General features: G+C 37.0%; 1 protein-coding gene across 1 annotated transcript; it reads left to right on the top strand.

The window, feature by feature from the left end:
* The first annotated feature begins 12,519 nt into the window (after nucleotides 1–12,519).
* LOC150094034 (piwi-like protein 1) lies at nucleotides 12,520–55,556 on the top strand. Its single transcript, XM_090412712.1, has 3 exons — nucleotides 12,520–12,775; nucleotides 40,583–40,663; nucleotides 52,421–55,556. The coding sequence occupies exon 3, from the start codon at nucleotides 52,425–52,427 to the stop codon at nucleotides 55,185–55,187; it is 2,763 nt and encodes a 920-aa protein (XP_090268838.1). The 5' UTR covers nucleotides 12,520–12,775; nucleotides 40,583–40,663; nucleotides 52,421–52,424; the 3' UTR covers nucleotides 55,188–55,556.
* The last annotated feature ends 1,530 nt before the right edge of the window (nucleotides 55,557–57,086 follow it).

Here is a 57,086-nt window from a genome sequence, read left to right as displayed (position 1 = left end):
GTACAGTTCTGGTTACTCTACGTAAGTACTTTACTCCAGAAAACTAATTGCAACGAGGACGATTTGCTAGGCCTAATTTTTGCTTCCGTTACACACCTTCGTTAGAATCGCCATTATTGGCTTATATATTATTAGTAGTAGTAGTATTCGTGATACTTCCAAGGAGTCCGAAAACTCATCGCGAGAGAACACCCACTGTACAACTCTCCGTCTCCACCACTATCGAAACGCTACTACCAATCATCAAAGTCAGCGCCATCTGCTGGCCACCACCACAGCTAGTATTTTTTTTTGTCTGTAAATTGCGTGTGTTCAGAAGGGCCGATTTGTCTTCATGCGGGATGAAAAACCCGATTTTCCGGGAGAAAATCCCTGCTACCACCGTATGAGATCGGCTAACTCACCTTCAATTGAAAAAGCCCATATTCCTCCCGTCACGACGGGAATCGAAATCAGGCCTTTTCCAATCGAAGGGCGTAATGTACTGTCGTTCTTCCAATTGCGCTACGGAGACAATTAGAAATAACAGCTTATTAACTACTGTAGTGTTATCATCACCATCTGCTAGGAAGAAGATAACGCTTACATTGACTCGTTCAACAAAGGGCAGGCGCTCAGCATTCTCAAAAAGATTGTAAGAAAAGTCGAACGCAAATGGCCTGGCATCTTTAATTTCTACTCCTTACCAGGAGAAGTTGAGGAGGGAGAAGACACTGTCCAGATGAAGGAGAAGCTGGATTTGATAATTTCCACTCCCCTAGACTTTGAAGAGGTCCGTGCGTGCAAGAAGCACAAAACCACCAACGCAGAACCTCCCATGGATTCAGGTATGGAAAGTGACACTCCCAGTTCCGATCCCTCGGAATCCCCAAAGAAAGGGTGCCACTGATCGTCCTCCGGGAAAAGAAAAAAATGGACACACTTACGGTCCACCATGGCAAACTTACAAATACAGTATCTCTGCTAAGAACATGGATGATGCCATCAAAATCCAGCCTGACCGTAATGGACTATAGAAAGCTGACCAAAGAGTTAGATTCAAGTAATACTCAATGACATGCATACTGTCTCGGCTTGGAGCGGAATCTGAAGGTGGTCCTCTGAGATGTTACAGAGGATGTAACTACAGATGAAATAGAGGTGGACCTCCACCACCAAGACCTGCCACCTATTAAGGTCAGTAGGATGACTAGAGCTGACAAAACCCTATGCCTCTGGTTTTAGTGGAGATCCATAAAGCTTATAAAAATATTTATGACCTAAGATCAGTCTGTGGACTCCGAATCATCCCCAGAGCCTCTGAGGAAGAAAGCTTCAACTGGACAATGCCACAGGTGTCAAAGATTTGGCCATGCTCAGAGACTCTGCAAGGCAAAGTATAAATTCCTGAAATGTGCCAAGAGACACTCGACTCACACCTGCACAAAGCCAAAAAACCACCCAGCTAGTTTGTGCAAACTGTGGTGCCCCTCGCCAGCTAACTATAAAGGATGTGTTCAATCCGAACAACAGACGGTCCGAAACAAATAGACAATCACTTGCCTCTATCAGCTCACGAACACCTACAACTCTGGGACTACAGTCTCAACAATATGTGACAGAAGTCCCACAGCTGCAGTTTGAGGCTCCTAAGAGAACAAATTACCAACGGTAGGCAAGAACTTATGCAGACGTGGCCGTCCCAAAACGACAACGAAGGAACAGAATCAAATGAATCAGCAGCGCAGTCAAACCTGATAACTGTCATTACTGCCTCGCTGGCAAATATGCTACAGGATTTCAGCAGGTCCAATTCTTCACCAGCTGCTAAAAAAAAGATTTCTATATGAAACTCGATCAATCCTGTCAGCACTTATTGATGAACAAGAATAAACTAACTCCAGACTCTTTACAGATCGTAATGTGGAATGCTGATACCCTCAAACACAAGATGATGGAGCTCCATCATCTTGTGTTTGAGGCCATTAGCATTCTGAGTTCACTCAGAGACACTTCAGCCAGATGTTTTTTTGATAAGTGAGACACATATGAGGCCATCGGGCAACCCAAAATTAGGGGATATGACATCTACAGAACTGAGAGGCCAAATTACAGAGGTGGTGGCTCTGCAGTCTTCTTTAAAAATTATATCCAACACCATGCAGTGAACAACCCCCCCCCAATAAATTTATGCAGCATACAGATGTATGCTGCATAAATTTTCACCCCAAAAAACACTACCGCACACAGATCTAGATGTTATCCTAGATGCTAGAGAACCCATTATTATTGCTGTGGACTTAAACTTCAAACACCCGGCGTGGAATTGTAGAATCACAAACAACAATGGACGCATCCTCGCCTGCTACACAAGATTCAATTGCGCGGTCGTGGCAGGCCCACTAAACCTACTCATCATAGCCTGAGTGGCACTGCTGACATCTTGGATATAACCATCCTGCAATATGTTAAATTTCAATATAATTTAAGAACATTAAACGAGCTGTCATCAGACCATGATCCAGTGATTTTATCGCTGATAACGCAACACAACCTGTCTCCCCCCTCACACTCATTCACATCCTGGGAAAAATTAGCAAAAGCACTCCCAGAGTTCATTGGCCCTGTTCCTCCTAAAAGGTCAAAGCAAGAAATTGAAACATCATTCAAAAATTTTACTCAGCAAATCAATGCGGTCATAATGGCAGTCACCTCTTACACAACTCACTTCACAACAAATCGGTTACTGGAGGATATTATGAACCTGATATAAAGCTAGAAAAAGGTTTCACAATACTCGCGCGCCTCAAACAGAAGAATTCTTAACAGATTAAATGAAGCTGTGAGAGATGCCCTCAAAACCCACAGGGATCGATTATGGGAGGATAAGGCTTCTTTCTTCACCTGCTGATCACTCTATTTGGGGACTCTTGAGGAATCTCAGAAACAAAAACAAATTTCTTCCCCCTCTACAATCGGACCTGGGCCTTGTGCACACGGATGCAGAGAAGGCAAAAACCATTCCAAAAAATTTAGAAGGGCAGCGTCGACCTATGTATAAAAACTTAAATTTCAACCACTTGTATAAAATTCATCGTCAGGTGAGACATGTACTAAAACTTCCTGATGTATGTACTAATCAAATAGACCGTACTTCACCAGCAGATATCTACGAGATCATTAAGAATGTTAACAACAAAAAAAAAGTTCCTGGTCCAGGTGGCATCACCAATAAAGTTATTAAGTTACTACCCTGCAGAGCCAGTGCACTCTACCAACATAATCAACATGATTATTAGATTCCGATATTTCTCTTCCACGTGGTAAACTGCTTATATAACCTCCATTCATAAACCAGGCAAAGACCCACATCTACCGCAAAATTATCGTCCCATTAGCCTGATTTCAAACCTGGGAAAGATTGCCAAAAGGGTCATCCTCACCAGACTCCAATCCATAGTAAATAAACTGAATAACCTCCCATATGAACAATTTGGATTCTGTCAACATCATAGCACCACTCAACAGATCCATAGACTAACTCAATATATTAGATAGATGACATTGGCTACATACAATTGGCATTAACTTACCGGAGTTGTCTTTCTGGATATGGCCAAGGCCTTCCATAAGGTGTGGCATTATGGTCTGCTCCACAAGCTCATAGCCATTAACATCCCGGTACAGATGGTACAGTTGATCCAATCATACCTCAGCAACAGATTTATGTGCCCCATTCTGGCTGATGTTCCGCAAGGATCATTAGTGGCTCCAATTCTGTTCTCGATATTTATTACTATTATTACGGGCGACTCCAGGGAGTCCTTAGACTCATCGAGGGAGGCCCTAAACATCATATCGACATTCTCACAATATCTGTCATACCTTGCCTTTATTTATCCAATGTCATCTATCTTGGCTGATGACACAGCAATACTAATCAGATCTCTTCGCACAAACCTAGTCACCAAAAAACTCCAAGAAAATATCCAAATATTAGAAAAATGGTTCTCCAATTGGAGATTACAAGTAAACCCCTTGAAGACATAGCCATGCTCTTTTCCAGAACAGGGTCTCCTACAGGGGATATCTTCTTGTTTAACGGCAAAATTCCTTGGAAAACAGAAGTCAGACACCTTGGTGTACTGTTGGACTTCAACCACCACATCAAGGACTCATGTGCAAAGGCATCAAACGCCATCTCCCAGCTCTGTCCCCTAATGAACAGAAAGAGTAAATTACACATCAGAATCAAACTGCTCCTCTACAAACTTTCCATTTGTCCTATAATCGCATATGCTTCGCCAGCATGGAGCCACACAGCTGATACTAATATCCTTAAACTGCAGAGAGTGCAAAACAAGTGTATTCGTATAATTCTGAACGCCCCGTGGTTTGTCAGAGTTGTTCGACTTCATTGGGACACAGACATCCCCTATATATTATTTCCTCCAGTCTCTTGCAGCAAAGTATTTCCTAAAAACTTCTACGCATCCCAATCCACTGGTGCAACAAGTTGCTGACTATGATGAAATGGATCTGAACAAACACAAAAGACCTAAAGCCATCCTGATTTCAAGAAATGATCTATAATCCTTCTGCCCTCTCAGGGCGAGCATATTGCTCATAAACATTTTTCTTCACTGTATCCATTCAGACAGCAGGGAATATGAAAAGCATCTTTCTTCACGATTGGAGTCAGTAAAGTTGAAGCTCGTTATACTTGGAGGGTGGAGACAGAGAGTTGTAGAGTAGATGGACTCCCTGGAGGTGTCACGTAATAATAATAATAATAATAATAATAATAATAATAATAATAATAATAATAATAATAATAATAATAATAATCACTGTGCCATGAAAATACAGAGGCAACGCTTTTTCCTAGGTCAACTATCAAATAAACAAAATTATTTAATTATATAAGAGAAACAAAACATCGTATGAAAAACTTTAAAAGTTTCATTTATTTATATTATTATTACAACAACTTCCTTGGAGTCAAAACCTGATCGAGGGAGAGGTTTATACCATTAACAAATACATAAGTTATATAATAAATATATATTATATTACACTGCAATGTGAAATAAGTATTCATATATTACAGAAGTCCACAGACTTACAGAAAACCACTCCTGCCTGTAACCAGAAGCTTAAACTCATTTGTACTCTTAGCATTCAGAACTCTTAGTACTCAGGCAAATACATTCCATTCCCATCATCTTCTATTGTTTCATTACCTTTTTTTTTTTTTTTTTAAGTTTTAGCATATAGCTTCAATTTAGCCTCCAAAAGTTATATAGGACTAAACGGTCTATTCCATTTGGGTAATGAAAGGTGTTAGCAGAATAATTTATTTTTAAGTTTGTAGTTTTCAAAATCTATAATGTTGATTTAAATGCAAATAATATAAAATAATAAAAATAAGCTAACGTCTTTTATTCATTTATAGGGAGCAGGCGAGGTCTTTTATCCCTATCTGACTTTTTTGGAACCTGAGTGGGCAGTTCAACCTCCACCGGTAACCAATTAGAGAAAGTGGGCCCGTGACCATCACTATTTACACGCCTCCACCGATGAAGAGACCGGCAAACTAGTGCTGCCATCTCTTGATACTTAATCATAACAAGGTATGTTACTGGTGAAAATGATGTGGGTCCTACGGTCCATTTTCTCCAGTTTATGGGATTAAAATCCGCTTGCCCATAGCAGAGACTAACTTAGGATCTTGCCCGTACCAGAGCTAAGTAAACTAACTAACTATACTAACTCAGGATCCGGTCGAAGAAAGAAAAAGTTCCTCCAGTCAGCGACTAGAGTTGAACTATAAATCTATCTTTGGGCAGCCTACCACAGAAGATGCAACGTTGCTTCCACTGAGCTACACAGGCCTTACATTGTTTTCAAATCTTTTAGCTTGAACAAATGAGTGGGGCCAACACTGGTTAGATGTTAATAGGGCTGTAGGAAAGGATGACATATCACCATATATTTTAAAAGAATGTGCAAAAGAGTTAGCCATGCCCTTTTCCTGGTTACTAAGTGAAAAATCTTGCAGTAGGGAAGGTTGCTACGCAGTGGACAGAAAGCAAATAATACATCTCCAAAAGTATGGTTTGAGAGTAGAAATTTTCAGTTATAGACATTTTAGTTATATCTATGAACGATACCAGCAAGTTCTGTATGAAGGAGTTGTGTCTCAAAAAAGAGGTGACTAGGGGTATGTTCCTCAGGATTCTGTTCTTGGGCCGCTACTGTTTAACGTGTTTGTTAATGATATTTCATATGGATTGACTGTAGATCTTCAAATATTTGCCAATTATGCAACGTCAGGTAGAATTATCAGGAGTAGTGCTGATGTTAATTCCCTACAGGAAGATTTGAATAGACTTTTAGTTGGACAAATGAGTGGGGTTGCAGTTTTAATGTTAATAAATGTTATGTTCTACACTTTGGGATATAGAGATATAAGGCTATGTACTGCACTGGTGGAGCTGTACTTCAGGAAGTGGATGAGATTCGAGATGTGGAGTGATGATAGACAGTGAACTGAAGATCTGAGGGTACATTGTATAGCTGATATGATAAAAAGTACGTTGATATATAGGGATAAGGAGGTGATGCTTCTATATAAGGCATTGGTGAGACGACATATGGATTATTGTGCTCAATAATCCACTTATCGATTATTGTGGTCATCTATTTTTCTTGTGATGTGGAACTACTAGAGAGGGTCTAAAGACGAATAATCAAAATTATATGAGGACTCTGAGAGTGTAGGCTATGAAGAACGTTTGAGAGAATGTACTACGGAGTTGGTGGATAGGAGGAAAAGAGCAGATATGATAGAGACATTCACATTAGTAAAGGATTCTACCAGATTAATGAAGAAGGAATTATAAAATTAGTGGATGCTATCATGAGAAGAATGAGAGGCCATTCCTGGAAGTCGTATAGAGATGTGGTGAAGATGGGTGTGAGGAACAGATTGAGTGGGATACATTGCCTGAGTTCATTGTGAGTGCAGGTAGTGCAAATAACTTCAAAGCATATTATGATAGGCTTGTTGCTGGATGAGTGGGCCTCCCACGATGAGTCTGTTGACTGCATGAAGATTATCAAAATAATAATAGTAATAACACCATTAGCTACATTGAGCTAATTAATGTATAAATCATGATTTTTTTAAATAAAACTATATACATTCTAGAGGTGTGTTTTTTAAACAGACGCTGACTTTTCTGTGTAAAATACGGGTTGAAACGACTTAACTTCTAGAGGATCGTGTGTGTGTGTGTGTGTGTGTGTGTGTGTGTGTGTGTGTGTGTGTGTGTGTGTGTGTGTGTGTGTGTGTGTGTGTGTGTGTGTGTGTGTGTGTGTGTGTGTGTGTGTGTGTGTGTAATTGTGCAATTTGTATAATTGACAATTTCAAGTAGAAAGCGAGAACGCATTCAAATTTTCGTATCTCGCGAACAGAGGTTACGCAGCAGCACTCAATCAAAATTTTTCGTTAAGCGATTGTGATTGAAGGAAGTTCTTTTCGTGAAGGAACAACTTGGATATCTTGTAGTGTCTCAAACACATCATCTAGAATCTAGAAGATTATAACACAGGAGGAAAATTCACCTAAAATCTTTATCAACGTAGAATTTTCGCCTAAGGATCATAGACATCATTAATACAAGATTATCTAATGGCAATTGAACATTAATAGACAATGCAACCCCCCCACCAACCAAATGTAAGATAACTAAAAAAACGTCAGTAAATTTACTAACTTATTTTACAAAATATATATTTATTTATTTATTAGGCAAAATAGAGACTGAAAAGATTAGCTGATTTTAAAAGTACTATTTCCCACAAACATAGACCTTGAGATCTGTTTAAAAAGAAAGAGTGAAGTAAAGTTTCACGCGTTTCTTTATAAAACTGTTCTATAAGGAACCGACTTTTATGAAGAACTCTTCTCTTGTATGGCTTTTAGTAATAGCATGCTCTGCAACTCCAGACTGTTTAGGCTAACCTAAGATTCTAGCCAAGTAAAAGCAAATCTTCCTGTTTTTACGAAATAAGATAATCCACATGAGATAATCCAATCTTATCGTTGTATCCAGGCTCTGGGCAAAATTTCAAACCAGAGCAGTGTGTTCCCGACCTTTGCAAAGAGGTCGTCAGCACTCTACAATGGAGCACGAAAGCAAATTTTTGATTATAATAGCAAAACGTAATCGATGCTCCACGGCAGATCAGTTTGCAAGTCGACCCTATGCAAGCAGAAGCACGCAGATATCTCGACAAACTGTGGCAAGGCTTCTGACACAAGTAGGCCTATACGCCAAAAGATTTGATAAGCTTCCCAGCATTCCTTTATTTTTAAAGTGGGTATTCTGTCCATAAAAATTGAACAACATAGCATTGGGCTAATTCTTTACGGATGAGAGTCGTTTTAGTGTTTCCTCCGATTCTAGAAGACATCTGATCTCGGGTGAAAGTGGTACTACTTACCATTGGGAGAATGTTCTTAAAAGGAATAAATACGGTGTTACTGGAGTCATGATGTGGGGGAAGCATTATGCTTAATTGATGTAGAGGGGCCATAGGTGCCAAAAAAGAGACTATAACTGGTGAATAAAATTGTAACGAGGTCCTTCAACGTGAGGTTCGATTGTTCCATTGTGCTAGAGGAGAAGGATTCATTTTTATGAATGACAGTATCTCCACAGCTCATGTATGATGTGCTAGTCTCTCGATTCCAATGGGACCGAGGATATTACTGGAATCGAGAGGCCATCATGCTTCCCAGATCTCAAGAAAACAAACAATACCTTATTTTTCTCTAAAGAGGCCAATTAACTTCAAGGACTCCTGAATCACTTGGTGTGTGTGTGTGTGTGTGTGTATATTTGAAGAAAATGGATCTCTACCTTTTCTGGACGTAAAACTTACTAAGACAACTGACTCCATAAGTATCTCCATCTTTATAAAACCTACGCAGACAGACAGATAACTGCATGCGTCCTCACATCACTATCCGGGACAGTGGCATCATCTCAACTCTAGCGCATCGTGCCAGATCTTAACTGTCAGATGAAGGAGAGCTAAAAAATGAACTACAACATTTCAAAAACTATCAATAAACAACTATACCACCGTCAAAGAAACAACGTAGAAACACAGGACGACCCCAAAGGTTATATCTCCTTGCCATACATCAGCATGCTCTCCAAGAAACTAAGAAGAATTTTGGGAAAGTTTAACATAAAATCGTGCTTCTCTACTCTTCCCAAACTAAGATCAAGTTTAAGCAAATACAAACAAGCTCACAACCATCTACAATTCCCAGGTGTGTACAAAATCACATGTGACTGCGGAAAACCATACTATGGCCAAACGGAAAAATCCGACCTTCTACGTCTCGAAGAAGACCGAAGAGACATTGCTTACAAAGGAATCGGAGCTAGTGCCCTCTCAAGTCATGTCCTCTTTTCAGTAAACACAAATAATTTAGGCCGCCAACATGAGATAAACTGGACAACAACTTCAAACCTTCACATATGCCACGACGAGGTAGAACGCCGCATAGTCGAGTCTAAAGAAATTGTCATGGACCCTCTCCATATAAACAGTAACCTCAGCTACAATTTACCGGACTCATTCAGCTCTGCTGTCAGATATTGGCGCACTCGTGAAGCCACTCGCGCACAGGCGTCCAACAATTGAACTTTAACACGGACTGTAGCTCCAGTTCAAAGTTAACTGTGGTTTATAGTAGAATTTATAGTTTTATAGTGACGCAATGTTTCTTTCTAGTGTGTTTTTTATTGGCTTTCTATGTTCTCTCACGCCTATATATATATATATATATATATATATATATATATATATATATATATATATATATATATATATATATATATATATATATATATATATATATATATATATATATATATATATATATATATATATATATATTTGAAAGACGCATTGTAGAATCTAAAGAAATAGTCCTGGATCCTTCACACATGAACAGCAATCTAAGTTACAGTTTGCCTGATACCCATATTGCAGTAATACAATACTGGCGCTCTAAAATCAGATATCACTCAACATCAACTCACGCTAATAATGCCATGTGGTCTGTAATTCAAATATGACTGTTGCTATTCTTCTAACTCTTTTGTCTTAAACTGAAAAGCCCATTTTTTACCGTATTAGTTTTTGGAAGTTTTTAGTTATTTCTTACTCACCTGAAGAAGTCGGAACTCCGATGAAACTAGTTGAGATTCATTAAAGGTTTTTATTATACTCCTCGGGGTCTAGTCAGTATAATTATTAATTCTATATATATAGAATTAATAATTCTATATATATATATAGAATTATATATATAGAATTATATATATATATATATATGGTATACACACTAGTATATTGTATATATAATATTGAATAAAATCAGACATCCTTAAACCTCACATTCAGTAATGCTTGTTTGATTGTGAAAGCATTTTGGTGTCTAATTCAAGTTCCCGTTTAATTTATCATGTGGATACCAAATTTAGTTGGCAGTAGATGATGTGATTGTTTGTAATCCCAAACAAATGCAACAACTATGGTCCAAGCAACTAAGGTTTTCAGCCCAGTGTATTCTGCTGATTTTTCTGTTATGGTAGATAAAATATTGTCATCTGTAAATGAGCTCAACTAACTCATCTTCAATTTAAAAGATTTATAAAGATTTTTGATCTTCTAGGCCGTTTTCAAACTCAGGTCTCTCCTATTAAAGGGCATCATGGATATCTACTGAGCCGTGGTGGCTTCGAAAGTAGGTATCAAGCTTTCAGTCATCTGTATGTGAAACGAAGCCTTTTCATTTAAAACTAAAAATTGGTATAAGTTTATTATTATTATTATTATTATTATTATTATTATCATCATTATTACTACGGGCGACTCCAATGAGTCCTTAGACTCATCGAGGGAGGATCTAAACATCATGTTCACACAACTATTCGACATTCTCACAGTATCTATCATACCTTGCCTTGAACTCATTCACTGTCATAGCACCCACAACAGACTCTGCCAGCTTATTCCACTCATTTACCGCTCTAAAAGTAAAGAACCCAGCTCTAACACCCTTATTAACCTCACTCTTGCCCAGTTTCCATAGATGTCCCCTAGTCCTCCCACCACCAGTCCTGATCTCAAAAATATCCTCTGAATTAATCCTATAGAAACCCTTCAGCAATGTCTCAATCATATCTCCTCTTTTCCACCAATCAACCAATTTCTGCAACCTACAAATCTTCAATCTGTTCTCATAAGGTTCATTCCATAGACTTGCTATCATCTTGGTCACTCGCCTCTGGATCCTCTCAACATCTTCCCCATCAAGAAGAAACCTAGGTGACCAAATCTGGGCACAGTAGTTGAGATGAGGTCTTATCAAGGCTCAGTACAGATGAACAATGACTTGCTTGTCTCTGCTTGTCAAAGTATTTTTCAACACCCAAGGGAGTTGATGAGCTAATTTAGCCACTTTTGCAATGTGCCACTAAACTTCATCTCCCTATCCACCAACACTGACAAGTCCCTGGCCTCATCAATCTCCTGGAGTACAGTTCCATCAATGTGGTATACTGCTGCTAATCTTTTCACCTCAAAATGCATAACTTTACATTTTGTCACATTAAATTGACATCCATTCTCCTTAGCCAAGACCTCCAATCTATCCAAATCATCCTGCAAGATTTTGACATTTTATGCATCACTATTGTCCTACCCAACTTTGCATCATCAGTGAACAAATGAAACGTTCTTCTTTTTCTTTTTTTTAGTTGAATCTTTGGTGCCGAAATTAGTTGTTTTATTTTTTTTATGGAGGAATTCATGATTTTAATCCACCCACTGAGTAAAATATGCTGTTGGCCATACTAATTAGAGAACCAGGATAAGCCACGGTTTACAGCCTCACATTGTAAAAAGCTCGCCTCAGTATATATAGATAAACTAAAATTTACCCAGGCACTCTCTTAAAAGTTTGAGCGTAAGGTTCGCAACAACCTTAAATCCTGTCCTGCTTGATTTTCTTGAATAACATGTTCTTTAAGAGATTTAGTCGATGAGCTCCCTACCGATTGCTAGAAAGTTCGGGAGAAAAAGAGTCCCGATACGGTCATTAGGGGTGAAATAGGAAAAGGTATTATTATTATTATTATTATTATTATTATTATTATTATTATTATTATTTTATTTTTATTATTATTATTTTATTTTTATTATTATTATTTAACTGGCTACTTTCTTCATTGATTTGCAATAATCGACAAATTAGAAGATTTATAAATTTTCTCTCATCTTTGTAAAGGAACATATTTATAGTTACTGACTTCTGTAAATAGCATCACACTGAATAATAATAAGTACAGTATTGTACTTTGTTTTTGTTCCCCTCGAAAATATATTGTCTTTAGTTCTGTGTTATTTTTCTTTACGCACGTGTTGACTATGCCGCTACGGACATTTTACTAGGGGACGCTTTGTCATATTTTTGAAGTCTTTAGATTAGGGGTATTGTGAGTAGCTTGGTTCGTTAGTTTTTGCGATATGTTTTTGTTTGAATATGCTTTGTTTTGTTATGATATGACTTGATTTTGATACAGGATTTTTCGCAATATTTAGGATGCGTTTTTTTAAATAAGAGAATGAAACAGCATACCAAGATTGTTTCCTTAATCTTTTCAACATGAAAAATTTTTTCCGTGAATAACATGTTCTCTAAGAGGTTAGTCAACCAATTTTAGGATTCGAAATTTATAATTTTTGTATTTAAATGTAGATTTTTTCTTCTTTTAAGAATACTTCATGACTTATATAATTATTTTGGTTTTCGTTTTAAGAAATATCGTTTAAGTTACGCAGCTTTACAGTGCATATATTCACACATACTTGTCCAAGATAGCTCCTGGGATTTCTTGGTTATTGAAGAACACACTAACATGCAGATATAAAGTTATTATTCCTCTTTATAAGGAGTTAATACGTCCACATCTGGAATACTGTGCTCAGGTCTGGTCGCCTGGATTCCTTAGAAATGAGGAAGTGGTAGAAAAGATTCACAGGTGAGTGACTTAAGTTGGTGAGTGGTGTAAGGAATGCTTCCTACATTGAGAATTTATGGGTTACTGAAGTTGGTTGATTGGGGGAGAGAGAAGAGGGGATATGATAGAAACATTTAAGTCCCTGAATCAATCTTAAAAAAAGGTTTTTATAAGATTGATTCAGGGAAAATGCTTCAGCAGTGGGATAGCAGTCGAAGAACATGAGGTAATCCTTGGAAATTAAGTAAGAGTGTGGTTAACAAGGGCATGAATATTAGAATTTTTGCTGGAGAGTGGTGAATGAATGAATGAATGCATTACCTGACTCACTTGTAAGTGCTTCGTCTGTCAATGATTTTAAAACGAGGTATGATAGATGTGTGAATGAGTCTCATTACTCATATTATAATAATAATATTATTATTTATACAGATACTCCATAGAGTCAAAAGACACATTGCAGGAGACCCACATTATCCATTAGCATAATACTCATCAACACTTAAAAGATCTTAAACTTATTCACTGTTGGGATGCTCAACCAGCTCTGACAGTACATTTCACTCATTCACCACTTTCAAAGAAAGAACCTTGTCTGCACATCCTCACTGACCACAACTTCCAAGTGTGACCCTCCCCTACCACCTATTTATTGAAAAATTGCTTTTGTCATTTTTATAGAATTCCTGTAGTAATTTATAAGTTAATATAGCATTGGTCAGACACCCACTGGGACTGTTGTGCTTAGATTTGGTCACCTTGTTTTCAATGTGATGTAGAAACATTGGGGAAAGTCCAAAGAAGTGTGACTATGACAATATCAGGACTGAAATGTTAGCTATTGGGTTGGGGAGAGATAAAGGTTGAAAACAGGTGATATGATAAAGGAGAGTAAATCAAGTGGGATTTAAATGGATGAATAACACCATTAATCTGGAGCTGCAAAAAAAAAAAAAGAAACAGTTGTGGAGGGAATTTAAGGAGAAAGGTGACCTGCAGGCATACGAACAATACCAGGCACAGGCAGAAGGATAACTAGTGTGGTTAGAAAAGCAAAAGCAGATTATGAAAGGAAGTTCGCAATGAAAATATACTCTACTTTTCAAGAATATATCATCCAGGCGGTGATATTACTGGAATGAGGGAACCAGTGGCTTATACAGGAACTAAGGCGAATGAAATGGAGGTGAATAGTATATGTGTGTGTATGTATATATCTATATATATATATATATATATATATATATATATTTTTATTTATTTATTTATTATTATTTTTTTTTTTTTTTATGTTGGGCCCATATACTGGAGATTGGCTGGTCAACCTATAGTACTTTAGTACCGTATATGGATAGTGAGATGGGAAAGGAGAAACTTGTTGACATTCGATTGTTGACATTGTATTCCTTGGGAAATACAGCAGGCGAAGACTTCCACAGTACAGCAGTAGCAGGGATGGAGGAGGAAGAAAAGAAACTTGTTCTTTGGATTTCAAGGTGTACTGTGAAGGGATATTGGGAGTTGGCTGTACGTATTCCAATGGGTTTAGTACATGGTGGGGAAATTATTGATGTTGTTTCAGATGAGTATTATCCATGAAGATATTTATAGAATATACAAATTGCAGAGACTAAACGTCTATGTGAAAGTTGGGGTAGTGAGGCGGTAAGAGATGGATCATTTATCAGTCTAATTGCTCTCCTCTGTATTGAGTCAAGCATTTTGAGGGAGCTTTTAGGAGCCCCACTCCAAATGTGAGAACAGTATTTGATAGCTGGGTGGATTTGCGATTTGTATAAGTTTAACAGCTGTTTTGAAGTGAAATAACGTCGAGCGAAAGAGAAAGCCTAGTTTTTTGGAAGCTGTGGATGCAATTGTTGTGATGTGTTTATGCCAGGAGAGGCCTGATTTCATGGTAATTCCAAGAAGAGAAATTTCATCTTGTCTGGGGATTTGAGTGTTAGGGGAAAATGGTTCTTTTTTTGTGGGAAATAAGACAGAACTGGGTTTTAATAGCGTTGAATTTGACAAGGTTATCTGAGCCCCATCAGAGGATGTTTTGGAGGTCTGCATTCTGGTTTGAAGTGAGTTGTGTAGGGTAGGGTTTTTCAAATGAAAGGGAGGAGTGCAATGTGCTATCATCTGCAAAACTGTATTGGGTTGGAGGTCAACTGAAGTAGGTCATTGATGTATAGAAGGAAGAGGGTCGGTGAGAGGACTGAACCTTGTGGGACCCCAGCGTTAGTTGGATAGTGGTAGGATAGGGAGCCATCTACCATTACACCTAGTGTGTGTCCAGACAGGAAGCTGGCAATCCATCTTCAGAAGTCCTGAGATAGTCCAAATGATGGAAGTTTGCTTAGTAAGCCTTTGTGCGAGACCCAGTCAAAGGCTTTAGAGATATCGAGTGTAATTACTTGGGATTTGACAAATTTTTCCATGGTATAAATGCTAGAGATAGGTGATATATATGAGAGCAGGTCACCTGTTGATCGGCATCTATGGAATCCATACCAGTGGTCACTTAATAGCTGGGTACCTTCAAGGTAGGTTAGGAGTTGAGAATTGATGGTTTTCTCCATCACTTTAGATAGGATTGAGGTGAGTGAGATAGGGTGGTAGTTAGATGGCAATGATTTGTCGCCCTTTTTGGGAATGTGTTGAATGTAGGCCAATTTCCAGGCTTTGGGATATATACACCAGTGGAGTAAGATAGTGTGTACATACAGCATAGGATAGGAGTCAGTTCTGCTGCACAGACCTTCAGGACAATTGGAGGAATGCCATCGAGGCCAGGAGCTTTTTTTGTGTTTAATTTTGACAACAGGTTTATGATCTCTTTCTGGCAAAAAGATATAGTCAGTTATGCATGCATTGGTGGCAAAGTGTGAAGCCAGGAGATAAGCTTTTTCTGTGGGTGATGTTGCAATTGAGCCATCTGGGTATGATAGGGGTGGGAGTAGTGTAGGGCAAAAGTTGTGACCAAAAGGGCATGGCTGCCATTAGGACAGGCTGCAAGTTTTCTGCTTTTTTTTTGCCCGTTCAAATTCTGTTTTGGAATCATTGATAAATTTTTTGCATCTGTTTTGTAAGTGGAGTAAGATAGTGAGTACATACAGCATAGGATAGGACTCTGTTCTGCTGCACAGACCTTCAGGACAATTGGAGGAATGCCATCGGGGCCAGGAGCTTTTTTATCTCTAATTTTGACAACAGGTTTATGACCTCTTTCTGGCAAAAGGATACAGGGGTATTGTATGTTGGGCATTTGGAATGACTGGGGGGGGGGATTTGCCATTGTCAGTTATGCATGCATTGGAGGCCAAATGCAAAGTGTGAAGCCAGTAGATAAGCTTTTTCTGTGGGTGATGTTGCATTTAAGCCATCTGGGTATGATAGGGGTGGAAGTAGTGTAGGGCTTGCGACCAATTGCTTTGGAAAGTGACCAAAAGGCATGGCTGCCATTAGGACAGGCTGCAAGTTTTCTGCTTTTTTTGCCCATTCAAATTCTGTTTTGGAATCATTGATAATTTTTTTTTGCATTTGTTTCGGGCTTCAGTAGGCACTGAAGGAGGATGGAGTTCTTAATTTGAGCCACAACTGATTTTTCATTTCTACAACCTTGGCACATTTTTTGGAGAACCAGGGTTTGGATAGGGGTGCATGTGTTTCGATTGGAAGACTGCAAACAATAGTCCAGCCATGGATCACTACAGGGGGGTCACTACATTCACTGTAGTGACCCCCCCTTGGTAATTCTGACCACAACCTAGTGCTCATCTCCTGCCAACAACAACAACACTTCCACAGTCACATCTGCACAAGGGTAGTTTGGCATTATAACAGTGCCAAATGGGACAGCCTCTGAGACTACTATGCTTCAGTCAGAATTACCCAGGGGGTCACTACATTCACTGTATATTTGGAAGGATCATTGGTAAGGAAGAGATGTAGGGTATTTGGGGGAGTGGTTTGGGTTATCTGATATTCTGGTTGGCTTATGAACAATTTGTGTAAGGCAGTTGGTGATGGCAAATATTTCAGCGTCTCTGCCTGCATGATCTGTTCAATTGGAAGAGGAAAGCCAGTTGGTGTTATGGACATTAAAATCACCTAGGAGGATGATTTCACTATTAGGAGAGTGGGACTGGAAAAAATCAACTTTTGGAGGAGAGGAAATTAAAGAGCTCGGGTGGTTGGTGGTATTATTAGAGCGATAAAGACAGCAGATGAATTTGACTGAGTGGGGAGTGATATTTTTAGCCAAAGAAGGTCAAAGTTGGGTGATTCTAGGTTAGGTGCTCTCTGGGAGGGTATGTCAGAGCAGATATATATGCACACACCACCCTTGGGTTGAAAGGAGTTAAATAGTGTATAGTTTGGATGGTTGAGATGGATAGTGCCAGGGGAAGTTGAAATTTGAGTTTCTGTTAAGAAGAGTAGGTGGGGTTTGGTTGACTGAGATGATAGTGAACACTTTTAAGGTTGGAGTTGAGACCATGGATGTTGGTGTAGTGGACATGCAAGGGTTTGTGGGGCATGGCTTTGACCGCAAGGGTATTGCACGTTTCCTATGCAGTGCCTGCATACTGGTCTTCTTGGTGGCTACTAGTGGCATCACTTGGTTTTTGCACTAGTTTGGTTTGTTTGTAGTCTGTTGTCCAGATGATATTCCTGGGATCAAAGTTGTATTCACCTGCTAGTTTGCTGACATCTTCTTTTAAAGATTTTACCGTTTTCCCCTGGAAAGTTCAGAATCATGGCTCTGAGCCTCTTGTTTGCGATTGAATCATGGAGTTCGTTAATGGGTACAGATGCACTTGCGATCGGTCACTGGTTGCCGAGTATCTCGAGCTTTGTTTCCTACTTCTGGATTTTGGATGAGAAAGTATCGATCGTGTTATTAAGGTGTTGTTCGAGATTATCAACTTGTTTGCCTAGGTTCAGCAGCTGTTTAACAGAAGGAAGGCGCATCGAACAGATAAAAAGGATGGTTCAGTTCGATAAAAATCTTGAGCACCGATTCATCTGTTTTCGCGCAGGAAGTATGTAGCCAGTTGCAACAGAAATCACACGATATACCTTTTTTCCTTTCGGTAACTTCGGTTTCGCAACTGCGGCACCTCGTATTGTCTTTCAGTTTGTTGGCTATCGGCTGGCACTACGCTGACGGGACTCGAATCAATCTTTCTTTGCTGCCGCCATCTTTACTTTGCATGGTAGGCTTTCACGTGGCTGTTTTTTTTTTTTTTTTTTTTAATTGTAAAAATAACCGATACGAAGGACTATGGGTACTTATGAGTTGTGTAGAAGTAATTGGCTCCTTAGTACCCTTTGTATTACATTTACTGGTTATTTTGCACAAAAAAGATACTGGCAATTACCATAAAATTCGGGAGCACAAGTTTAACGAAGCTTATTCACAGGTGCCGTCTATCGGTATTACAGAACCCTTAATATGAATACATCTGTGGGATTGGGTGGTATGCCAGCTCGAGTCATGTGAAGTGGCAAAGGATTTGTCAGTGCCCTTGACCATGTTGTTTAATCTAAGTCTCAACTCTAGGTTAGTCTGGGGGAGGGGTGGAAACAGGGGAAAGTAGTTCCATTGCATAAAGGAGGCACCAAGTCTGCTTTAGCAAATTATTGACCGATTAGCATATCAGGAGTCATTGTCAAAGTATTGGTGAAGTTAGTAAAGAGCAAAATACAAGAATGGATAGATGGAAATTGGATATTGTATGGGGAGAGATCATGGTTTTGTGAAGAGTAGATCATGCCTTGGTAACTTGCTCATGTTTTATAGTACAGCAATGACTGAATTGGATAAAGGTAATGGGTTTACAGTGATACTGCTATACTTTGCAAATGCCTTTGACAGAATACCATGTGGAATCCTAATCAGTAAACTACAGCATATGGGGATGGATATAGGGTTGATGAGGTAGATAGGAGGGTAGTTGATAGAGAGATATCAGAGAGTAGTTTATTCAGTAGAAGAGTTCAAAAGAAGGTCTTTGATTAGTGGTGTGCTACAGGGTTTTGTTCTTGCACCACTGCTATTTAATTTGTTCATTAATGATATAGAAAAGGATCTGAGAGGAACTGTTCAGTTATTTGCTGATGATACTTTATATCATCAGCAAATAACTGAACTGGGATAAGGAGAATGGATGTCAGTTTAATGTGGCAAAGTGTAAAGTTATTCATTTTGGGGTGAAAAGATTATCAGCAGTTAACCACACTGGTGGAACCATACTCCAGGATATTGACGAAGCCAGAGGGAATTAAAGTTTAGGGGACACATAGCAAAAGTGGCTAAAGCAGCTCATTATATAACTTGGTTGCTGAAGAATACTTTGACGAGCAGAGACAAACGGGTTATCGTTCCTCTTTATCCAGCCTTGATAAGACCCATCTTGACTACTCTGCACAGATCTGGGCAACAGGGTTTCATGGTGATGAGGAAAGAGGATCCAGAGGCAAGTGACCAAGATGGTAGGTTGTCGAATGAACCTGACGAGAAGAGGTTCAAGATTTGTGGGTTATGGAAACTGGTCGATAGGTGGAAAAGGGGTGATATGATTGAGAAATTCAAATTATTGAGGGGTTTTATTAAGATTAATTCAGGGGAAATTTTTCAGAACTGGTGTGGTAGCATCTATGGAAACTGAGCAAGAGTGTAGTTAGCAAGGGTGTTATAAGTAGGTTTTTTTACTTGAAGAGTGGTGAATGAGTGGAATAAGCTGCCAGATTGTTGTGGGCGTCATGGTTGTGAATGAGTTCAAAGCAAAGTATGATAGATACTGTGCAAATGCTGAAAAGTTCTTTACATGATGTTTAGGGCCTCGAGTAGAAGGCGAGGGGGGAAGAACCAGAAGCCAATCCCAGAAGTTGTGTAAGAGTGGTGAAGAGGGGTGTGTGGAGTATATTTTTTTACATCGAAAAATGTCAGTGAATGGAATGCATTAGTGGAATATGTTGTTAATGCAGGAAATGTTAAGAGTTTAAGATTCAGTATATGTTATCAGTTGAATAAACCTCCCACAATGAGTCTGCCATCTCTATTGAGGGTATAATAATGATAATAGTAATAATATCCCCTCTCCTCTTCCTGTTAAGCTAAACTTTGAAACCCGCACACATCCTCAATCTATCCTCATAGGGAACATTCCACAGACCTGTTGCAAACTTAGTCACTTGTCTCTGAATTCTCTTCACCAATCCTGGTTCCCTAGAAACAGTGTGTGTGTGTGTGTGTGTGTGTGTGTGTGTGTGTGTGTGTGTGTGTGTGTGTGTGTGTGTGTGTGTACAGTAGTCAACATGTGGCCGAATCATAACCTTATAAAGAGGGATTGTAACCTCCCTCTAAGCTATCTTGCTAACTCTTTGCACTTTGGGATGAAAAAATTACATCATATCATGATTCTCTGAATTTCAAATCTCTATCCACTATCATTGCCCGATCCCTAGCTTCATGAATTTTCTGTAATCTAATCTAGTACCATCAATGTGATACAAAGCATGTAATTTTTTCATCCCAAAGTGCATTACCTTACATTTTACAACATTAAATTGACAGCCATTATCCTTTACTCGCTGTCATTTTATTTAAGTCATCCTGTTAGATACCTACATCAGCTTTATCAACTGTTGTCCTCCGTAGTTTTGTATCATTGGCAAACACCTGAATATACCCTTCAAATTTTTCCCTATATCATTAATGTACAATCTAAAGAGCAGTGGCTCTAGTACAGAGCTCGGAGATGCTGCACTAGTCACTCTCATTCATTTTGCATGTACAGTTGTGAATGATTGGAGTGTGGTGTCTGCAGAATTTGAATGTGTATATGACCAAGGGACCCTCAAAGTCTTTGACTCCATGGGTCTTAGGATAACAATAATAATAATCAATCAGTAACTGCAAAGTCATCATCTCGATGATATACTCTTGCGGATCACTGACTAACTGAACTATTTCTTCTGCTTTTGTCACTTTCCAACCATTAGCACTGAGTAAAGTTATCTTTCAAAACCTGATTTAGCTTTCCTTATCATACTTGTTACCCTTCTTGCTTGTGTTTTTTATTGTTCATAAGTGTTGGATTCTGATTATATAGAGATTGAAGTAATTATTATTTGTTTCAGAATCCAACATGATCTTCCATCACATAGGCAAAACTTGTAAATATTATTTAATGTAAATCACTTATTTTACAATTAAATATTCATATAACTACCTTAATTTTGTCTAATATTAAATTAATTAATCAAAGATATATGTATTAATAATGAATATACTGTATTAAATATTATTAAGTTATTTTATTTATTACTATGTTAATATTATAGAATTTGTACTTGATAATTTTAACTGCGTATTAATTGAAATGTAAATATTCTCTATTTGTTTCTGTTATAGAAGTTTAGAGTTATGCAATAGCTCAATTTTATTATATTTTATTTGTTGTCATGGAGACGCATGAAGAAGCGAGCGCGAGTGGAACAGAGCGTGAGCTAGGACAAGGATAATAAAAAAATATATATAGAGGTAACAAGAGAGAGTTGGAACGGAAATTTTGAAGTGAAAGGAAGCAAGGGTATAAACCAGAGAGGTGGAAGTAAATAAAAAGTTCTCAAGGGCAGAAGTTAAAGGGGATAATAATTATAAGCGAAAAAAGACGAAGTGAATTTTAGAGTTAGCTGAAAGTAAAGTCAGCAGTGATAATTAAAGGAATTTAATGCCGCAATCAGATAATATGAAGAAACTGGATGTTCAGTGAAAAATTCTGATTAAACCCAGTTAATCTAGAATTGCGACTTAATTCTAAATCGCCCTAAGCAGAACTGCACAGTGTTTAATTATTTAATGAGTGGTAACAAGGATAATCAAAGTACCTTACAGTTGATATCCATAGTCGTGAAGCGTGATTAATAGTGTTTTAGTTATAACTGCGGAGATGTCTTATAAATGTGTTCTTAAGTGCAACAAATATATTTTGAAAGTTATTCGTAACGTAATTGATGTACTAGGAAATGTCTCTGGTAAGCACTGACATATTGATCATTTTCAATGTATGAAGAATTGAATGTTAGTTACGCTATGTTTAACCTAACTTTAACTGTGGAAATTCTTTGCGAATGAGAATTTGAAAATAAGAATTGTTGAGAGACATTTACAGCAATTAGTGCCTGGGGTGTTCTTTAAGCGTATAGCATAGCTGAGAACTGTGTGGAAACCATTCAGATGGGAAGTTCTATTGTATTTAATTAAGTGTAGGAATTTTGTGACTCAGAAACTGAGAAAGTGTATGTAATGTTTGGAAGATTGAACTAATGTGATTGACTTGACCTAATATTTAACTTGATCCTGTTGTTTGAAATTAGAAGTGAAATGTATGTATATATTATATAACTTATATTAAATGTTTTATTTTGTTAATCTAATTATTGTGTTTGCCTAAATTCCTTTTTATTGCACCGTTCGTAAAAATTCGGATCTTGCGGGATTCCCAAGTGGAAAACAAATACTTCGGCCAGAATGAATGAGGAGACTGCTAACTAACTATCTGTGAATTGATCCTGCTATTTTATATAGACTAATCTAAGGATAGAGTGGTGCAGTATAATAGAAATTTCTCTACCTTGGATTGGTGACCAATTCACAATTAGTTGTTTCTTGTTTTATGAAAGTGACTTATAACAAGATGGCGGATTCGAACATGAAGAAAAGAACGTCACGATATAAGCACCTTTTTGTTAATATTACTTTCACAATGCTTTTTTGCAGCTCCTGCTTTATATTGCTACTCATCCACTTAATCCTTACTTGGTTTATCCTCCTGACCCTTTGTAGTTCCATATAAATTTTCTTGATTGGTGGCTATTTTCTCTCACTCATTCCTGCCCTCACACTCATTTGTCTCAGGGATGGCTAGACACATACTTGATTGCTTTCCCCTAATAACTCTAGCTTCCCTGGTTTTGCACTTCCAAACTCTCCCCGAACAACTTTCTCTCCAAGTATCTAACTCCAAAACTATTGAAGTACATATACATGTCCTTTTGTTCATCAGATTCACTCTACGCATCTATACATTCACTCCTACACAATCTTTTCATTGGCAGTCATGGCCCTTCATCCCAGTTTTGTCTTATCATACTGAGGCAGAAGACTCATAATTTTTGTTCTTATTCTTCATTTTTGCTTCTTCCAACAACTCTTTCACATTCACTTCTTTCTGCAAACTTACAGCTTCACTAACATCCTCTGTCATCACACTTGGGAACATGCTTTAATCACTTTCTCAAAAAGTATTCTTATCATCAAATTAGTTGCTGTCTTCTGGATAAAAATGAGCAATCGTCGAGAGAATTTTGGTGCTTCACCCTAAATAAGTGATCAGTATTCCATAGTTGGGTGTTTTGGGATTTGTATAGAGTTAGTGAAAGTGTGAAAACTGTCTTGTATGGAAAAGTACAGTTTTTTTGGTGGCTGCAGAAGCTGTGTATGAAATGTGTTTGTGGCAGGTGTTATGTCTTCGGGTCCTCTTTTCTTATGTTATTTCTTTTACCTTCTATCTTATCGTTCCTTAAATTCTATGCTTTATTTATCTCTCATACGTATCGGAGATTTCGTTGCCGACAAATTTATTTTAAGAACAACTGCGCCAGCCGGCAACTAATTTCTGATATTTAAATAGTTAACATTGATTAACATAGGGATCACGTGATGTGCAGTCGTGGTTCCCTCCTCTCTTTCTTACATGAATTGTTTCCTCTCCCTTATTCACACAGGTCCGAAAGTTTTTATAAGTGGTAACTCAGTCTCAGAACAACAGAACTCATGAACTTTGATATAAAAGGATACATTTATTAAAACACTAGTATGGATACACTTTTGTATAATCATTCAAGATACACTTTAAGTAAAATCATCAATGCTAAGTTACCTTCTTTGAACTAAATTGAGAGTCTGAACTCCCCCCCCCCCTTTAGATTAAGTTATCCAAAATTTTAATCTATGCTTAAGTAATTCAATGATATGTCTCAGTCTTATGATTAAGCTCAGACTCGACTTATTCGTACAGGGTTACTTAATGCTCATTTTCTAAGCACAATTAGATATAAACTTTATACTTGGCATATCAAACTCTTCCTAACTTATATTCTAACATGGATAACAATTTCAATTCTGCAAAGTCTCTATGAGCCACATTTTAACTGAAGATCAAGCTAGTATCTAACACTACAGCAAATAGCTTCTTCCTGACAAACAGTTCAAAAGTTAGGTTCCCCCCCCTCGGCACAAGATTGGAATGGCACCGGCTTACTTGTTTGGACTAATTGTCTATGTCAAGATAATGTGTGGAGCTCCTCAAAGCCTTGGCTCCTTTTCTTTATTCTTGGTTTACAATTCTAGAATATATATGAAAGGGTTGTACATTACCATTTTGTCCTTTTTTTATGGGGTTTCCTTGACTTTCACTTCCGATATGGCAGGACTTCCGTATTCCCTAGCCACGTGTTTCTGTGGCCTCTGCGACTGACTTATGCTTTCTTCGAAGGTTGCCCTTCGCTGGCTTTACATTGCCGTGGTTCACCAATGGCTCCTTACTGAAATTCTGACTTCATTCCTTAGGTAGCTTTATTCGACTCTGTTACAACAGCAACCGGGAGATTGTTGCTGGGCACTGGCGACAAGCTTCCTCAGCTATCCAGGCTTGGACGGGAACACAGGGAACAGAAAACAAGAGAGCGTTTGAGTCTCGCGCTGCGCCTTATATCACCCTTGGGAGCGCCCTCTCTCGTTGACTACGTCATATATTTAGCTACGGCCAATTGGTCACCTTCACTCTGATCTGTTTTAACATGGTTCTAAAACATAGATCTCTTAAGCACATTTAAAAACAACAATTTTGGTCCTGAAACACAGTTTTCCTTTGCTTATTTTACAAGGACAATATTAATTCTAAACACAGATTTCCTTAGCTTATTTAATGTTAATAATCTCAGTCGAGTTGATATACCTTTGAGTGAATATATATACAGTACTCCCTTAGCCCTGTTCTTGGAAGTATAAGCATATCCTTATCCTTAGGTTTTCATTGTTTCTGTGTTGGGTCGGAAACAAATTGGCTTACGGATAGTGAGTCAGCCCTTTTTCTGACACAACACAGGTAAAGGTTGGAGGTTTATGAATTGGCAGGTGTTAAAAGTTCTGATAAACACCTAGAACAAAAATGATATTAAAGCAACTAATATAACCACAAGAAAGAACATACCTTAAAACCCTTTAATCCCCATGTTTCATCAAATTGATAATAATTTGTTCTATAAATGAAGTAGATATTAAATCCAACATCATTTCAAAGCCGAATACAGAAACTCTAATAAAAGTTTCATGTGAAAATTGATCAGAGAGCTTTTGGGAATACACTCACCGCCATACTACTGAGTTGCCCTAGCTGAACCTTATAGGAGACACGCATGCTCAAAGTTCCCGTTTAGTATATTCACCTCCTATTGGTCCATTTTGATTCACTGATCTGACAGTGTTTCAAAATCATTGGTTTTTGTCAGAGATCAGGCAGAAACCTAAGAACAAAAACTCTCAGTACTAAGGAACTCGGGTGTCAGAGTGGTGTATTTTTCGTAAGTGAACTCTCTGTCAGTGCATAAAGTATTTAGTAAAATAAAGAGACAAAAGGCTTCACTTTGGTGATGCAAAATTATATAAATTAAGTGGATATTAAATCGAACGTCATTTCAAAGCCAAATACGCCCAGAAATTGACCAATTTTCACATGAAACTTTTATAGTTTATGTTACCTAGCTGAACCTTATAGTTCCTATAAGGTTCAGCTAGGGCAACTAGTAGTATGGCAGCGAGTGTGTATTCCTGAAAGCTCTCTGGTCGATTTTCACACAAAACCTTTATAGTTTCTGTATTCGGCTTTGAAATGATGTTGGATTTAATATCCAGTTAATTTACATAATTTTGCATTGCTGAAGTGAAGCCTTTTGGCTCTTTATTTTACTAATTTGTTCTTTTTTATTTTAGGATATATAAGAAGAGTTGCTTTAATATCATTTTTGTTCTGAGTATTATCAGAACTTTTCAGCCCCCCTCGTAGGTCACTCTCAAGAGGGAAATCTAATTGTGTTTGGATACCTGGGTATTAAAAATTATGGGGAGAGATGTGGGCTCTTTCTTGTGGGATATCAGACAGGACTCATGTTTACTAGCATTGAAGTCTATAAGGTTGTCCTTGCCCCATTGAAGTAGGACATTGGTCACTGTGGATCTTTAGGATTCTAACAATTGAGTGCTACAAGGTTTGTTAAATGAAACCAGGAATGGAGTGTGCCATCATCAGCAAAGCCATGGATAGGATTTCAAGTCTTTGAGAGTAGGTTAGGTTAAATAAAATAAAACATAAAAAAGCAGTGATTCACTATACACCAGTGGTCTGAAACCTGTGTTGTATGGCCAGGGTATGCCTGTACAAGCCATTATATATTATTGTGAGAAACTGATGAGGCTGTGAATCTTGGAATTATGGATTGGAATTTGAAGTTCAGAGGTTACAGCTTGGATAATTGTTGATGTCGAAATGGACATTGACATGTAAGGATAAGGAAGTTGTTTTGCCTCTTTACATGGTCTTGATGCAACTGCACCTGGAATACTGTGCACAGATTTGGTCTCTTAGGTTCACAGGGGATAAAGAAGAGTGAGAAGGATTATTATTATTACTATTATTACGGGCAACTCCAGGGAGTCATTGGACTCATCGAGGGAGGCCCCAAATCATATTCATCACAACTATTTGACATTCATACATTATCTATCATACCTCGCCTTAAACTCATTCACTGTCACAGCATCCACCACAGACTCAGGGAGCGCATTCCACTCATTCACTACTCTAAAAGTAAAGAACCCAGCTCTAACACCTTTACTAACCACACTTTTGCCCAGTTTCCATGGATGTCCCCTAGTCCTCCCACAACCATCTCTGTTCTCAAAAATATCTTCTGAATTAATTTTATAGAAACCCTTCAGTAATTTGAATGTCTCAATCATATCTCCCCTCCTCCGCCTATCAACCAATTTTTGCAACCCACAAATCCTCAACCTGTTCTCATACGGTTCATTCCACAGACCTGCTATCATCTTGGTCACTCGCCTCTGGATCCTCTCCACCTCCTCCCCATCAAGAAGAAACCTAGGTGACCAAATCTGAGCACAGTAGTCTAGATGGGGTCTTATCAAGGCTCGATACAGAGGAACAATAACCTGCTTGTCTCTGCTTGTCATCGTATTCTTCAGCAACCAAGTGATTTGATGAGCTGTTTTGGTCACTTTTGCAATGTGTCCCCTAAATTTCAATTCCTTATCTACCAACACTCCTAAATCTCGTGCCTCATCAATTTCCTGGAGCACGGTTCCACCAATGCAGTAAACTGCCGCCAATCTTTTCACCCCAAAATGCATAACCTTACATTTTGCCACATTAAACTGACATCCATTCTCCTTAGCCCAGACCTCCAATCTATCCAAATCATCCTGCAAAATTTTGATGTCATCTGCATTCACTATTTCCCTACCCAACTTCGCATCATCCGCAAACAAATGAACTGTTCCTCTCAGATCATTTCCTATATCATTTATGAACAAATTAAACAGCAGTGGTCCAAGAACAGATCCTTGTGGCACACCACTAGTCACAGGCCGTCTTGTGGACTCTACTCCCGAGTAAACCACTCTCTGATATCTCTCCGTCAACCACCCTCCTATCCATCTCACCAACCCTATGTCCATTCCCATATGCTGCAATTTACTGATTAGAATTCCATGTGGAATCCTGTCAAAGGCCTTGGCAAGGTCCAGTAGAATCACCGTAAACCCATTACCCTTATCCAGTTCAGCCGTCACTGTGTTATAATACGTGAGCAAGTTACTGAGGCATGACCTACCCTTCACAAAACCATGCTGTCCCCGATACAGTATCCCATTTTCTTCTATCCAATCTTGTATTTTCCTCTTGACTATTTTCTCTAAAACCTTGACAACGATTCCTGATATGCTAATCGGTCGGTAATTTACTACAGCAGTCTTGGAACCACCTTTATGCAGTGGAACTATTTTCCCCTCTTTCCACCCGCTCGGGACTAACCCAGACCCGAGACTCAAATTAAACAAAATGGTCAAGGGTACTGACAATTCTTTAGCTGCTTCTCGTACAACACGAGCTGGTATACCATCCAATCCCACAGATGTATTGACATTGAGGTTATGCAATAGACTACTCACCTCCACTTCATTAACCACAATTCCCGTATAATCTACTGGTTTATTCGTTTCTGCAATGTCACCACCTGGATGATATACTTTTGCAAAGTGCTCACTCAGTAACTCAACTATCTCAACTGATTCAGTTACCTCTCTACCATCGGCATTCTTTAAAATCAATCTGCCATGTACATTTTTCCTTTTACTTGCTACATATCTAAAAAACTGTTTAGGATTCTCTTTAGCCTGCATGGCCAATGTTCTTTCGTAATCCTTTTTTGCTTTTCTTACCACACTCGTCACCCTTCTGGCCTGTGCTTTATACCGTTCATGTGCCTGCCGGTCACCCTTCTCCTTAAATTCCCTCCATAGTTGTTTCTTTTTTTGCAACTCAAGCTTCATGGTGTTATTCATCCATTTAACCCCTACTTGATTTATTATTCGGACTCTAGGTATACAGTCAGCCATTGCTTCATGCAAGCACTTCTTAACTACCTCCCATGCACTATCAACTTCTAGTCCTTGCAGTTGTACATGCCATGGCACTGAACCAATCAAACTCCTAAGCTTGTCATACTTTCCAGCCCGATAATTCCACATGTACCCTGTCTTAATTGAAAATTCTACACCTTTAGCCACCTCCCAAGTTAAGACCCTATGATCACTCTCACCGATTGGTGGCAATGTGGTCATATTTGTTACAGCCAAATCCTCAGATGTAATTACTAGGTCAAGCACTCTCTGACCCCTAGTATTTTCCATTACATGCTGTCGCAGATAGTTATCCCTTAATAACCGCATAAAATCCAGTTCCTTCCTCCCTCCCGTGTGTCCTCTCCTCACTCCAATCAATGCTACCATAGTTGAAATCTCCCATAATAATCACCCTCCTTCCACCCATTTCTTCTATTTGCTTGTGCATACTGTCACCACCATCTTTTCCATCACCTGGTCTATAGCAGCACCCAATTGTATATTTAGTTCTGCTAGCCACAATCTCACACCAAATGGCCTCAAATGTGCTCTTTTCTCTATCCTGCAATTCAACTTCTATTCTCCTTGGCTGGAGCTCATCAGCTATCATCAACAATACTCCTCCCCCCCATTTTATTCTCTCTGTCATTCCTGAACACACTATACCCATCACATTCAATCCCACTAGTTATATCATCTACAGTCAGCCATGTTTCACTAATACCTATAACCTGTGGTCTGGAAGTGCCAACCATAGCCAAAAACTCTTCCTTCTTGTTCCTAATACTCCTAGTATTAGTGTACATGAATTTAAGACCCCCATTTGCCCCAACCCTACCTTGATGCCTTATATTAACTATCCCACTCAGATTTGTTGTCCTTATTTGCTCTGGCATATTATATTCATTCTTACATTCAACTGCCTCCATAAGGACTGTATCTCTACTCTCCCCCCCCCCCCTAACAAATCTAGTTTCCCTGAATTTGCACATCCACTACATTCAGCAACACTTTCTCAAGTCTTCTTACACCGTAACCATTCAAATGCAAGCCATCCATCTTATATAGATCCTTTCGCCCATCAAACTCACTCCACACATCCACAAATTCCACACCACTCGTCATACATAACCCACGCATAAAGTCATTTGCAATTATAGCCCTCCTTTTAAACATTTCACTGTCATACCGTGGCAAAAGACTAATCATTCTAACTCTCTCACTCTTTTCTTTTGCTACCTCAAACAATTCATTCAGGTCTTCTATCATTTCCATTTTATCTCCTTTCAAATCATTCGTACCTGCCACAACAATCATTTCTTTCACCCTTTCCTTTTGCTCTCTAATAGACGCAGTTACGTCCTTTATGGTCACACCAGGTTGGTACGATTTTGTCAAATCTTCTACTAACACACCTCGTACTAACAAGTCTCCATACAGCACTCTATCCTTCATTTTGTTCATGTTCACATTCATACGTCTATTTTTCCTGTCATACCTTTTATTATTGGTTGTTTCATTCAGTCTACTTTTGTTCATGCACTCTAGCTGCTGTTTTGCTCTTTCTATCGCACTATTCAACAACGCGATCTCACTCAATGCAATACACTCAATTATATCTGGATTATGAGGATGGATTGATGGCATGTGGACTGCTGAAACTGGTAAGCAGAAGGTTGATATGGAAGGATGAACATTTATAAATAATGGCTATAACAAAAATACTATTATTAAACTTCATAAAACATCATCAAAAAAGAATCTAGATTACAGTAAAACCATAGCCATCCCATACATTAAAGGGTTATCAGAAAAAATCAACAGAATCCTACATCAATATAATCTCAGTGCTACCTTTAAACCACCTACAAAACTTAAAAACATATTCTTCAACTCCTCCAAGAATCCTCTCCTCCCATTAGCACATCCTGGAGTCTGTTGCATCCAACTGGACGTACAATCCCTATACGTAAGAAAGAACACACAAGATACATTAAATATAACAATTTTGGTGAAGCAGGCCTCTCAGATCACACTCTCAACACCTTGCACCAAATTGACCTGAAAAAGTACCCACTCTTTAAACTATGCAAGCCTGGTATGAAAGAAAATTTCAGGAAGGCTGTGAAATTCTGATAAACCACCCAAATATCATTAATGGTGGCATGAAAAATTCCAAGAATCTGGATGGCACATATTCAGCCTACTTAATATTTAATATCCAGCATACTTCGGGACTCTAGGCAACCTTCACTAGTATTGAAAACCATTCCATACTAACTGGTTGGAATTTATATATATAATCATGTTGTAAATATATATATATAGACTTGTTGCTTCTCAGACCAATGTAATGTTACAACCAATGGATAATAATAGGACAAGCATTGATGTAGTAAGGTTTTTTTTTTCTCCACCAGAGTTCATGCCAATGATTGTTGTAACGGTTGGTCAGTAACTTTAGCAAACCATGTAGATTGTAGTGTAGCTTGTTTCTCTGTATATAGTATATATGCTCCAGAAGATGACCTTAATATAAAGGTCGAAACGAGTGTGGATTTTGGTTTATATTGAACTAAAGTTTTACTCAAATACTGTAGTTGTCTCCATAATTTTCCAAAATGTAAAATGGATAACATGATAATATAGAGGTCTATTAGCTTCTCAATAAATGTTATAGGATATTGTTTAAGGAAATTTTTAGTTATATGGAAGGTGGGATGAGAATATGTGGGCATCCATGGAAATTAAGATTTCCTTTTCAAATTTTTTAACAATTGTGTTCAGAAGGAAAATATTAATCTTTGGAGTTATCCTCACTTCTTGCCAGAGTATTAAATATATTCTGTGATTTCTAGTTTAAATGTCATCGTCATCATCATCAAATTCCTTACATGTACTCTCAGGATATGATAGTACTACATGAAAAATTTACATCATTACTAACTTCCTATCTACAATTTTCCTCCAAATCAGTCTGTTACTTGTCAAGACTCCAACATTATCAGATCTTATATTATGATAGTTTAAATGTTAGTTTTATATTTCCTTCCATTTCTTAATTATTTCATCTATATAGATATTAAATAAGTGGTGAGTGGGCATGCTTGGCTTTTTGGTTTCCATTCTATAACTTAATGATAAAAAATTGTAATAGAATGACACTTAAGGAAAAATTATTTAATACTTGCAGAATTTTCATGTAGATTTCCTAGCCATTGTATACAGATGAAAGGAGATGAACAAAATTAGAGCATGTTTAAAATGCAAGTGCATGTGACAATATATGCTGTTAACTGTAGAGGGATAAATTATTATTAACACCAGACTTCCATGGAATTAAAAAAAAAATAATAATTATCAGATTAAAAAAAGTAAATAAATACTAACTTATGAAACAATTTTAGATGGTCATTTTTGTGTAGGTTTGGTCTGTGAATGTGAGCTTCACAACTTTCTTTATATAATCTTTCAAGCAAAAAATAACTTCACTGTATGAGTTTAGTTTTATTTTAGTAAATTCTATGCATATTGGATAAGGTGGGACTGCCCAAATCCAAAATATTGGACACACAAAGTAGATTATGATCCTGATGTTGTTCAAGACAATTCTGAGCTGAATGACTTAATAATAAAGTCTTCATGAAAGTTTATATAAAGAAAGTTATGAAGCCCACTTTCAATGATCAAACCTCAACAAAAATGACGATCTTAAACCTTCCAAAATTTGGGAAGTTATGCTAAAGTAACACTTCTCATCTCTGTGGTTCGTGAATTAGTATTTATTTAAATTTATTTCTTTGAATTCTGATTATTGCAGATGGAGTTGTCCTGCAGTTAATAGTGTATATTGTCACATGTGTGCATTTTAAGTGTTCTATTCTTTATCACTTTTCATCTGTATACAGTGACTGAGAAGCCTAGCTGTGAAAATTCTGCAAGTATTGGGTAATTTTTTTCCTTGCATGTCTTTTCATTACTATTTCATCATTGTTGTTTGCTCACATCTCAATATGTAGTTCCATTCATTTTGTAACTTCTTCATTAATCTTATAACTCTTTGATTATTTTGATCCATATTAGTTATTGCTGAGAGCATCTGATTTGAATGTTTTACATCTTGAATAGGATCCATGCTTTGTACATTGAGTTTGTCAGGCTTTCTATTAGATAAATAGAATGCTGTGTAGAATAATATAATTTATCTAATGCAGATTTCCATACAAATTTGTTGTGATAATTATGAAATTTGATTAAAGAATTTTGATGACTTGTATTAGATTTACTGGATATACTGAATTTGAAAATATGTCTGTTAATTTAAAGAACTAAATGTTTCCAGTTTTGATATGCTTCTATAATGGTTAAAATTTTTTGTCAGAATTATTACTGAAATGTTTTATATTGACATATAAGGAAGTCATTTTGCCTCTTTTCAATTAATGTAAACCATATTCTAAAAGTATAGTTAGATAGTACAGGCTTGCCTCATGTCAGACCATCTGGTATAAGTCTAATATCTAAGTGCTAAGTTAGATATTAATATCTAACTGTAAGCTATATACAGGTATCCCTTGCTTAACGTGTATTTGATTATCACGGCGAAATTAATTGCGGCAATCCCTTAATATGTGCAGCAAGAGTTTTGATTAACATGCCTTTAAATATACCACTCAAAACATGCTCGCACCACGAGGGCTGCTAGCCTTGTGGTCATCCAAATTCTCTTAATGATCTGTGTGAGAATGTAAAAGTTTTATTTTTCCCACCAAATACATCATCATTGTTACAACCTATGGATATGGGAGTCATTGCAACTTTCAATGCCTATTTTCTTAAAAAGACGTTCTCAAAGGCAGTAGAAACAACAACGGAAGAAAATGCGATTATGCTCCACGAATTTTGGAAAAAATTTAGCATTAAACATGCAATTGAGAACATTCGTGACTCATGGGAGCAAGTGCCTTCTAGTTGCATGAAAGCTGTTTGGAAAAATCTTCTGCCAGAAGATGTGCTAATGACTTAGGTTGTTTTCAAAATCCTGTGAACAACGTGGTCAAAGAAATCGTTGCAATTGGTGAAGACCTCGGTTTTGATGGTGTTGATACAGAAGATATTAAAGAATTATTGGATTCAAATTCAAAAGATTTTGGTGGCAACGAGCTTCTTGAAATTGAACAATGCACATATGAAGACAACAAACAAATGGAATGTGAAGATGAGGTTCCAAAGGAAATAACAGTCAAAGAACTGGATGGAATATTTTGCAGTTTAGAATCACTTAAGCAGCAAGTGATGGATATGGATCTAGATGTTAATCGAAGAATGCTTGTTTGCCTAGGTCTGGAAAGTCATTTTGCTTGTTATCATAAAATTTATGCCGAGAAGAAAAAAACTAAAACTGTTCAAACGACTCTTGATAACTTCTTTTGATAAAAAAAAATTGCAGTAAATGATGTAGGTACAAATATTTATTAAACATTTACTTTGCATTCATTTTTTATCTTTCCTAAAAGAGTACCATATAAAACAAACTATTAATATAGTAATCGATCAGGGACGAATTGTACTTTTTACCATTGATTATTAGATTTGATTAACGCGCTTTTGATATATGCGGTAACATCGAGGGATTAATTAACCGTGTTAATCGAGGGATACCTGTATTGCTTAATACTAGCCTTGCAGACCAAGTGGATAGATGCTCACTCCAGTTGGCAGGCCACGGTTTGAATCCTATTGTAATTATAAGCCAAGAGATGGTGAAGGTATGAGACTGCATCCTTGAGCAACATAATGCTCTTATATCCTGGTCAAGACCAGGGAGGAAGTGGAATTTATTCAACTACTAAGAGATAAATTACCAAGACAGCATGTGATGGCTACAGCTCTGTTTTCAAGTGCCGAATCTGAAGAAAGCAGAAGATCTGTCCATAGCCAATGGAGATACATGACCTTCATTTGGAGAGTGATCATGCAGTCTTGATTGGAAGGTTGGAAAATGGAATTTCAGTTAAAAAGGAGTATGTGGAACTATAGGATAGGTGATTATGACAAGCTTAGGAGGCAGTGCATGGCATAAGAATCTGCAAGTGAAGGATGTTAGCAGTTCATGGAGGATGGTTGTATAATGGAAGCGGTATCAGACACGGTCATTTCACATGAAGTGCTAACATCCTTCAATCATGAATGAGTTAGATGAATAGTATCATTGCTGAAAAAAAAGTTGATATATATATATATATATATATATATATAAGGAAATTCTTAGTTGTTTTGATTGCAATTCCAAGCAACTTCAGTCACATCAAAAATTCTTTAATGCAATGTTGCTTTTTTTTTTATCACTGATTTAATTCTTTTAACTATAGCTACAAAAAACCAATCACCATTTGTATGGATTTGATGACTACTGTCTAGATCAGTGTTTTTTCAAACTGTAGGTTTGAATTTAGTTTAATGGATTTTAAATCGGTTTAGTGGGTTGCAGACAACATTTTTTTAAAATGAAATATAATGGAAAATATCAGAGTGTTGTAAATTTTGAAGCGTTAACATTTATGTCAGGTAGTGTCACATCATGCATTTACCTTCAAGATGAAACTCACTTTGAAGGTATGTTTGTCTTGTGTTGAGCAGGCACATTTTTGCAATGTTTTAAATATATAATATATATGGCATGCTAGTTTGAATGTTTATGATTACTAATTTTACAATTAAAATTTGTCTTAATGTATAGTGTCTGTGGCGAGACATTTATTATTATTAGGTCATTTTATTCTATGGAATAAAAATCCTTCTGTTTTTGTTGTTTATTTTGATCATTTGTTCTATGTTGTATCTAAATGTTAAGAAAATTCGTGTTTAATACTAACTTTTTACATTTTCATTTTTACTTTATTATATGTAGCAAGGACACATTTTGTGAAACTTAGTTGTGGTTTATACTGTGTGCGTGCACGCACGTGTGTGATGTTTTTCACTTCTCCCACAATGGAGAGAGCTGACCATAGAATTAGTGCAACTCCTGGCAAAGGTGGAGTAAGCCTTTGACACAATTTGTCATCTTTCAAAACTAATTTTTGGGTGGTGACAAATTTTGTGTGGTTACTCTGCCTTTGTCAGGAGTTGCCCTACTATTATACTAAATATCTTGGGAATAATAAGGCCTATATCAGATATTATACTGATACTGTGCCTTTCACTTCTTGGCCTTTTGGCTAGGTAAGAGTGTATTATTATCTGATATTGGCCAAAAAATATTAAACTGATTTTCAGAAGATGGCAAAATGCTTGCTCCACCTTTGTTCTGAGTTGCCTGATATTATACAACCTCAGTCCCACAAGATATTTTGTGTGTGTGTGCACATGTGCAGGTAAGTCATGGTAAGTCAAGTTTGAAATACACTGGTCTAGACAGTAGATACTAAGCAAATATATTTGCAATTTGCTGATATCAGCGTCAGTTTATCCACAAGGTTACACGGTGGTCAGCATTCATAGTGAAGAATTTATGGAGACAACACACACATTAGAATAATTACTTTACCTAACATTAAGCAAGTTACAATCGATGTTTCTACCTCTGTATTGAGGTCATCATTAGGAAAACATACATATGTACAATATAAAATGTTGGAGGCTTAATGGATCCATTAAGCCTCCAACATGATGTCCTCGCAGCACTTAGCCTCTACGCACGTACAATATAAAAGCTACATGCCCCTCACCATACAAAAGTAATATGAATCTAAATGTTTATTAATCATTTATCTTAGCCTGACCTCTGGTGGGAAAAAAAATGGGAATTACATTAAACAATTTCTACAATCCTTTTGTATTGAGATTTTCTTCTATCTGGGGTTCTGGTTGCTATATAGGTTGAAGGTGGGGCCTCCACATTCTTGGAATAATTAACCCATCATTTTTGTTCAGATTTGGATGATGTTTCAGCATTTCACAAGCTTTGAATTTTTTTTCAAACCAGATTTTGGTGCAGTGTAGGGGCTTAGTGCCTTTCTGGTCAGTTCTGTGGCATGTTTGGAATGATATATTTAATGTGGCATTTGTGTTCATCTCTTCCCCTATGTAAGGTAGGTTACAGGTACATTGAATTTGTAAACTCCTGGGTGGGCAAGGTATGGAAGAGGATCTTTGGGGGAGCTAAGTAAATTTCTTAATTTTACCTAGGGTTTGAAGAGTGGATGTGTATATAACTAGTGTTCTATCTGTTTTTTCTGAAATGCCCCTAATGTGGGGTTACGCTATGGTGGATCTTGTGAACTTTTTGTAGTCATTTTTTACAAATGTTTGGTTAATGATTTCCAAGAATTTGAAATGGCACTAAGACTGGAAAGGCACTAAGTCCCTACACTGCACCAAAATCTGGTTTGAAAGAAAGAAGCTTGTGAAATGCTGAAACATCATCCAAATTTGAACAAAAATGATGGGTTAATTATTCCAAGAATGTGTAAGACCCTTCTTCAACCCATATAGCAGGCCTGCACAGCATGCGGCCCGCAATGCTATTTATTTTGGCCCGTCTGCCTGATTGAATTATTTAATCATACGGGGGAATATGAAATTAGACTATTTTTTCCTAGCGTTTAATTAAATTTTTACTAACTCTGCATGTTTACGTTCGTGCGATTAATGTCACAATCATGTTTCTTTCAACTCGACAATAAATTGCATTTGGAGTTATTCCCACTGTCCTATTTAATAACAAATTATTACAATCGCTTCGAGGTTTTGTTAGCGCTGGTGTGTTGCTGTGGGAAACTTCAAAGTTACATCTCCATGATAATGACTTGATGTCTACGAATGAAAATGGATCCTATTACACAAAGTTGGCCGTGCCTTGACTGGCTTTGGCAGTGTAGTGGTTGGTTGTAGCTGGAGCAATACATTACATAACTGTTATCACAATAACAGTTATGTAATGTACACAAAAACTCATAATAACCTGCATTATTGCGAGTTTTTCGTTATTAGTTTTTTGTAATTAATATTGTCAATCTTGACAATGAGCTTAATAAAAAAACGTAAAATAGATTTGGAACATCGAGCATTTAACCCTGAGTGGACAAACAAATATTTTTTACATTGTTTAAGGACAAATAGTGTGATTGTTTGCCGGGAATCTACCACTGTGTCGAAAGAGTACAATCTGAGACATCATTTTGAATCGAAACATCCTAACCTTGGCAAGTTGGATGCATGTGAAAAGCAAATAAAAGCAGCAAAGTTATTGAAAGTCCTTAGCGGTGAGCAAAAAAAGCCTTTAAAAAAATGACATCTGTAAATGAAGTTGCCACGAAGGTAAGCTTAAAAATATCGCAAGAAATAGTTTGTGCTTGCAAATCATTTACTGAGGGAGAGTTAATAAAAAAAAGTGTCTGATGATTGTCATTTCTGAATTGTGTCCTGATAAGAAAAATAATTTTGAAAATATCTGTTTGTCCCATAAGACTGTTCAGTGCAGGGTGGCTGATATTGCCGAGGATTGTAAAGATAACCTGCAAAAATCGGCTAGTGAATTTGTCTATTATTTTCTTGCTATGGATGAAAGTACTGACATTAAAGATACTGCACAGCTTTTAATATATGTAAGACGTGTTAATAAGAATTTTGAGGTGACAGAGGAGCTTGCTGGTTTGTGTTCAATGAAAGGAAGAACAACAGGAAAGGAGATCGCAGAAAATGTAAAGATGTGTGTAACCGAAAAATTATCCTTAAATTTCAAGAATATAGTAGCAGTTTGAGCAGTATTATTATATATAAAATATATAATATAAAAATTGAACAGTATGCAAGTAAACCATTGACAAAATTTCACTGCCTAATTCATCAGCAGTGTTATGTTCAAAGGTTCTGAAGTTTGATCATGAGACTAAAGTAGTATTTACTCTGGTCAACTATATTCGAGCTCGGGGTTTGAAACACAGAATGTTTCCAGCATTTCTAGAAGAAAATGATGCCTATTACGGGGACCTACCATACCACACTGATATATATACGTTGGTTGAGCTGCGGTAAAGCTTTGTCGTTCTAAAAAATGAACTAGTTGACTTTTTTGGAATCTCAGGAAGATATGGAAAAATTCCCCAAAATAATGGATGAAGAATGAAATCAAGATTTATTTTTCTTGTGTGACATTTTGGGTCACTTGAATGATCTTAACTTACAGCTTCAAGGAAAAAATAAGTTTGTTTTTCAGTTAATTTCCCTTATTAAAGGCATTCAAAATGAAATTAAGTTTGTTTGAAAATCAACTTGCTAAGGGGGATATGTCACATTTCTTAACTTGTCGACAGAATATTCCATCAGAATATCATTCAATGGTGGGTGGAAAATATAAGAAGCACATATCACTTCTAGGTGAGGAGTTTCAGAAAAGAATGCCATTGAATAATGAAGACGAAGTCCGCATAAAAGTGATTGAGGATCTATTTTCTGTCGAAGCAGGAAATCTACCTGCCGAACTCCAGGTGGAAGTTATTGATCTCCAATGTTCTGAAAACTATCAGGTCAAGCATAGGGAGAGTCCGCATAAAAGTGATTGAGGATCTATTTTCTGTCGAAGCAGGAAATCTACCTGCCGAACTCCAGGTGGAAGTTATTGATCTCCAATGTTCTGAAAACTATCAGGTCAAGCATAGGGAGAGTACTTACATGAGTTTTATTCTATTCTGGATAAGGATAAATTTAAAAGTTTGTTGGATACTGCCTACTAGGTATTTTGTACGTTTAGGAGCACATATACTTGTGAACAAACATTTTCAGTCATGAACTTGAATAAAACCAAACAGCGTTCATCTTTAAGTAATATCAGTTTAGAGACCATGTTGAGAACAGCCACTTTGAGCACGATACCAAACTTTGATAAAATAGTGGTAACAAAGAAATGCAATCTGTCACATTGTGACATTCAGTCACTGATATTTCACTGAGAATATCACTGTGATATTCGCAGTGAAATTATTCGTAAACTTTGTGTTTATGTTTAAGTGGTTTTTATTGAGAAATTTTGCAGCTATATCTGTTTGTAAATAATTTTGATTATAATTTTAATTGTAACACTCTAAAAATTTGAATATGCATATTAATTAATATTCATTGTAGACCTACTAACAAATTTACTTACGTTTAGCTGCAGTGGACTAGTCTAAGATTCTAGGTCCGAATGATCTGACCCTTGGTCAGGTGGTCCAAGTTGAGTTTGGCCCTCAAAGACAATCAAGTTGTGCAGGTCTGCCGTATAGCAACCAGAACAATTGTAGACAGAAGAAACTCTCAATACGAAAGATTGTAGAAATTGTTTAATGTAGTTCCCGTGTTTTTTTTTTTTTTTCTTTTTTCTCCCTCCCTCACCAGAGGTCAGGCTACGATAAATGATTAACAAACATTTAGATTTGTTTAACTTTTGTATGGTGAGAGGGCATGTAGCTTGTATATTGTACATATGTTTTCCTGATGATGACAGCAATACAGAGGTCGAAACTTCGATTCTTACTTGCTTAATGTTAAGTAATTATTCTATCACACGTGTTGTCTCCATAAATTCTTCACTATGAAAACTAATTAGGATATATTAAGCTGGAATGGGTTAGAATAATATTGGAGTGAATACATTGGAGAAATTACTAAATAAAGTGATATTTTATTTTATTTTTTTTGTAATGAAAAATTAAATATTTAAAAAAAAATTATTTTACAGATATAGATGTTCAGAAAAGTGTAAAAGATCTCAACTCCATTGGGTACATCATTTTTTGGTTAAGAACATCAGACCATAAGTGTAAGTTTTTATGCAGTTTCCTAAATATTGTCTTACTGAATTTTTGTAAGAATAAAGAGATAAAGCAACCCACTTTGCTACTTATCTGTCCAACGACAAATAAATATGCTTATGCTGTCATTTTATGAAATTTCATCACTTATCATTTTGTTAGTGTTGATTTTGCTTTATGACTGCTGATGATATCATCAGCCTTTATTATTATTATTATTATCTGACGTCCATGAGTCAGACTCATCATGGGAGGTATGCACTATCACACACAATACTCATCCAACTGTGTCTTAAACTGATTCATTGTGACTACATTCACAACATACTCAATCAATGCATTCCACTCACCAATCACTCTCTGTGCAAAGAACCTTCTCACTCCTCTGCTCGTGTCCTCCTTATACAATTTCCAGCGATTGCTTCTTATTCTACCCCCGCCTCTCCTATGTCAACCTGATAACAATCCCTGACTAGTTTGTCACAATCATATCCTTTCCACCCCTCCTCCTATTAACAAGGCTTTGCAATTTTTACGTTCTCTCAATCTGTACTTGTACTCCACATTCCAAAGACCACTGACGACCACCTTTGTGAATCTTCTCTGAACCCTTTCTAACATATCATCATGAATATCTGTGTAATAATCCATGAGACATGATCAAGGCCTTATACAATAGCATCATAACCTCCTTATTTCTGCATGTCAGAGTCCTCCACATTATTGCCATTGTCTGATGTGATGTCTTCACAAGTTTTGCAGTGTGGTCTCTTAATTTCAGGTCCACCCTTAAGCTCTTTGAAAGAATTCTCCTTAAAATAATTTTTTTTAACCTAGTTCCCACTCATTGAAAGAGCACTCCCAATTGAACAAGCTGGCTTCAGGCCGAGAAGAAGTTGCTGTGACTAGGCCCTGGCCTGACAACACAGATTGAAGCAGGCTTCTGAAAGAAACTTAAATCCAGAGTCACTTTCATTGACCGAACATCAGCTTATGACACAGTCTGGATCAGGGAGCCTCCTCCTCCAAAAGCTAGGCAATATTTTAAGGTGCAAAGAACTTTTCAGCTTTTTGAATCCATTCTCCCAGAAAGATCCAGGTCCATATTGGTGGAAAAAAGAGTAGGCCCAGATTCCTCTACAACCCACATGGTTCTGTGTTGGCCCCTTTACTCTTTAACATCTACATGTCCGACTTGCCACATACCAGCTCAAGCAAATGTGTGTGCACCAATGACCTAGCGATCCTACACCAATCTTTTGCTAACCTGGAAACAACCTTGAACACTAAACATCCTGGAAGAGTGTTGCAGAAGTCCTAAGGTCATCTGCACTAGCCCTCGCATTCTCTGCAGCAGAATACTGTTCCCCCATCTGGGAAAGAAGTGCAACACCTAGCTAAACTCTACCATGCACACACAATTAATGGGACACTGAGAAGCACTCCCTCTCCCCTGGCTGCCTGTCCTATTTAACATTGCTCCAACAAATATACAGAGAAGTCAAGCCTTGATTAAAGTAATGAATAACCCACTCCTGCCCGTGCACAAGACTTTCATAAATCCACCTAGTCTTTGCCGCATAAAATCAAGAAAGCCTGTCTGGTCTGTGGATGAACTCTCTTCAGCTGCCCTGCCATCAACACCTGACATGTGAAGAGAACATTGGTCCAACAAATGGCTTCTTAGTTGAAGATCCCTGTGCTTCAGAGCCAGGTTTTGCTCTTCCTAGGAAGATTTGGTCATCTATCAACAAGAACAGAACTAACCAGGGCAGATGTGACTATCTACTACATGCACTGTCAGACTACCTTTTATTATGACTGTTCCCCCATGGACCAGATGATCACTCATATTGTGAATGACTGCCAAAGGTGCCAATTTCATTGTGGTGGCCTCCAGGACATCCACAAGGTGATGGGTGAGGCCTTGGATTAGCTTTCTAGGCTGGACATTTTCCTGTAGATGCTTTGTATTCCTTTTGCCATAAGAATAAAGAAATAAATTTCAGGTCCTTGTACACCACCACTCCTGGATCTTTCATCACCTATACCTCTTTTAAAGTTTCCCCACCAAGTGTATACTTTGTAACATTGAACTGACAGTTCCACTTATCTGCCACTCATGCAATCCATTCAGGTTCTGTAAAGCCATAACATCTGCATGTCACTAGTTAAACCCATACCAATAACATTAATATACAAATTGAACAACAATGGTCCAAAATTGACACCCCTGTGGCACAGCACTAGTGACCTTTTTCTTTTTAGATACTGCACCCCCATATACAACTTTCTGATACCTATCTAACAGCCAGTCACTGATTCAACTTAGAAGTCTGTTATCAATCCTGTCTGTTTCAGTATATTTAACAGCTGGTCGTATGGCAACCTATCAAAAGCTTTTGCAAAAGCCAAGTACACCACTGTATATGCATTCCCCTGTCCAAGGTACCTTGTTATAGTATATAAGTAAATTAGTAAAACTTGGTAAAATCTTCCTTTAGCAAACCCATGCTGATAACCACAGAGAATACTACTGTTATCAAACCATTTCTGTTTCCTACTTCTCACCAATCTCTCCAGTACCTTCACCACAACTCGAGATATAATGATTGGCCTGTAATTTGTAGCCATAGCTTTATCACCACCTTTATGCAGTGGAGCAATTTTACCTTCTGTTCACTCCCTAGGAACCTGTGCTGCTGTTGTAAGACTTATTAAACAGGCATGCCAATTCCCTGGAATGTTTCCTTAAGATGCGTGGTGATATGTCATCAAATCCTATTGCCTTATTGACATTAAGGTTATTTATTTCTTCAAATACCTCCTGCTCACTCACAATTAAGCATCCTCTCCTATGTTCGCTACACTTAAGTTCCTCATGCTTCCATTCTGATCAGGATGAAACACCCTTATAGATTGTCATGTTGTTTGAAGTGTATCCACAATCAATGCAGAGGATGCTGTGCTGTTTGAGATATTTTAAAAAGTAGTATTTTTTTAGTTATTAGTATATATTCTGGTAAGTTCTGTTTTCTATATGTAATTTTACTCTCACAAAATGTTCTGTAGGTATATTAGCCCCATGAGTAGGATAGGGATTTTTGTAATTTTATGTTACTTTTTTTTTTTTTTTTAACATCTGGAAATTGCTCTAGAAATAAACATGAAACCTTTTTGAAGCCATTTCAGGCCTCCATAAGTAATTAAGTAATTTACTTAATTGATATTCCACTAATATTTTGTACAAACTATCCAGCACATCTGATTGTTCACTTTAAAAGTAAGTGATTAGTTATTATTCATTTTGCATCAGAATAGCTAGTTCAAAATATCGGTGGAATAATAACTAATCTAATTTAATTTCTTTTTAAAAAGTAGATTTGTGAATTAATTATGGGCAATTCTCAGATTATTATAAATGACTTGACTGGATTCTTCTTAGCATCCCCCTTTGCTAATTCTGCTTTCTGTATTTAATTTCTCATCTTCACTAAAATTGGATTGGAGAAATTGGATAAGTACCAGATTGACATAATAGGGGTGATTGAAACAAAAAGGCAAAAACTAGTGAGATCTTTCTGAGCAATAAATACAAAACATTATATTCAGGCAATGACAATCAAGGAAAACAAGGAGTAGCCATAGTATAGTATGCAACACTAAATATGAGGCTAATCTTTTTGAATGGCAGGCAGTCTCAATGGTGATGTGGGCAAATATGAGAATGGGGAACTGGACAATGAGATGTATTTGTGCCTATGGTCCTACAGAAGGTTTTATTAAGGTAGAAGTACGTGTGTAGAGGCTTAAGTGCTGTGAGGACATCATGTTGGATGCTTAATGGATTGTATACAGCACTCAGAAAGGATTAAAACAGAATTTAATTCTTCCTATGTTTCATCTCAGTCAATGATACAAATATATTCAAATAACAAACAATACTAAGCCCAACCACATGGGTGACACTAAAGTCCTATCTAGGTGGAGCACCCTTTAAGGGCAGTTGTAGGTGACCTGGAATGTAAAGTGGAACCTCTGGTGATAAGCGTTTCCCAGATCTTAGGAAGCTTAATCCAACCACATTTGTTAAGACTTTGTTGAAGAGAAGAATGGGGGAGGACCTGATTATTATTTTTTAATACTGTGATCGCTGTAGCCATTGGAGAGGGAAGTGTTGTGTATGTGGTCAAGCTCAGTTGTAAGGGCAGTTCCACTGAACAAAGATTATGGGCTTTCTTGGTAAGAGTTTTAATAATGCCATATTGTTGAGCAGGGTGGTGGTGGGAGAGTTTGTGAATGTATCTGCCTGTGTGCGTGGGTTTTCTATATACAGTGAAGGAAAGTGTACTGTTGGGAAGGCGTGTAACTAAGATGTCTAGGAAGGGTAAACAATTGTTCTTTTCAATCGTAAACTGGATTCTTGTATGTAGGCTGTTGAGGTGACGGAGGAAGGATTCTAATGTGTCTGGGCCATGAGGCCAAATAGAGAACACATCATCTACATATGTTAGCCAGATAGAAGGTGTGAGAGGGGCTGAGTCTATGGCTCGTTTTTCAAAATCTTACATATAAAAATTGGCAAGAGGGGGGAATCCATGGTGGTTCCCTCTATCTGCTTGTAGATTTTGTTCTTCCAAGAAAAATAACCAGAATTGATGGTAAAGGAAAAGAGACCTAAGATGTCAGAATGAAAAATGTTTTTTAAGAGTGTTAAGGTATCTATTAAGGGAATATTGGTAAACAATGAGGAGATGTTGAAGCTTACCAATATGTCTGTGTTATTTACGGTTAAATTTTCTATGAGGGTTTTGAAAGGTAGAGTTTTTTATATAGGATGTGGAAAGTCCAGTGAGGGGGTCAGAGAGTTAGTCGGGGGGGGGGGGGGGGGCAGTAAGGGTTGAGTTTTTTCGTGATTTCCGGGGTTGTAGGTAGAGCGATCCCAGAGGATAATCTCCATTTTTCGATTGTGTTCTGTACAATCGAAAAATTACTTATCAATACACTTATCAGCTCTGGTGATGATGATACCTTTTTTCTTTTTGTAATTTAATGAGAACAGTGCGTTTGGGGAGACCACACTCCTACCAAGCCCGTCCTCCGGGTGGCGGATGGGAGAAACCCAAATGGGTTGCTCTGAATAAAGAATAAAGAGCCATGGACCAAAGGATGTAGCAGAGGCATGGCAAGCTGGCTACATTATTATGCCAGTAACTTTAATGAGCAGGAAAAAGTCTACAAACCGAGATAGTGCTACTGCGTACGGGACAACCGACGCACCTACTGAAAGACCACATAGAGTAGGTGAGAAATCAGCAATGTGAAACATGTAGCCCTCAACATAAGATCACTATACCAACCAGGAAAATTTAAAAAGACTGAAATGGAGTATTTTAGGCTTATCTGAGACACATTGGTGCGGAGATGGATTCATGGATTTATCAGAAGGAAGACTGTACTTCTCAGGAAGAAAAGATAACATACACAGAGAAGGAGTTGCATTATTAATTGAAAAGAAACTTACACACTCAGTAATTGAAATAAACCCAGTGTCTTCTAGAATAATAACAGCCAAACTTCAAGCAAAAGAAAAAAGAAAGGTCAAACAATTAAAATAATCCAGATATATGCATCAGACAGTAACCATTCAGAGGAAGAAATAGAAAATTTCTATGAAGAACTACAACAGGAAATAGATAATCCCAAAAATAGAGAACTCATGATAGTGATGGAAGATTTTAATGCTAAAATAGGACTGTTCACAGCAGACAAAAAAGATGTGATGGGGAAATTTGGATATGCTTAGCGACAGAGGAGAACAATTACTCCGCTTCTGTAAAGCAAACGATCTAATGATTACAAACACATTGTTCTATTAACGCCCTAATAATAAATATACATGGACATCCCTAGGTGGTAATGTAAAGACCTGCATAGACTATATCATCATAAACAATGGAAAAGATCAGTAAATAATGTACGAACATTAAGAAGTTTTGATTTTGACACTGACCACGAAAATATTAACTACCAAAGTGAAGATAAAATTCAACAGGAAAAATAATATGAGAAAAGAAGAAAACATCAACCTATCAAAACTAAAAGATAGCTCAAGCAGAAGTCGATTTTTAGAACAGATGTGCTTGAAATTAAAAACCCCCATCTTCCAGAACAGGGGAAAATACTGGGAAGAAGGAAAAGAAACAGTATTATCAATTGCAAAAGATGGAAAAGAACAATTGTTTACCCTTTCTAGACACTTTAGTCACATGCCTTCCCAACAGTATGCTTTCCTTCACTGTATATAGAAAACCCATGCACACAGGCAGATACATTCACAAACTCTCCCACTCAACAATATGGCATTATTAAAATTTTTACCAAGAGAGCCCACAATCTTTGTTCCATTGGAACTACCCTTACAACTGAGCTTGACCACATACACAACACTTTCCTATTCAATGGCTACAGCGATCACAGTATTAAAAAAATAATCAGGTCCTCCCCCATTCCCCAGTCTTCTCTTCAGAAAGAGTTTAGAAATGCCGTCACCATACCCTACATCCGTGGCACATCCGAAAAAATAGCCAAGACTTTAAAAAGAGTACAACCTACACATAGCATTTAAGCCCCACTGCAAACTTGCTACCCTTATCCACTCTACAAGAGACCAGCTCCCTCCTCTCTCAGTGCCTGGAGTCTATAAAGTACCCTGTTCCTGCAAACTGGTGTACTTTGGACTTCTGGTCCAAAGTACACCAGTTTACTATCTGCCTGGAGGAACATAAGTCATACATCTGCAACCACAACTATGGCTAGTCAGGCCTAGCTGACCATGTCTTGGATACAACCCACAGGATCTCATGGGAAAAATCCACAATGCTCCACGACAGCAAATTCAGAAAAGAGAGACTATTCTTAGAATCAGCAGCAGCTTTCAAGAATCAACCAAATCTTAACAAATATGGTTGCATTAAGCTTCCTAAGATTTGGGAAATGCTTATCACCAGAAGTCCCACTTTACATTCTAGGCCACCTACAACCGCCCTTAGAGGACACTCCACCTAGATAGGACTTTAGTGTCACCCATGTTGTTGGGCTTAGTATTGTTTGTTATTTGTATATATGTTACATTAGCTTTTTTGTAATCCCTGAAGATGTCTCATTGACTGAGAAGAAATATAGGAAGAATTAAATTCTGTTTTAATCCTTTCTGAGTGCTATATACAATCCATTAAGCCTCCAACATAATAAGGTAGAAGTGGAGGAATTTTTTGAGGCTTTAGAGAAAGCAACTAACACAATGTAAAAGGAAAAATTGATCCTTGTTGGGGATTTAAATAGCAGTAGGAAATGATTGTCAGGCATACGAAAATATATTCAGAAAATTTGGAGAAAAGAGCAAATCTAATAATGGCAAATATCTGTTGGATTTCTGCTCGGGACATGCACTGGTTATTACTAACACTATTCTCCAACATAAAAATGTGCACAAATTCACATGGAGAGAAGAGGCAAGGAATAAGAAAAGTCTCATTGACTATGTTATTGTCGATAGTGATGTTTTTTCCCCTGGTGCAGGACACCATAGTGTACAGAGGATTTAAATTGGAAGTGATCACCATCTAGTCTTGAGCAGGATAAAATTAAATTTCATACTGAAAAGAAAAACATATAAGAAAGTTTTAAAGCCAATAAAAGTTGAGCAGCTCTCATATGTGAAATGCAACTGTAAAATACACAATCATTATTCAAGAAAAAATGAAAGAGTTTGAGAACAGGGACGAAACCTTGGCGATTCAGTCAAAGAGGCATGTGGTGAGGTTGTCTGTAAGGATAAAAAATCAGAACTCCATGGTGGACACAGGAAGTTAAACAGGCAGTGAAAGAAAAGAAGAAAGCATATCAAAAGTTACTAGCAAATAAGTCAGTTTGTGCTCTTAGAGAATACAGAGGCAAATGTAAGAAAGCTAAACAATGTGTAAAACTAGCTAAATAAAAGTCATGGGAAGACTTTGGTAAGAAGAACATAGAAAATAAATATCAAGAAGGTGGCAAGATATTCTGGAAGTTGTTGAAGCTCAGAACTTGAGGAAAGGGTGCTGTAAAAGGAATTACAGATGATAAAGTTGACATGAAAACATGAGAAAAAAGATATAACGAAGATCTGTATTTAAGTTTTGTAGATCTGGAAAAGGCATATATGACAAAGTGCCAAGAGAGAAGCTATTTGAAACACTATGGTTATGCTGTCAATGGGGCATTATATCAAGCAATACTTTATTTGAGTTAAGTCAACAGTTAGAATTGAAGGAAGTACAGGAAGGCGACAACCTCTATTTGGCCTAAATCGAGCTTGTTCTTTACCATGCTTTTCTTTCGCAATTCTTCTCAACTGTTTCTCAAGTATACTTCTGTAAATCTTATCAGGAAAACTAATTTTCACATTGAGTTTTATTTCTCTTTTTATATATGGGTACTATGAGAGCTCTACTCCAATCGTCCGGAATTCATCCCTCTGTCCAGGCCTTCTGAACTATGCAGTGCAGTCACTGTAAGACTTTTATACCTCCATGCTTGAGTTTCTGGTTGAATATCATTTACTCCTGCTGCCTTTTGACATTTCACTTTCTGAAATGTCGAAATTTCACATATGAGACCTGCTCAACTTTTATTCGCCTTAAAACTTTCTTATGTTCTTCTTTTCAATATGAAATTCGATTTTATCCTGCTCAAGACTAGATGGCGATCACTTCCAATTTAAATTCTCTGTACACTATGGTGTCTTGCACCAGGGAAAAAAAAACATCACTATCGACAATAACATAGTCAATGAGACTTTTCTTATTCCTAGCCTCTTCTCTCCATGTGAATTTGTGCACATTTTTATGTTGGAACACTGTGTTAGTAATAACCAGTCCATGTCCTGAGCAGAAATCCAACAAGTATTTGCCATTATTATTAGCTTTGCTCTTTTCTCCAAATTTTCCCAAAATATTTTTGTATGTCTGACAATCATTTCCTACTCTGCTATTTAGCTCCCCAACAAGGACCAACTTTTCCTTTTTCTTTGTGTCAGTTGCTTTCTCTAAAGCCTCAAAAAATTCCTCCACTTCTACCTTAGTAGAACGTTCTGTGGGATCATATGCACAAATAAGTCTCATTGTCCAGTTCTCCATTCTGATATTTGCCCACATCACTCTTGAGACTGCCTGCCATCAAGAAAATTAGCCTCGTATTTAGTGTTGAATGCTATGACTACTCATTGTTTTCCTTGATTGTGATTGCCTGAATATAACATTATGTATTTATTGCTCAGAAAGATCTCACAAGTTTTTGTCTTTTTTGTTTCAGTCATCCTTATTATGTCAATCTGTTACTTATCCAATTCTTCAGTTAGTTCCATTTCTTTGCCATTCAGGCTTCTTATGTTGATAGTACTGAACTTGAACTCTGGTGATGTTGAAATGGAGTGCATTTTAGCATTTGTTCCAGTAGCTGACTTTTCGCTGTTTGCCCAGGTTCCTTGGCGAAAAAATGGGGCATTGTTTAACCGAATGTCCCAGCCGGAATGAAATTCTGTCGTGTTGTACTATCATTTTATATTTTGGTTTAAGCCAATTAGAATAAAATTTAGTCGGCTGAAATTCCAAATTGCCAGCCTATTCTCATTCTTTCAGTATCCAGGTAGATACCTAACAGGGTGCACCACGATAAGGTGAGGATTGGACATTAGGTCAGAAACCCTGGTCAGTTCTCCCCTCTTCTTTTAAAGGCTATGTGGTGGTCTCCTCTCAGTTATACATCTTTGATCCTGAAGCACCCCTATTCTACAATGCAAATGATGCAAATCTCTGTGATTTTCAGAGAATCCAAAGTGCTATGTAGAAGGGCAAATATTTTTGTTTTCAGAGTATATAAATAGTCGGTACTTAAAAGAAAGTCTTTATTTGGTTAGTAGGTTTAAATTATCAATGTGTAGATAATTATATTTTAACCGGCATTAATCAGGATACCTCAAAATGCTCCAAGACAGCTATGTGTGGTGAATAATTCTTTCCCCACAGCATGCACACACAGTCACCATTGCACTATGCAGGTGTAAAACTTTTACACCTGCATAGTAAGCAAAGTAAAACTTTTATTGTAGCAAGAAATACAGTAAAATAGTAAAGCCTGGCTAATCCTAAATTAGTAAAGCTTATATTCTTTTTTGAAGTCATTTGAAGTTAAAAAAAAGATGAAATAAAGAATTATGATGCTTTGTACAAAATCTGCATTTTGTGGAATGAAAACTATCCATTATGTAAGCAATAATATAGCAGTAAAATAATTGCAAGTTCAGTGAACGGATTGATCATTTGAACATGCATACAACAATTCTCTAGTGTAGAAAATATAAATAAAAAAATAAATCACAGGTGTTTCCTCATACTAGTATGTGGAAGTTTATATTCCTGGACAGATGGGCAGGGGAATTTACTATTTTACTGATTATAGTGATTGCTTTGTTTGATATTTATGTAGATAATGTATGATGGTATAATCATAAAATGGAAATGTTGCTAGAAACTATTTATGTAATGTATGACATTTTAATAAGCAAATACAAAATAACATATCACATTTGCAATATTTTCTATACCATGAAGACAGTTCACACACACACACACACACACACACACACACACACACACACACACACACACACACACACACACACACACACACACACACACACACAGTTCGGCAAGTTTTTGGTTTTGGTTTGATTTTTGTTTTAGTTCTCAGGTGTTACAGAAGTCTAATAGTTCTTGACCATTGTTATTCTTGCAAATTTCTCCATATTTTCCTAAAACATTTGGGATTGGATTATTTCCAACTATAGCATTAAGATTTGCTATTAATATAGTCATTTTTAATCCATTTTTTAACTTTTTTGTAGTTTCCCATAAAATTGTACAGAATCCTCTTTTCCTACCTTCTTCAGGGGCATATACTCCTATGATATTTAAGTAGCTTCTATTTGTTTAGCTGTTATAATTTGATCATTTACATAATTGTATTTTTGTATTCTATTTTTCTATTTATTATCAATTAAAATGGCCACACCACTAGAAGCTCTGATATGTTGGTCCACTTCACTATATAGCATAGTAAAACCATCTATATCTTTTGTTCCCGTTCTTTGTTTTTGTTATCACGGCTATATTAATATTTTTAGTTGTTTTACCAATTCTAATTCCTTTGTTGTTTTGCTTAACACATCCCACATGGTTACTTTTTTAAAAAGTAGTCTTTATTCTTTCTTGGTCGTTTTCCGTTGTTTCAGCCGATAAATTTTCCATGTTCCAGCATCTGAGTGATAGAAATTTTTTACTTGGTAAGGTAACCAGCCTTATGCAAAACCCTCCAACCCAGAGGACCAGGGTATCTCTCTTGGTCTGGCCCCTACCTCTCTTCCTATCCAGCTAGGGAGGCCCTACCAATAGCTTGGCTATCACTGGCATAGCTCTTGAGGTCATTGGTGCATGCAAGCCTCCTTACTGCATCGCGGTGGGGATACCATTAAGGAGATAACATCCACAGAATTAGAAACACATCAACCACATACCACCTAGGCTTATTACAACATTTGTCTAGTTTACATTAAATAAAAATGTCATTGATATTTTTAACATGTTTTGAATTGCTCATTTTACTTATTGCTGACTATATGGTGAATAACTTTCTTTTATTGATTTGGTAATGGTTTTCCTCCACAGAATTATGGCCACACCCTCAAATCAAGGATGCGGAAGAGGAGGTCGAGGTGCTTTACTATTAGCAGCACTTAATGCACAACAGAGAAGACCTGGTGCTGAAAAAGGTGCTGGTGATAGCCAGCATGAACCCACAAAACAGGAATCTTTGGCTGTGAGCTCTATTACTGCTGCTGCTACTGCACCTCCAAATGTAGAGTTCCGAAGCTTGGGAAGAGGTGCCCTTTTTCAAATGATAAAAGATCAGGAGATGTCAAAAACTAAAAGTACTGTAGAGTCCGGAAGTGCAAGTACTCAAGCAGAAACAAGTAAGAATGAACTGGGGCAGTATTCCTTAGGAAGGGGAAGAGGAACTCGCTTGCTAGGTCAAAGCAGTCCAAAGATAAGCACACCAATTTCGCCAAGTTCTTCAGCTCCTTCACTACCAATTTCGCCAAGTTCTCCAGCTCCTTCAATACCAGTTTCTGAAATGGAAGATTTGGCAATAAAGAGTTATCGGGGTATAGCTGGTAAAAACATAGATACTGAAGTCAACTATATCAGATTGAATGTGCAAGAAGGGAAAGGAGTTTTTGAGTATCATGTGGACTTTCTACCTCCGGTAGACAGCAGGACCATGAAATTTAAGCTTATGAATCAACAAAATGTTAAGGAAATAATAGGAAACACCAAAACTTTTGATGGTTCCAAATTGTACCTTCCTCACATTTTAATAAAACCCATCATGTCAGCATATGTCAAATTACCCACAGATAATTCAGATGTGTGCATTACTATAAAATATGTTGGGCCATGTGGAGTAAGGGATCGCATTCATTTATATAATGTTCTTTTTCGTAAAATAATGTACATTCTTAAAATGTCTCAGATAGGGAGAAATTTTTTTGATGCTGCAGGAGGTATTCCTGTTCCACAGCACAAATTGGAAATTTGGCCTGGATATATTACAGCAATTCATGACTATGAAGGTGGGGTGATGCTAAATTGTGATGCTTCATTTAGAGTTTTACGGACAATAACAGCAAGAGATCTTTTACGTGAACTTGTGAATACTCAGAGACGAAATTTCAAAGAAGCTGCTGAAAAACACCTAATTGGATGTGTAGTCTTAACACGTTATAACAATAAGACCTATAGAATTGATGACATTGCCTGGGATCAGACACCATGCTCTACATTTACTTATTATACTGGAGAACAGATTTCATATCTGGATTATTATAAGAAATCATATGACATTGATATACAAGATCACGAACAGCCTCTTCTTATCCATAAACAAAAGCTAAAAGCTAATGAAACAAAGCCCAAGCTCATAAGTCTCATTCCTGAGCTGTCTTTCATGACTGGCTTAACAGATGAAATGCGGTCTGACTTCAGAGTTATGAGAGATATTGCATCACACACAAGGATTACGCCTAATCAAAGACAGCTTGCGCTTAAAAAGTTTATTGAAAATATTAACTCCTCTGAAGAAGCTAAGGAGACTTTAAAAAATTGGGGAATTGGAGTAGCAGAATCAGTTTCGTTAGGTGGTAGGATATTGCCAGTAGAGAGGGTAATATTTAAGAATGAAGCATATGAAGTAGGCCCAACAGGTGATTGGGGAAGAGAACTTGGCAAAGATCATGTAAAAACTGCAGTTGACTTAAGAGGATGGCTTGTAGTGTATACAAGGCGTGATTCTGGAAAGACAAATGAATTTATTACCATGATGGGAAAGGTGTGCAAGTCTTTGGGAATTGAGGTTTCTCCTCCAATTAAAGGTGAATTACCAGATGACCGCACCGAATCATACCTGCGATGCTTAAGAGCAAGGGTAAATCCATCAGTGCAAGTGGCGGTTATAATTTTTCCAACACCTAGAGATGACCGCTATAGTGCTGTTAAGAAGTTGTGTTGTGTGGAGATGCCCATTCCATCACAAGTAATAAATGTGAAAACCATAAGTCAGTATCAAAAACTTAGAAGTGTAACAACCAAGATTGCTCTTCAGATCAATTGTAAACTAGGTGGAGAACTTTGGGCTCTAGAGATACCTATGAAGAATATAATGGTTTGTGGCATTGATGCATACCATGATGTTTCTCAGACAAGAAAATCTGTTTTAGGATTTGTAGCTAGCATCAATACTAGCTTGACTCGCTGGTTTTCAATGACTACATTTCAGCATCCTGGAGATGAGCTAGGTGATTGTCTCCAAATGTCTGTTACTTGTGCACTGAAAAAATATCATGATGTAAATCATGAATTGCCTAAAAGGATATTTATTTATCGAGATGGAGTGAGTGATGGACAGCTTGGACAAGTTAGCACATATGAGATTGAACAGTTGTATAATTGTTTTAAAAGATTTGATGGAAGCTACACTCCCATGATATCATTTGTTGTAGTTCAGAAAAGAATCAATACCAGGATATTCCATCAGTTGAACAAAAGTGGTACAAAGTTAGAAAATCCTCCTCCTGGAACAGTTGTTGACCATACTGTTACTAGAAAAAAATGGTGTGATTTTTTTCTGGTGTCTCAGCATGTCAGGCAAGGTACAGTTTCTCCCACTCACTATGTCATTGTTCATGATACCAACAACTTAAAGCCAGATCACATGCAGAGACTAACGTACAAGTTAACACATTTATATTATAATTGGCCAGGAACTGTACGGGTACCAGCACCTTGCCAGTATGCACACAAAATAGCTTATTTGGTAGGACAGAATATCCATAAACAACCACATGTTGATATGTGTGATAAACTTTTTTTCCTGTAATTTGAAAAATGCAAGTGGTTGACAGTTGTCCTACTTTAAAAGCCATTGTGCCATGGTGTGTTTTATTTCATTGATGCAAGATGAAATACAATGTTTTAATAATCATGAACATTAAAATAGCAATCATTTAATAAAATTACATGCCAAACAATTTGTTCAATTGACACAACAAAATATCTTTTGTAATGGCTGAAGTATTAATTATTTCAGCTATTACAAACCTCTAAATGAGAAAGTTAGATGTATGTTAGTTGAAAGCAGTGCTCTTGAAACAATACAGTTAAGACTTTTGATATTCAGATATTGAATGATTGTATAGAGGATTACAAAGAATTTTGTATGGTTTCATTAAAATGTATAACATTCATGCATCGTTGTTGCATATTTTTATATTATGTTGTACAGATTCAGTTTTTTGTATTATCACTTTTTCAGCCAAGATAAATATTGCGTATGTCAAAGTAGTTTATAAGAATATTCAGACAAGCATTTTATTACTTTTTTTTTAATCTATTTTTATTTAAATATGCTACTTATCCTAAATATGCATAAAGATAAGTCACTATAATAAAGATGTAAAGGTCTCATTACTGAATTAGAATTTAAAAAAAATTGTTACTTCTGTACATATGTGCAAATGTTTTTAAATCATTGTTAGATAATTATATATATATATACATTTGAAAAGCAAAAAAAAAAAAAAATGGTAATCATTGTCATCACATTGATTTCCTGAAGTCATAAATGCATAATGTTGAATGTTTGGTAAAATTACCTGCACACACATATATACATACATGTATTTTAACATCAGTGCTGTTAAGTTGTACAGTCATTACTGTTCCCTTGTCATTCTTTATTTATGTTTAAAAAAAAAAAAAAAAAAAAAAAAAAGCAATCTTATAATTTTTAACTACATTTGAAAATGTTTTAGATTATTAGTTGCAACCTTTGCTCTGTGTTTAAATAAAATAAAAATTAAATCAATAACTACCAAATTTAAAATATTTTTGTTTGTCATAAGACTCCATAGTGCATCTTATGGCTCAATGGAGGAAAATAAATAACATGTTGCTTAGAAACTGCATGTTGCTCCTCGGTTTACAGTTTGAACAGATGCAAACTGTTTCAGTTGCACTATTTCAGTTAGAAAACAACTGTTAGTCTGTGTGTTTTAAGGTGTAGTAATAAGAACTGGATTACTGCTAGCTATGCTTCTGGTTGAAAGCATGATGTAAAAGTACAAAACCATGAACTTTTATCATCACATTTGTCCACATTCCCAGTCAGGTCTCTTGGTTTGAATGGATGATTCAAAAAAAGGGGGAGGCTTAAAAGCCATGCAGCATTTAATGTATATGAAAATTTTTAATGTGGAGACTAGATTGACCCATAAGTAGAAAAGGTTTTTACAGGTGTCTATAATTCAAGTTCCCACAGAGGCGTAGGTTATTATGTTTGACTAAATAGCATATACCAACTGCTTATACAAAGAGAATTCATTGAAAACACATGAGCTTCAATGCCTTTTATTAGTACTATTGATCAGGATCAGTTAATATTGCAAAATCATCACAAATGCTCATGAAGAAAATTTAATTTGCATTATGAACTTGTTCCTCCCTGATAAAATATGGATTTCTTCAGAATGTATAGAAGTGCTTCTTTGAACATTGAGAATGATTTCCAGAGTATGCATATCTTAATAGGAAAATATCAGCTTATTTTCCTATTAATTCCTTGATTTTGTTAATTTTTTGCTTCACTAGTTCTTTCAGATATTTCAAAACTATATCTGTTTCTGAATTCTTCAGAAAAACACAGAGCTGCCAGTTTCGGTATATTTTCAGTATAAATATACCTGTTTGATACCCAAGTGTTTTGATTCTATAAAGTCCA

The sequence above is a fragment of the Typopeltis vanoorti genome, chromosome 23, assembly GCF_054136105.1.
Source record: "Typopeltis vanoorti isolate ZY-2024b chromosome 23, IOZ_Tvanoo_1.0, whole genome shotgun sequence".
Taxonomy (NCBI): Eukaryota; Metazoa; Arthropoda; class Arachnida; order Uropygi; family Thelyphonidae; genus Typopeltis; species Typopeltis vanoorti.
Note: the sequence above shows the minus strand (reverse complement) of the source record. Positions and strands in the feature narration are given on the sequence as shown.

Bases quoted from the DNA above. Each gene is read 5' to 3' on its own strand.
- LOC150094034 (XM_090412712.1), top strand. From the start codon at position 52,425: ATGGCCACACCCTCAAATCAAGGATGCGGAAGAGGAGGTCGAGGTGCT.